Raw genomic sequence first — 70,579 nt, forward strand, 5'->3', positions numbered from 1 at the left:
ATCAGCCCTGAGTGCTCACTGGAAGGACAGATCGTGAAGCTGAGGCTCCAATACTTTGGCCGCCTCATGAGAAGAGAAGACTCCCTGGAAAAGACTCTGATGCTGGGAAAGATGGAGGGCACAAGGAGGAGGGGACAACAGAGGACAAGATGGTTGGATAGTGTTCTCGAAGCTACCAGCATGCGTTTGACCAAACTGCGGGAGGCAGTGGAAGACAGAAGTGCCTGGCGTGCTCTGGTCCATGGGGTCACGAAGAGTCGGACACGACTAAATGACTAAACAACAACAACAAAATCCAAGCCTTCGACAACATAAGTGCAGTGCGAGAGCGCCTGCGCTCTTGGATCTTTTAAACTGGCGATTTTTAAATAAAAGCGCTTTAAAACCTCGAAACTCGGAGAGCAATTCGGCCATTTTCTGCGCGCTAGAAATGACTCTGAGGCTGGATCCTAGTTGGAAGGGTCATCTAGTCCAGGCACCCCCAATCTTCAGCCCTCCAGATGTTTTGGCCTACAACTCCCATGATCCCTAGCTAACAGGACCAGTGGTCAGGGATGATGGGAATTGTAGTCCAAAACATCTGGAGGGCCGAAGGTTGGGGATGCCTGATTCTAGTCCGATCCCCTGCAATGCAGGAATGTCCACAGAAGCATCCATGACAAATAGACAACCAACCTCTGCTTAGTGTTTTAGCCCCCACTGCCCTTTCCCCAGATGTTTTGATAGGAATAAAACAGGTGATTGGGGGGTATAAATTATTATTATTATTAGCCTGGATATAGTAACTGTAAGCTAGGGCAAAGCACACTGAGTTGTTGTTGCTGCTGCTGCTGTTGTTACTTGAATTTATATTCTGCCTTATATGTGGAGGTGTCAGGGCAGTTCACAGAACAAATGCAGTTGTGCTTCCTTCTGAACCAAAGTGTGCTGTACACCGTGGGTGCTCTGGTTTCTGTCATGGTGTCTCCATGCGACAGAAGTGGTCTAGTCATGCTGGCCACATGACCCGGAAAGCTGCCTGTGGACAAACACCAGCTTCTTGGGCCTGAAAGCGAGATGAGCACTGCAACCCCATAGTCACCCTCGACTGGACTTAACCATCCAGGGGTCCTTTATCTTTACCTTTTACAGCAGGGGCCAGCAAACCTTTTCAGCAGGGGGCCGGTCCACTGTCCCTCAGACCTTGTGGGGGGCTGGACTATATATATATATTTTGGCGTGGTTGAATGAACGAATTCCTATACCCCACAAATAACCCAGAGATGCATTTTAAATCAAAGGACACATTCTACTCATGTAAAAGCATGCTGATTCCTGGACCGTCCGCAGGCCGGATTTAGAAGGCAATTGGGCCGGATCCTGCACCCGGGGCCTTAGTTTGCCTACCCATGCTTTACAGCAAGCACTTTACATCCGTGGTCACATCCAGTGACGTGTTTATCGAGCCCTCTTTCTGATTTAGTTCCACAAAGTTTGTGCGGAGGCTAGACAATGCCGGATATTGACTGAACATTGACAATCAATGACTTGCAGGGTGGTTATGCAACATTGCATCATAGAATCTTAGAGTTGAAAGGGATCCTGAGGATCATGGAGTCCAACCCCCTGCAGTGCAGGAATCTTGCCCACAGCTGCCCCTGGGTTTCCTTGAACCACCAACCTTCTGGTTAAAAGCTATGCACAATGACACATTATATGCCACGGGAGGCACAATTGTTATCACACACTTTCCGGTGCATTTCCCTAACTTCCTTTTCACAAGAAGTCTGCTTTTCAGGGGGGACGGGGATGGGTTTGTTGTTCAAACCCCCTTCAGTTGCAAAACTTGTGTTTGCTGGTACAGTGGTACCTCGGGTTAAGTACTTAATTCATTCCGGAGGTCCGTCCTTAACCTGAAACTGTTCTTAACCTGAAGCACCACTTTAGCTAATGGGGCCTCCTGCTGCCGCCGCACCGCCGGAGCCCGATTTCTGTTCTTATCCTGAAGCAAAGTTCTTAACCTGAAGCACTATTTCTGGATTGGCGGAGTGTGTAACCTGAAGTGTATGTACCCTGAAGCGTTTGTAACCCAAGGTACCACTGTATATGATTGAATCCCACCCCAAAATAGCTGCTGTCCGGAAGCACCTTTTGCGAACAAACCTTTTCTTGAGATCCGTCTGTAACATCAATCAGGTGAATGTATTATTTAGAATTGAGGAGCTTCTGGTGCACAGAACAGTGCTAAAGATGGGCTTAAAGCAGGATTCAGGCATTTGCTAAATTAATCTGGATTATGAAAGAGCTATTTGAAAAATGTGCTGCTGGAAGCTGATTTGAATTTCTGCTCCTGTTGCTAAATTGTAATGTTGCTAGGAATTTAGAAGCAGAACTTGATTGGACTATAGCAAAGTAGACAAAGTTAACCCAAATGTTGCTTAATCACGAAATGGCAAATCTAGGCGAAATATGCTTGAGATTAAATAGGAACTATTTCTTAATCACGCGAGTAGGGTTCCTAGACTTCGGCAGCTTACTGCAGATAAATTTGCTGCATCTAGAAATGAATTTCCTTGATTATAAGGCGTGCATTGGCTTTTAATGGGAATAAATAATTCAATGTTTTCTCCAAAGGGGAAGCACTCTAAATGGCTGTAATGTGGACGAGGAGTGTCTCGTAAAAGGAAACATGAAGAACCCTGTGAGTTTTCAGATACTTAGCGAAGTGGCATCTCATTTTGGACATGTCTGCTGTTCAGGTGAGAACTATTGCACCCCTCGTGGTCTCTCAGGAGTGAGCCGGAACGCTCTGAAAAACAGCTAGCAAAGCCTTAAGCCCCATGGCAACTAATCTGCATCCAATGTGCAGGAGCAAGACTTTTGCTCGCCTTCGATATGCGCCGACATGAAGCAAGGGGAAGGTGGCCCTCAGGCACTGGCTGAGGTTCCTGCTCTGCCTGGTAATCATTAATTGTCCCACTGAGGGATGCAGAACAATGGCAGCACCAGAAGGACAGCCCAGTCCCGCCGGGACCAGCGCTAACTGCTTCTGCATGGAAAAAGGGTGTGTTGTTTGGGGTCTTTTTTGTGTATAGCACATTGGAATGATGTTCCTTTGGGAAGGGCGGGGATCCCTGACTCCAGGCTCACTCCATCTCAGTGCAGGAAGTCAGAGCGCAGGTCTGTCTCAAGGATTTCCAAAAGTTCAAAGCGCTTCTTGCCCGGCCAACATGAAGCAAGCAGCTTTTTGGAATACTCTGGAATATACCTGCCGACTTTTGGGAATCTCCACTGGAGCAGGTAAGAAGCACTGTTGGTGTGATTTTCTGCCCTGCGTTTCTGACTTTGGTTTTTGAAATTCATTCTTACTTTATTTTCTTATACAGGCATACTACTTTTGACACCAGAAACCTTCCCAAGATTACAAAATGAATTAAAGTAAACCTATAAGCAATAAATTCGGGCAGTGTACATATAGATCCACAGTTCTTTTCCTGAGAGTCCGTCCCCTTTGAACAAATAGCATTTAAATGACATAATCCATATACTGTATGTTTAAAGACCAATGGCACTGATTTAACAGCATCTTTCTTATTGGTGTACATGATGAAAGGCCACTAATCTGCGGATTATCTGTTTCTCTCCCTCTTTTTTTACCCCTGGCCAAATGTATTCTTTCTGTCAATTTCTCAGTTAATGTGAATTCCCAAATGGAATTCACCACTTTGTTCCTCCTGGTTTTTGCTTGTGGTAGATGAAAATTTGATCTGACTTGGATCCCCTCGCCAACCCCAGTTTATATGGGTTTCACAAAATACAGTACGAGAGCCTGCCCCAGGTGAGGGTGATGGAGGTGTGCAAGGATGAACTAGATTAGTTGTCTGAGTTTTAAAGACCTGACAGGATGCCCATCTTTTAACTAGCACTGCCCTGAAGTTTTTGCTGGTAACTCTCTGCGGTGAATTCATGGGTGGTTGAGGGTAGGGGGGGGGGAGAAACCAATCTGTTTTCAAAGCAAAGGCGAATGTTGGCAGAGGTGGCGAACCATCCTTAAGAATAACAACTTTTGCAGAAAGTTGCTGTGCTGCTTCAAGCTGACTGAGATATGTTGCAGTGGGCAGGAACATGACAACCTGGCTGGTCTCCAACTATCTGCGCCTGTTCTTTCCTGCTCAAGGTTGTAGAATCACAGAATTGTAAAATTGAAAGGGACACCAAGGGTGCTCTAGTCGAGTCTCCTGTAATGCAGGAATCACTGCTAAAGAATCCCTGAGAGACGGCCACGCAACCTCTACAATTTTTTTTATTTTTTATTTTAGCTTAACAGCACCTCTGTTCTTCAGTACTGTACCAGGGTAGATGCTTTCTTCTATCGTTCTCTCCTGGTGTAAGGAATTATGTACACATAACATGCAATCGGGACGCGGGTGGCGCTGTGGTGTAAACCACAGAGCCTTGGACTTGCCGATCAGAAGGTCGGCAGTTCTAATCCCCACGATGGGGTGAGCTCCCCTTGTTCGGTCCCAGCTCCTGCCAACCTAGCAGTTCGAAAGCACGTCAAAAGTGCAAGTAGATAAATAGGTACCACCCTGGCGGGAAGGTAAACAGCGTTTCCATGCGCTGCTCTGGTTTCGCCAGAAGCGGCTTAGTCATGCTGGCCACATGACCCGGAAAAACTCTCTGCGGACAAACGTCAGCTCCCTCGGCCAGTAAAGTGAGATGAGTTCCACAACCTCAGATTTGTTTGTGACTGGACTTAACTGTCAGGGGTCCTTTACCTTTTTTAACATGCAATCAGTGCTTTTTGCCTTAAAAAAATTGTTTAGGGGTACTCTCATTTTCCTACACATATTGAAATACTGCCTCTCAATGAGGCCAAACCTAGATTCACAAAACGTTTAGGGGTATGCGTACCCCTGTGCACCCCCCAGAAAAAAAGCACTGCATGCCATTAAGCAGACAGATATGAGACTCTTGTACAGGGGGACAGGCTGGGAGGTCTGTATGAAGAATTCAGAGGATAGCCATCTTCAAAGATGCTTGTAGGATTTTTCTGCCTCAGGTGCCATAACAACTTGATCCAGCCTCGGTACCCTGGAACTAGACTTGGTGGGAGTGGCCTGCGTTGCTTTGCCTCAGGCAGCAAAATGCCTTGGGCAGGGCCGGGCTGATCTTGCCTGCCCAGCAACCACAAGTCGGGGAAAGGACTGCACCGTGCGGCAAATACTTTCAGATCACTGGAGTCATTACTAGGTCGCTATCTAACAGGGTAAATTCCCCCCCTATCTTGCTCAAATAATAATCATGAGTGGAATCTTGAGTTCCATCCTTGCAGCAGTATTATTTAAAACAAACGAACAAGAAAGCATTCGGCAAAGCCGAATAGATGTAAGCAATGCAAGTAAGTAAACTGCAGTTCGTTAAATTAGTCTGTAGTTTTCCAGCTCAAAAGTGTTGTCATTGGACTTTTCAGAAGGTGCATGGAGATTTGTTAGCAATAGGAAAGATTCCATAGGAACCTAAATCTTGTGCCACACAGGCATAAGCTATGCAGGTTCAGTCGCCAGTATCTCCACCTCAAGGAATGATCTCACACAGTCGTGTTGGGAGGGACTCCTGCAGAAACACTGCAGTTACTTCTATTTCATGAAGACATTTATGTGCTATGAAGACAGTGCCGCATTTACATATAAGCTAAGCAAGCTATAGCTTAGGGCCCCACTCTCTGGGGGGCCCCCAAAAAACTAAAGGAAAAAAATCTGGATGTACATTTCCAAAGTATAAGATACAAAACAAATAAAATAAAACCTACATACAGCAACAGTGTTTTGTGTTGTGTAGGCTCCTGTGATGTAAGTAATGGGCCCCGCCTGCTAGCCTGCTCCCTAAAATATCACTGGTTTGATCATTTCTATATACAGGGTGCCTACATTCTACATGTGCAAATGGCTTTAGAAACCTATTAGGGCCATAAATTACCATATACAATATATTCAACTCAAAAAACAGAGACAATTTGTTGTTGACAAATGACAGCTGGACATATAAAGGGCTCCATTACCTTCAGAAGTTTAGGGCATCATATATGATATATGATAATTTATGGACCTACAGTGGTACCTCGGGTTACAGACGCTTCAGGTTACAGACGCTTCAGGTTACAGACTCCGCTAACCCAGAAATATTACCTTGGGTTAAGAACTTTGCTTCAGGATGAGAACAGAAATCGTGCTCCGGCGGTGGCACAGCAGCAGGAGGCCCTATTAGCTAAAGTGGTGCTTCAGGTTAAGAGCAGTTTCAGGTTAAGAACAGACCTCTGGAACGAATTAAGTACTTAACCTGAGGTACCACTGTAATAGGTATCTAAAGCCATTTGCACATAACAAAATGTGTATTTTATCAAAGTAATTGTTGAACTGTGATATTTTAGGGAGCAGGCGGGGCCCATGACCTACATCATAGGAGCCTACACATCACAAAACACTGTTGCTGTATGTAGGTTTTATTTTATTTGTTTTTTAGCTTATATTTTGGAAATATATATCCTGTTTTTTCCTTGGGGGGGGGCCCAAGAGAGTGGGGCCCTAAGCTATAGCTTGTTTAGCTTATACATAAATCCGGCACTGCGTGGAGCTTATCGAACAGAATTTTTCAGGTTCCCATTTTCCTCTCGCCGGTTCCGCTAAAAATATGAATGGTTATCACATTATATGCATGACTCCGTGTAGAATTTTTATGTGTTAAATACTCTTGGTTTCCTAAAGTAACCAGTGCACATAACTGTAAAAAAACGACAACCCCACCACTTATGCAATAATATTGACTCTTTTGTATGTATTATACATATATTATGTGTAATATTTTGCATATCATTAGTTGGACTGTTTAAGGAAAAACAACAACTTTATTTGACCACGAACCAGTAGATCAGACATAAGCAGGCACTCAATGCGAGAGATGGACTCATTTAGGCAAACTTGATAGGGTTGGAAGCGCCAAATTCTGCATATAAATTCCATTTAAAGCAGGATTCCCCTGTGGAGGGGTATCTTTGTAAAAACAAATGGAAGCACATTCATAATTAGCTATTGTTCCTTAGTGCATATCCGCTGCAAATTTGCAGACACGAGAAAAGGAAATGCGTAATGTTGCCATCTTCACACTGGCATTAGCCACGGTACACAAACTAGCAAATGTTTCTGCCCTATAATGTGTGATTCGTTCCCGCTTTGGCTTGCTGAGTAATTGGAATGCGCCGGTTTCTCCCACCGACACACAAAGCTGTTTCACTGTATGACTAGTTGAGACCAGTCTTGGTTTAGGGATTAAACACTGAATGAAAGGAAAGGAGATCAGAATGGAATGTTCCAGGCATCACAATTCAGATCTCTGGGAAGGGCTAATGCTTTCCTTCTGAACCAGGTCTACCCAAGCCAAAGCTCATTACAGTGCCTAGTTCCTCTGAGCCTTTTCGGTGGCATGAATGCTATAGTTACTGCCATTCATTGACATACATGCTAGGTATTCTCTCTCTATCTGGGCTTATCCAGACTTCCTCTTGTCCCGACATTTCCCCCAAGGGATCCTAACAGCTCTTACTGTCAGAAAGTTCTTCCTGATGTTTACCGTATTTTTCGCTCTATAGGACGCACTTTTTCCCCTTCAAAAATGAAGGGGAAATGTGTGTGCGTCCTATGGAGCGAAGACGCCATAGCCCCGCGCGCGCTCTCCCAGCTGGGGAGGTGACGCGGGGCTATGGCAGGAGCCTCTACAGCCCCGCGTCACCTCCCCAGCTGGGAGAGCGCGCGCGAGGCTAAAGCAGCCCCCCGCGACCCTCTCCCGGCTGGGGAGGTGACGCGGGGCTATGGCAGGAGCCTCTACAGCCCCGTGTCACCTCCCCAGCTGGGAGAGCGCGCGTGAGGCTAAAGCAGCCCCCCGCGACCCTCTCCCGGCTGGAGAGGTGATGCGCAGCTATGGCAGGAGCCTCTCCACTGCGCCTTTCCGCTGCTCCCTGACCTGTTCTTTGGGGCTGGTGGTGGGCATCCCCCCACCAGCCCCAAAGAGCAGGTCAAAAGGAACCTGAAGCCTGGAGAGCGAGAGGGGTCAGTGCACACCCCTCTCGCTCTCCAGGCTTCCAAGGTAGCCGCCTGAACGCACCTTAAACGGCACCTTGTTTTAGAGCGGGAAAACAAGAGGGGGAAAGTTCTCCCCCTCTCTGTGCATCGCCTCCTGCCGCTTCACTGAAGGGGCGCTGGGCAGAGAGGGGGAGAATTTTTTTTCTTGTTCTCCCCCCCTCTAAAACAAAGTGCGTCCTATTGTCCGGTGCGTCCTATGGTGCGAAAAATACGATACTTGGAATCTCCTTCTTATAACTTGAAGCTATTGGTTCAGGTCCTACGCTCCAGAGCAGGAGAAAACAAGCTTGCTCCATCTTCCATGTCACAGCCCTTGAAGATATTTGAAGATGTCTATGATCATATCTCCTCTCAGTACCCTCTCAACACCCATGGCGAAACACACCCATCTCCCTCAACTGTTCCTCATAAGGCTTGGTTTCCAGACCCTTGATCATCTTGCTTGCCCTCCTCTGCACACATCCAGCTTTTTAACATCCTTCTTAAACTGTGGTGCCCAGAATTGGATGCAGTATTCCAGGTGTGGTGTGACCAAGGCAGAAGAGAGTGGTCCTGTTACCAGGTTTTTGTTGATGCAGCCCAGAGGATAGCCCTATCCTTTACTGAAACATCCTTCCGGACATTCTTATCAAAAAGCTGATGGAACTAGACCTTTCTTCTACCATCTGTGACTGGATTAAAGACTTTCTGAGGGATCGGACGCAAACAGTGAGGATTGGGCCTGTTACATCTACCTCCCTGAAGCTCAGCACTGCCCCCCCCCAACAGGGATGTGTGCTGAGTCCCTACCTGTACATATGACTGTATTTCATCTGATCCATCTACTGCAATTATTAAGTTTGCAGATGATACTACCATAATGGGTCTAATTACAGGTGGAGATGAATCAGCGTACACGGAGGAGGTTCAAAAAGTATCTACATGGTGCCTAGAGAATAACTTGCACCTAAATATTAGCAAGACAGAGGAGATGGTGTTGGACTTTTGGAGGAAGAGAGGGGAACTAGCCCCGTTGTATATCGGTGTGTGTGTGTGTGTGTGTGTGTGTGTGGAGAGAGTCTCTTCCTTTAAATTCCTGGGAGTCTACCTTTGTGAAGACCTCACTTGGAAAAACAATATAACTCAGGTGGTTAGGAAGGCCCAACAGAGACTCCATTTCCTCCAGGTCTTTCAAAAGAACAATGTTAAACAACAATTGATGACGTCCTTCTACCGGTCCACAATAGAAAGTGTCCTCTCATATTGTATCACAGTGTGGTACGTTGGCTTGACAGCCAAGGACAGAAAGTCTTTACAGAGGGTGGTGAACACAGCACATGATATCATGGGCTGACATCTGATGGGAGGGTGTTCCACAGATGGGCGCCACTACCGAGAAGGCCCCCTGCTGGTTCCCTGTAAGCCCGCTTCTTACAGTGAGGGAACTGCCAGAAGGACCCCGGCGCTGGACCTCAGTGTCCGGGCTCGATGATGGACATATAGATGCTCCTTCAAGTATACTGGGCTGAGGTTGTTTAGGGCTTTAAAGGTCAGCACCAACACTTTGAATTGTGCTTGGAAACATACTGGGAGCCAATGTAGGTCTTTCAGGACCAGTGTTATATGGTCTCGGCGGCCACTCCCAGCTGCCACATTCTGGATTAGTTGTTGTTTCCGGGTCAAAGATCCCAGATTCACAAGATCTTTTGCATGCCGAAAGATCTCGCTAAAATCTTGAGAGCTCGCTGAAATATTGTGGGGTCATATGTGCTCCGCAAGATTTTGCCGGAAACCACCACTGGCAAGGCAGGAATGGCTGCCCCTCTGGGGGGCTGACCCATGGAGTTGTTTATCTTTGGAGGGCATTGCACAACAGAGGGAAATGACTCCCAATGCCCCCAGATCCCAAGTGTTATTCCTTCTTCTCGTCTGTGTTTTGTTTCAGTGCTCATTGGCGTTGGCATAGACACACTGCTCCTGGGTCAGTTCAAGAGCCTGGCTGTCTACTTGCTGTGAGTATGACTGTCTTATTTGTGGGGAAATAACGTGGATTTGAGAGAGCACCAAATAAGCTTGTGCTGGTCGATGTAAGGACTTCTGCAAACTTGGGCCTGACTTCATACACCATATACAGATGTCAGGGACCATGCTGAGGAGGGCTGCACTGTGGAGGAATGGTGAGAGCCACCCCCTGCTCCTGCTTCTTCTCAGGAGCAGGAGGGGAGTATAGATTTGGAACAGTGGTTTGCAGAGGGGCATAGTTCAGAAGGCAGAAGCTGGGGAATACTGGATGGGGAACCATTAGCAAAAGCTACACTAGAAGAGAAAGAGTTAACAGATTCGCAGTCTCTGGACAGCATTCAACCCCCTTCTCCAAGAACACGGAGAGCTCAGAAAGTGTTAGAACAGAAAGCGCAGAGGGTTCAAGCTCAGGTTACAAGACGTGGGAGTGACGTAGATTAATAGGGACAGAGGAGGGGAGTAACCCTTAATTGGGAGCACTGCCATTTCTTTGTTCTCTCACTGTGATTATTAAAGATTCTAACTGGTAAGACGTTCCTTTCATTTTATCTTTTGCTTACTGCCATGAGGGAGGAAGTCGATTCCCTGAAGCCTGACAACAGGATGCCGAATACTGCACTATGGTCATGTCAAGGGTCCTTTGAGGAGGAGGCAACAGGGCTTCAGCATCCTGTCAGGGGCCTGAAGCCTCCTTCCCAAAGCCTGGGAAGCTTCTGCCCAGCTTAGGGAGGGAGGCGGGATGCTCGCACATGCGACATCAGGACATCACTCTCCCAAATTGCCTTCGCAAGCTGTTCCCCTACGAAAAGTTTCACTGCACAGCACTGCAAGCTCCCCTGTCCATGGCCTAGGACCCTCGTACCTACGGGACCGCCTCTCCCGGTATGCCCCACGGAGAGCCTCAAGGTCCATAAATAGCAACACCCTAGTGGTCCCGGGTCCTAAGGAAGTTAGATTAGCTTCAACCAGAGCCAGGGCCTTTTCAACACTGGCTCCGGCCTGGTGGAACGCTCTGCCTCATGAGACCAGGGTACTGCAGGATCTGATTTCTTTCCGCAGGGCCTATAAGACAGAGTTGCTCTGCCTGGCCTTTGGCTTGGAGCCAGTTTGATTCCCTCCCCTCCCCTCCTTTCTTTTTCCTTTTTCCTTTCTCCTCCTGTGATGAGGCTGCATTTTACCGTATTTTTCGCCCCATAGGACGCACCGGCCCATAGGACACACCTAGGGTTTTTTTTTGGGGGGGGGGAATAAAGAAAAAAAAATTATTTCCCCCTCAGGTGCGGAGCTGGGGCAGGGGAAGCCCGAGCTTCCCCCGACCCCAGCCCCCAGAACAGGCTGCTTTCCGCAAGCCGTAGGAGAGCTGCGCGAAGTCGCGCATCTCTCCCACGGCTAGCGTAGAGCTGAACGAAGCCCGAAGCCTGGGGTGTGCTGAGCTCAGCGCGCCCCAAGCTTCTGGGTGCAGGCAAGCTCTCCGCTAGCCGTGGGAGAGCTGTGCGACTTCGCGCAGCTCTCCCACGGCTAGCGGATAGCTTCCTGAAGCCTGGGGAGCGAGAGGGGTCCGTGCACACCGACCCCTCTCGCTCTCCAGGCTTCAGCGAAAGCCTGCATTCGCCCCATAGGATGCACACACATTTCCCCTTCATTTTTGGAGGGGGAAAAGTGCATCCTATAGGGCGAAAAATACGGTAATATTTTAATGTTTAAATATTTTAATGTTGTATTTTAATCTTGTTTTTAAGTTGTATTCATTGAACTTGTTTTTATTATTGCTTGTTAGCCGCCTTAAGCCCGGCCTTAGCTGGAGAGGGTGGGGTATAAATAAAAAAAAATTATTATTATTATTATTATTATTATTATTATTATTATTATTATTATTACTACTACTACTACTACTACTACTACTACTACTGAGCGCTGCGGGGGGTTGCCATTTGCTCCTTGTTCCTCGCTTGTTAACGATTTCTCGTTCTTCAGTGTTTCAGGGATAGCCGTCTCCCTGTGCGAAGCAGCATACTTTGCGGGCCTGCTCTTGACAGCTTGCTGCGCGTAAGTTGTGTTCCTTCCCCCAACCCTCCTTCCCCCCTACAATTCAGCTTGGGGGAGCACTTCTGGGCTGACGCTGAGCTCTTTTTGAGAGTTCACCTTGAGGGTGACTGATGCTTTGCTTTAGCCAGCTTCTCATTCTTCCACTTCCAGAGCCAGTGTGGTGTAGTGGTTAAGAGTGGTAGTCTCGTAATCTGGGGAACCGGGTTCGCGTCTCCGCTCCTCCACATGCAGCTGCTGGGTGACCTTGGGCCAGTCACACTTCTCTGAAGTCTCTCAGCCCCACTCACCTCACAGAGTGTTTGTTGTGGGGGAGGAAGGGAAAGGAGAATGTTAGCCGCTTTGAGACTCCTTAAAGGGAGTGAAAGGCGGGATATCAAATCCAAACTCTTCTTCTTCTTCTTCTTCCACTGCAGCCCCAAGACGGGATCTGGGATGCACACTTGTTGGAAGCACGCCAGACGTCGGGGGGCCTTCCAGAAGTTCCTGATGTATGTGTTGCTCTCAGTAGCCTGCTTCCTGCACCCTGTCATAGTTTGGCACGTCACCATCCCAGGTAAGAGGGTGACTGGGAATAACCAGTAGAATGGGGGTTTAATTTTTATTTTTTTGCAAATACAGTAAACAGTAGCTGTAATCCAAAAATTATTTTAGGATTCAAAAAAGCAATATAAAGGACTCACCAAAAAGCATGGATGTTGCAAGCTGACAAATTAAAGCAGCTGCCTTAACTTTCATGCCATATAAGCTATGATATGGTGTACTGTACTGGTTTGAGTATGGTATGGTATGGTATGGTATACTAGTAGGAACTGGGGGTGTTTAGCCTGGAAAAGAGGAGATATGATAGCCATCTTCAAATATCTCAAGGGCTGTCACATGGAAGATGGAGCAAGCTTGTTTTCTCTGGAGGGTCAGACTTGAATCCTGGCTTCAGGATACAGGAAAGGAGATTCTTTCTTTTTTATTATAATTTTTATTAAGTTTTCCATATTTTATTACATTTCAGTATCAAAGGATAAAAAATAATAATTCATGACTTAAAACATTGCTTAAATAAAGCATCGACCTCCTTCCTTCCCACTAACAGACTTCCAGATCTCATTACCAATTTCTCCACATTCCTAAATTCACTTTTTTACCTTAAATCAATCTTTTAACAATCACCTACTTATAAGTAAATCAGCTCCTTAATTTCCCATTACCAAACATTTCAACTTAAACCTACAAACGTATTCAACTGTTTACAATTTTCTTTCATATAGAGTATAAATTTGCCCCAGTCCTTTTGAAACAAATCATCACGGCGATTCCGAATCTTTCCCGTCAGCTTCGCCAGCTCCACATATTCGGCCATCTTTACTTGCCAATCTTCCAATGTGGGGAGTTCTTGTTGCTTCCATTTCTGGGCCAGGAGTATTATAGCAGCCATTGTTGCATACATGAACAAATTTACATCTTTCATTTGAATTTCCTCAATTAACCCCAACAGGAAAGCCTCTGGTTTTTTTGCTGAAATTATACTTAAATACCTTTTTCAATTCATTATACAGTATATGGTATCCCAAACGGCTTTAATCTTGGAGCAAGTCCACCACATATGCAAGAAATTCCCCCAGGAAAGGAGATTCTTACTAAACATCAGAAAAAACTTTCTGACAGTAAGAGCTGTTTGACAGTGCAATGGTCTCCCTTGGGACACTGTGGACTCCCCTTCCTTGGAGGTTTTTAAGCAGAGGTTGGATGGCTATCTGTCATTGATGGATTGCAAGGAATCTCCTCTTTTACAAGATAAACATTCCCAGCTCCTTCAACCATTCCTCATAAGGCTTGGTTTCCAGACCCTTGGTCATCTTAGTTGTCCTCGTCTGCACACGTTCCAGCTTGTCAACATCCTTCTTAAACTGTGGTGCTCAAAATAGGACACAGGATTCCAGGTGTGATTTGACCAAGGCAGAACAGAGTGGTACCATTATTTCCCTTGATCTGGACTGATGAAGCCTAGGATAGCATTAGCTTTTTTCTCCTCACACTGTTGACTCATGTTCAGCTTGAGGTCCACCAAGACTCCTAGACCTCTCTCTCTGTCTCTTTCCTTACTCTCTCCAGGCACGATGCTGGTGGTCACCGGCTTCACCTACTTCCTGCTCAGTAAGCAACAGAAAGAAACTAGAACACCTGGAGAAGAGCAATACACGGATTCCCAAAGCGCAGCTGTAGCTATGACGGATGCAGGCGACACCGAGCAAACCTACACCTTCCCCAGGGGAGCACCTCAAGGGCAACGCAACTCCCTTCTTGGGTTTCTGAGGAGCTTCTTCAAAAGCTGCAAGAAACTGGACACCGTCGAGGCCTCTTCGAGCTCGCCGCCCACAAGGAGGCAGGTGCACTTTGAAGAGAAAGTGGTGAACATCATTCTTTCTGTCAAAGAAAGCCCAGAAGAGCAGGAGATCTTGGCTGAGGAAACCACATCTGACATGGCTCCCATCCTTCCGCCCCAGTTGTGACAGCCTACAGTGGAGACAGCAACAGCGAGAACGGGCTCTTTCTGCTTCTCTATGATCCTAGTATTTGCTGCAGAGACACCTGGAGGCAACTTGTAGAATAAACCTCCCAGCTTTGGTTTGGGCCAGGGGTAGGCAAACTAAGGCCCGTGGGCCAGATGCGGCCCAATCACCTTTTCAATCTGGCCCACAGACGGTCTGGGAATCAGCGTGCTTTTACATGAGTAGAATGTGTCCTTTTTCAAAATTCAAATATCTTTAATACGGTCAATGACCAGGAAACAATTTATAAAATGTGACATTAAGAGAAATATTGTGCTAGAAGTAGCAGTAAAAATATGGCCAATTCTCAGAGTTGGTGCTTATATTTATGACCAGGTTTCGAGTTTTAAGTTTTTAAAATTCAATTCAGGAGTCATTACTGTTTAATATCGTTCCTTCGATGTTTACAGTTTGGACTCCTTTGTAGACATCATTGCTCATCTTATTCTTGTTGCAATGTAACAGTACTTTGCCACGGACCTGTTAATTTCGGGCTCTTTGTCAGCTAAGAGGTGTCTGATATAGGTGTCGTCTGTGCTACGAGGTATTTTCCTCAGAATCGGTTCGATCAGCTCTTTTCTTGAGTCTCGATATAATGGGCAGTATAAGATGACATGCCCAATGGTTTCGATTTCATTGCTGTTACAGGGACATAATCTTTGTTCGATCAGTATTTTATTGTATCTTCCCTCTAGAAGAGATGAAGGGAGAGCGTTGAAGCGGGCCCTGGAAAATGCCCATCGGTGTTTAGCGTTGTCTAGAACTTTGAGATAGTTTGCTAGATGGGGCCTTTGGGAATTGTATAGAAGTTTATAAGTTATCGGAATAAAAGGAATGTGTCCTTTTATTTAAAATGCATCTCTGGGTTATTTGTGGGGCATAGGAATTCGTTCATTTCCCCCCCCAACCCCAATATAGTCTGGCCCACCATGGTCTGAGGGATGGTGGACCAGCCCATGGCTGAAAAAGGTTGCTGACCCCTGGTTTAGGCCAATGAGAGCAGCCAAGAACTTTCATTGGTTGAAGTTGGTGGACAGGGATGAATTCCCCAGTCACCCCCATCCTGTTCTCCCAAATCCATTCTTCTCTACTTTTATTGAAGAAGGGATTTGCCTGGTTTGTTGTTGTTGCTTTCTTGTTGTTAGCTACAGGGTACCTCAGGTTAAGTACTTAATTCGTTCCGGAGGTCTGTCCTTAACCTGAAACTGTTCTTAACCTGAAGCACCACTTTAGCTAATGGGGCCTCCAGCTGTTGCCGCGCCGCCGGAGCCTGATTTCTGTTCTTATCCTGAAGCAAAGTTCTTAACCTGAAGCACTATTCCTGGGTTAGCGGAGTCTGTAACCTGAAGCGTATGTAACCCGAGGTACCACTGTATTTGGTTACTACCATAAGACTTCACAGTGTCCAGTCTGTGGAATGGAGCCAGGACTATGTTTCAGAAAACAGTGAACACAGTGAAGTTGGCAGCTGAAGTCTCAGACGTCAAAGGTGGGGGTTGAATGGGGTTTACAGTAGTTGGGGGTTTCCAGGAGCTCTCCTGCCTTGCATAGCTCCTTATCCTTCCCATAACTATTAAAAATAGACCAAATTGCCCACCAAAAGACCTTACTGCAATTCAACAGCTCCTCTCCTGCTTGTTTGATGCTACTGTACATGTATTGGCTCCCTCTACCTCTCCTACCCCTTTTCCCTGTCTTTTCAGGAAAGGGGCCTTGGTAATAAATAACATTATGTCCATATTCTCTGCTGGCTTCATGGGATGTTCTGCTGTGATACATGCCTATGAATACACCATATTTTCACGCTTGGTCACTGGAATGTGCTCAGGTGAGAGAGGGCCCTGGGCTTAGTGCTTTTAGTAAAGCCACTTAAATAATGCAAGGGGCATTATCAGGGTTCAGTTCCAGCCAGGCAGGAAGCACTGGAGGAGGGTTTAAAGCTAGGATGGTGAAGGGGGGAGGCGTGCATCTTGGGGAGAGTCCTCAAGGCCAGATAGAGAGGCTTGGGGTGCTGCATTTGGTCCCCAGCCCAAAGATTCCTTGCCCCCGCCATCAAATATTTATTGATTATTGCAATGTCTATTTCCCCCGCCCCCCAAACTAGCAATTTAAATGCTAGTTACATCATGCACCAATCTCCACTACCCAACATGCAGGGGCACAGAATGCCACTCTTCAGAATTCCACCCAATGCTGGGGTGAACATCAATTGGCCACCTCCACCCAGCGGGAGAACCTCCTATGTTCCTTGAAAATGTTGCTGTGTCCCATCCATGCTGTTAATCGTCCCTTTGTCTACCATCTAACCAGGCATGTTCTCCTGCATCGTCCCACTATACCTTGGAGAGATATCCCCTAGAAACATGAGGGGGTCCATTATGACGGTCCCCATGATCTTTGTCACCATTGGCGTCATGGTCTCACAGATCCTTAGTCTTCAAGAGCTTCTCGGGACTGAGAAAGGTAACCTTGGCAGATCATCACAAGGGATGTTGGAGAGTTTCAGCAGAAACAGAAAAGGAAGCAGGACTTGCGGGTGCTGCTGGCCAGGATGGCGATGCTCGGCCTCCACAGTTCCAAATACCTGTTGCTGGAAGCCACAGGAGGGAATAGGGGTCTAATCCTGCTTGTGGGTTTCCCACAGGAATCTGGCTGGCCACTGTGAGATGAGGATGCTAGACTAGATGGGCCATTGGCCTGATCCAGCAGAGGTCTTCTTATAAACTTATGTTTATGTGATGATGATGAGGATCAGGGGAGCCAACTTGGGTCCCAGATTATGGGTGCCCAGTGTGCGTGAAGCCATGATGTCAGGTTGTAATGTGATGTCATGATGTCACGCCCGCCCCCTGGCCTCAGAACGTGATTTGTGGTGGTACCAGAAGTCAGGTTCCAAGACCTCGCAACACCTCGGAAAGCCCCCCAATTTCTGTTGCCCCTGGAAGTTGGGTTCCAAGGTCTCAGAAGTTCTCAGAAAGCATCTCTGAGGCCTTGGAGATGCTGCCTGAGGCCTTGCAAGACCTCAGAAGTTGTGGGGGGAGGCCCTACTGTGTGGGTGCTGAGCACCCACAACAATTTTTTTGTGGGTACTCAGGCATTCAGAGCCCCCCCATACGTGGCGCCCCTGATGATGATAATTCTATAATTTATATACCACCCATTTGACTGGGTTACCCCAGCCGCTCTGGGCGGCTCCCAACAAAATATATTGTCTGGAAGGGTCAGGCTGGGGAGGCGGTCTCCACCATTCCTTCTCTGCCCAGTCCATTCCGCAATTTGCATTGAGTTATGCTGCTACGAACAAAATGTAGCAGCGTACTGGCAACATAATTTCCGTCATTAATTGGACAAATGCCGTGGGTTACATAATTCCCACACACTGGACAGTGAGAGGGAAAATACTGTTTTTGGCAGAAGGCAAACTGCAGAGGAAAGGAAACAGTGCCGCTTGAGCTGGAAAGAGGGCGGAAAGGAAAGGGATGTCTTCTCTCACCCCCAGTCGTAACTGCATCTTCTTGTACAGGTTGGCCGCTATTGCTGTGCTTCACTGGAATCCTGGCGGTGTTTCAAGTCATCGTCTTGCCCAGCTTCCCCGAAAGCCCAAGGTTTCTCCTGATTCAGAGGAACGATGAGGTGAAAGCCAGGCAAGGTACAATCGCCTTGAGTGCACAGGAACATTACGGCATGGGGACCCTACACAGAAGCCTGTGGGAGTTTCCGGGCAAAGCTGGCAGCTCCCGCTCTCCCATATGCAGCCCTGGGAGCACCCTCAGACCTTCCCAGGAGACACAAGGGGGGCGAGGAAGATAGGAAGCTTCTCCCAGTCCCACCAAGAGATGCCGGGGACTGAAACTTTAACCTTTTGCACGCAAAGCTGTGGCCAGAGCTGGCCCAGCCATTGGGCAGGGTGAGGCCATTGCCTCAGGGAACAGAAGCCCTACCAGGTAGCACCCCTATGGGCACCCTGCCTGCCCTTCCATCTTCGCTGTTGGCACTGATTTCAGGCAAGATCGTGTCCACTTGGGGCAAGAGCTCGCCTGAAATCACACAAGATCTTGTGGAGTGCGCAAGATCTCACACGATTTGGGGCGAGAGCTCTCCGCCCCCCCCCCCCCCGTCAGTGCAATCTTGCTTGAAATCAGCATTGGTGGCGGTGGCGCTTCTCTGTCGGTGGCGGAGGTGGCAGGGTACATGGAGGTGGCAGAGCAGGCAGGGGCAGCAGGGCAGGGTGGCAACCCATAGGAACCTAGGAAGCGGCCTTATCCTGAGTCTGGCTCAGTAAGAAGAGGCATTGTCCACACTCTCCAAGGTATAAGGCAGGGGTCCCGTCCCCCCCACCAATCCCTACCTGGAGATGCCAGGGATTGAACCTGGGACATACAAAGCTCTCCCACTCTTCTTCCGCAATGTTGTCCTAGCAGTTCGAAAGCACGTCAAAGTGCAAGTAGATAAATAGGTACCACTCTGGTGGGAGGGTAAATGGCGTTTCCGTGCGCTGCTCTGGTTCTCCAGAAGCAGCTTAGTCCTGCTGGCCACATGACCCGGAAGCTGTCTGCGGACAAACGCCGGCTCCCTTGGCCTATAGAGCGAGATGAGCGCACAACCCCAGAGTCGGTCACGACTGGACCTAATGGTCAGGGGTCCCTTTACCCTTTACCTATTATTACCTTTATAGCCCACCTTTCCTCCAATGAGCCCAAGGGCGTGCACACAATTCTACCTCTCTTCACAACAACCCCATGAGGTAGGTCAGGCTGAGAGATGGTGACTGACCCAAGGTCAGCTAGCAAGCTTCATGGTCAGTTGGGGGTTTGAACCCACATCTCCCAAGTTCTAGTCCAGCACTCTAACCATTACACCACCCTGGCTCTCTGGTCATCAGTCTCCAACTCTGCCTCCACCCCTACCTGTTCAGCCCCTTCCCCTTGCTGGTCAAGAGGGGCAGGGGAGAGAGTCAGCAGTTCTGCCCCCCCCCTTGTACCTGACACAGGGACCTTCCTCTGCCGTCCCTAGGTGCCAATCTTACAGCCCGTCACCTGCTCCTCCTTCTTCCTCCCATCTTGGGCTGCCAAACCAGGCCAGATTCCAGGGCCTGCCAAGGATATTTTGACACCTGAGGCAAACCACAAAATGGTGGGGGGCACCTCCCAAAGGGCAGAAGGGGTGAGGGAAGATCTAATATCAGGAACAAGGAAGAAATGACAATCTGTATCAAAAGCAAGGGTGGGAAGAGACGAGCAGTGCCTCCTATTTGCCAGGATGCCTCTGTAATAGTAATAATATGTAATAATAATTTATTTATACCCCGCCCTTCCTGGTTCAAAAACTGGGCTCAGGGCGGCTAACAACAAATTTAAAACACTTAATTGTAAAAGCAGCATAAAATACAGCATAAAAACATGAATAACAATAAAATTCAAAATTCAGAAATCAATTTAGGGGAAATAAGCATTAGATAATCCCCAAGTCTAGCTGGCTGAATTGGTCCTACTTGGGCCAGCGAGGAGGCCAGGGGAGAATTAGCTGTGGGGTCTCAGAGCAGCTGATCTTCATAAAAGGGGAGGGGGAGGGAAGAGAAGGGAAATAAAAGATCAGGCTGAATTCAAATTAAAGGCCAGGCGGAATAGCTCTGTCTTACAGGCCCAATGGAAGGAGGTTAAATCCTGAAGGGCCCTAGTCTCATGGGACAGAGCATTCCACCAGGTCGGAGCCATCACTGAAAAGTCCCTGGCCCTGGTGGAGGATAGTCTGACTTCCTTAGGGCCCGGGACCTCTAAACTATGGTTATTCATGGACCTTAGGTCCTCTGTGGGGCATACCAGGAGAGGTGGTCCCGTAAAGAGAGGTGGCATTGGGGGGTTGCTGGCTTCCAAGGAGCATGCTGGGGCTGTTGCTCTCACCATGGCAGGGGCAGCAGCCAATGCATTCGCTGGAGGCCGAATCTGCTGTCCCTATGAATGCTGCCTCCTAAGGCAGTTGCCTCAACTTGCCTCATGGTTGGGCCGGCCTTGCCAAATCCTTACAGGACTGAGGGGCCCACAACAGTAAGCTTTGTCATTTACACAATTTCCCAGTTCCCACCCACCCAATCTACTGTAGTTGGAAGATTTTTGTTTTTCCAGAATTGGGCCTTGCATCATCATCATCTTGTCCCAATCAGCACACAACTGAGCATTTCTGTATTAGGGGCTCTTAGCTTCTTGTTTGCAATGTTTTGAGATTTCCTGTGACTGCATCCGGGAGAACTGCCTAAAAAAAACGTGTCTGTCGGGGGAAATTTGCCCCAAACCCCTGATGAATCTTTGTGAGGACTTTAAAAATCAGAAACCGGTTTAATCCCCACAACAACCCTGTGAGGTAGGTTAGGCTGGTCCAAGGTCAAGAGCAGGGGATCCGAACCCAGGTCACCTATGTCCTAGTCCAGGGGTCTGCAACCCGCGGCTCCGGAGCCGCATGTGGCTCTTTTACACCTTTGCTGTGGCTCCGGGGCGGATACTAGCGAGGGGAGGAGGCGCATTGTGCGCCCCGACACTCCCCACTGTGGCGGGCGCTGTGCTGGCTGTGGCGTCGCATGGGGGCGGTGCGTGTGTTAGTCATGCACCGTACCGACGTCACCTTCCCACCCGCTCGTTCGCCCGCTACATTGTAAGGGGCATGTACGCTGGCCACTGCATTGAAAGGGGGCATGTATGCTGGTCACTGTTTTGAAGGGGAGTGAAGAACACACACACACACAAAGGTAACTTGTTAATTTAACGTTTATTTCTATGAGGAGGAGTAATTCTGAGGGGTCAAACAAAGAAATAATAAAAAAGGGACAAAAAAGTTATTTTTATAATGACGAGTCTTGCAGCTCCCAGTTTTTTTTTCTTCAGAAATGGGTCCAAGTGGCTCTTTTTGTCTTAAAGGTTGCAGACCCCTGTCCTAGTCCAACTTCCCAACCACTACGCCATGCTGGCTCTTTCAGTGGGTCTACTCTGAGTAGGGCTCGGCTAGCGACAACCCAATAATAACAATATTGCATGTGGCTGAGTTAAGGCCGCCTGGCATGCTCACTGCTCGGCTGCTCAGCCATGATGGGATCCTGGTATACCTAATTCAATCACCTGGCCTTCCAACTGCCAACAGCTCCCCCAAATGGAATCTTTCAGCATCCTTCCTCTGATTGGCTCTTGCAATACTGCCTACCCTTTGATGTCTTTCAAGAGAAAACAGGGCGGGGCTGATTTCACCCCTCTACTTCCAAGGACAGAAAGCTGCGGTAAGTTTCTGTGCCTTGCATAGCTGTCAGCCTTCCCTTTTTGGGCGGGAAATTCCCTTATTCCAGCGCCGTTTCCCGCTGCTTCCTGCTGCTATCTTGGATTGTTAGATATCCCATAGACTGTCCCCGGGACAAGTGAGGCTGCTGATCCCTTATTTTCAAGGCTGCTGATCCCTTTTCAAAATTGAAAGTTGACAGCTATGGTGCCTTGAGGGGGTGGGTTGGCTCCCTACAGACAGACTTCACCGCTACCCACTTCTGGGACTGTTGACCCAATGGATTACCTTGGAAGACAACTGCTTCAGTTTTCCCTCCATCGTTTCTGACTTGGTTTAAATCTGGGAGTAGGAAACTTGTTGCCCCCCCCCCAGGTGTGGTTGGACCACGACTCCTACCCCTGCTTCCTGTTGGCCATGCTGGCTGGGCCTGATGGGAGTTGAAGTCCAAGAACAGATGGAGCCCATAGGCTCCCTATCCCTGCCTTAATCAGTTGTAATAAAAAGCCAGAACGCAGGCACTCATGCAGAGACTGAGCAGGAAGCCTCCTTGTCTGGGTGGTGCTCCCAGGAGTCTGCCTCTCTGTGTTCGTGATTTCTTTAAACATTCAGGAGACAAGTCACAGGCTTTCAGTATGTCCCTGCCATGAGCATTCACTACCACAAGATATAGCCCCTAGCTTTTTAGACCTTTTTTGTTTCCCTGGGACTAAAAATATTCAGTGAAAAGTGAGCTATAAACACCACTATTAAGTAAGCAAGTAAATACATTTTGCAGGAGGGGTTCCAGCACATAGCAGAAATTTAGGTTTGTGCAATTGAAGTGGATTAAAAGGCAATATCACCCCGGAGCAATAAACACATTTTTGAAAAGAAAAAAGACTTTTTGCAGTTTGGAAAATGACGTGGAAATGCCTAGAAAAGTATAGAAGGAAGGAATGCCTGACAAGCAAATCAGGCTGAGTGCTGAGCTCACCATCATATCACCATCACCCTGCGAACAATGTGGTATAGTGGTTAGAGTGTCGGACTAAGACCCAGATGGCCAGGATTCAAATGCCTACTCGGCTGTGAAGCTCACTAGGTGACCTTGGGCTGGTCACTGTCCTCTCAGCCTAACCTGCCTCCCAGGGCTGTCATGGGGAGGTGGAGACACATATATGTCACTTTGAGCTTCTTGGAGATAAAGGTGGGATGTAGACTGGATAACTTATTTAAAAAATAATAAGTGAGGAGGGTGGTGAAATTAAGTTTAAAAAGTTTGAAGAACTGTCAAGTATGTTAATAAACTGGTTGCAATATTATCATCTAAATGAATTGTTTAAAACAGATAAAAAGTTAGGTTTTGGGAACCAATCATTCCAGTTGGAGAGAGACCTGCTAGATATTAGTAATATTAAGGTAATTTCAGAAACGTATAAGATATGCAAACAAAAGATGAGCAAGTGAAATCTTCTATGATACACTGGGCAATGGATAGCGAAAATGTATAAATCTGAATCGAATATTTGCTGGAAGTGCAAAGAAAAAGAAGGTACCTTTTTCCATATGTAGTGGGAAATGATATACAATGAGCTGAAAAAAATGTTTAAGGTAACTTTTTATAAGAAACCAGAGGCTTTTCTTTTAGAGATTAGAGATACCTAAACAATATAAAAACTTGTTTATATATGTGACCACAGCTGCTCGTATGATATTTGTCCAAAGATGGAAAGAAGACAACGTCCCAACCAAAGAAGAATGGCAGCAAAAAACTATTGGAATATGTAGAAATGGCGAAACTCACCGGAAGAATAAGAAATCAATACGACAGTGTCTTTGATTTAGAGTGGAAAACGTTTATTGAATATTTTATAAACTATTGCAAACAGATACACTCATTAGCAGGTTTAACGTAAAGACGTGCAGCGTGATAAAACTAATTTCGAATATATGGGTCAACTAATAATTAGGCTTAAACTGGGAGTTGCAATAAAGATACTATAAATATAAGAAATCGCAGAAAGGGAGGAGGGAGGCAGAAATTGGGTTTTGAAATTTGATGTAAAACTATATCTTTTTTGTTTGATGGAAACTGCAAAATGATACACACGCGCGCACACACAAATATATATAGGAGAAAGGTGGTATATAAATGCAATTTAAAAAATCGATAAATCAAAGTGAACTCTCAGCAAAGACTGGTGATACATTTAAAGGGGACTGTAGCTTGTAAAGGGTTCAGGGAACTGTAGGTCCATAAGGGGCAAACTATAGTTCCCATTATCCTTTGGCGTAAGCCATAGGGTTTAAATGTGTGGTGTGTACATAGCCATAATCAAACCTCTGCAAAAACAAATCAGGAGGGATGCCCAATAAACAGGCTGTCAGGAGGAGCTGTCCATGGACCATTTAGTCAGGCATGGGCAAACTCCGACCCTCCAGATGTTTTGGAACTACAATTCCCATCATCCCTAGCTAACAGGACCAGTGGTCAGGGATGATGGGAACTGTAGTCTCAAAACATCTGGAGGGCCGGAGTTTGCCTATGCCAGGTTTAGCTATTCTTATGTTCTTAAAGAAGTTGCAAGAGATAATAACCGCCTGACAAAATGTCCCTCTTCTTCCCCCCACAGCTGAGACTCAATTATGGAAACTACCGGAAGAAGCACTGATAGCAAGGCAGTGCCAGAACCAAAGCCCATAGTCCGCAAATGGGTGAGTTTGGACATGGCCAACCCCCTGCAATGCAGGAATATGCAGCTGTCCCACATGGGGATTGAACTTGCAACCTTGGCATTATTCCCACCATGCTCTAACCGTCCAATTTGACCTAAGAGGCCATTTTAAAAATTCAACCCTCCCACATCAAACAAGTGACATCACACAACCAGAATACTGGGGAGCGTTCTGCTTTTGGACTCAGGTCCTGCTACGTTCTTTTATAAATGGGGCTGCCAGCTCCCAGAAGCCTTTAGTCCAGCAATAGGGGGATCTGTGGGCCTTCTAGATACTGCTGGACCGCAGCTCCCACTAGCCCTGACTACTGACCATGCTGGCTTGGGGCTGATGGGAAATGGAGTCCAGCAATACCTGGAGGGCCACAGGTTATATCACCTTGCACCATAAACACTCCTCCTATGAGCAGAACTCTGCCCACACTGCCTTAAGATCCAAGCCATTTGTCTTTCATTAACTATGTCCTATGCATTGATGGGGACACGGGTGGCGCTGTGGGTTAAACCACAGAGCCTAGGGCTTGCCGATCAGAAGGTTGGCGGTTTGAATCCCCGTGACGGGGTGAGCTCCCGTTGCTCGGTCCCTGCTCCTGCCAACCTAGCAGTTCGAAAGCACATCAAAGTGCAAGTAGATAAATAGGTACCACTCTGGCGGGAAGGTAAACTGTGTTTTCATGCGCTGCTCTGGTTCGCCAGAAGCGGCTTAGTCATGCTGGCCACATGACCCGGAAGCTGTACGCCGGCTCCCTCGGCCAATAAAGCGAGATGAGCGCCGCAACCCCAGAGTCGGTCACAACTGGACCTAACGGTCAGGGGTCCTTTTACCTTATGCATTGATGAACGCTTTGCCTGACAGATGCTCTTATCTGCTGCTTTGATTTCCTGCAGGAGGTGACAAATTCGCTTCTCCGAACAGTGCTGGTCACCAGCTTGGGATCTATCCAATATGGTTACAACCTCTGGATGGTCTATTCCCCAGTGCTGGTAAGATGACCCTGCAGTACAGGCGGTTTCTTACAACAGGGGCTTCTGACTAAGCTTCTGGGAGTCAGCGAGTCATGGAACAGTAGAGTAGGAAGAGACCCCCAACAGTCATCTAGTTGAGCCCCCTGCAATCCAGGAATCACAGCTAAAGTCATCAGAGATATTTTCAGGTTGTATCTAGGGGTGGAGAGAAATCTGAAATAGTTTGTGTTTTAAGGGCACATCTACATAGAACGCACATTCCAAAACAAGTTGCCAACTGGAACACCTGTCAAAATTCTTCTCAGAATTTTGTGGTGCAATGCTTCAGCTAGTGTACAGTGGTACCTCGGGTTACATACGCTTCAGGTTACAGGCTCTGCTAACCCATAAATACAGTAGTACCTCGGGTTAAGAACTTTGCTTCAGGATGAGAACAGAAATCGTGCGGCGGTGGCACAGCAGCAGCAGGAGGAGGCCCCATTAGCTAAAGTGGTGCTTCAGGTTAAGAACAGTTTCAGGTTAAGAACGGACCTCCAGAACGAATTAAGTTCTTAACCTGAGGTACCACTGTGTACAAAAAATAAAATGTGTATATTAGTGCAGATAAATGCATATGTATTAGTTAAAATAAGATAGGCTTCTCACCAAGTTTTACTCAGCGTAGAGCCATAGGGGTCTCCTAACAACTCTCAGCATCCTTAACAAATAAATCATTTGGTGATGATGGAGCCTTGGTCTCTTGCAGCAAAAACTCAAAAGAGTCTAGTGGGACTTTAAAACAGGTGTGGAAGATCTTTCTTCAGCCAAGGCTCACATTCCCTTCTGAGCAACCATTAGTAGATGCCGTTGGTGGAAAAGGCTGGAGGAAGAACCGTTTACAGAAAGAAGAAAACAATGAAATGCTTAGGGTTTTATTTTACAAAGTTGAAATCAACTATTTAAAACCTTTTTAAAAAATTAAAATCAACGGTAAGCCGAAAACCGGATTCAAACAGACACCAACGCTCTATGTGTCTGTATAGGCTTTCTCAAAAGAAAACGTTTTTAGCAGTCGCCGAAAAGAATACAGTGAAGGCGCCTGCTTGATATCAAGAGGCAGGGAGTTCCAAAGTGCAAATGCTGCCACTCTAATAGAGAGAAGTTCTACATATGAGTATTATGTGGCACCTGCAAGGGTGCCAGTTCCTTCTGATTAGGATGTGTTGTGGATACACTAACCCTGCCCATGATATGATTTCCTCTCTTAGCTCATGGAAGACATGGGTCATGCTGCGAAGAATCCAGGAGAGCAGCAGTATCTGCACTTCATGCTAGGCCTTGCCATCAGTTTGTTCCCTATTGGAGGCCTTACTGGAGCACTCATCGCAGGAGTCATGGTGGATGAATATGGAAGGTATATATAGATGACCTGGTGATTAGTGAACTTCCAGTCCTAACTTTGGACGTGGGGCAGGTGGGCAGGGGAGGGGGGCTTCTGCTGAGCCCTGTCTCCCCAGCTGAGGCTCAATTTAACTTCTGGCTGAGGAGGTTCACCCTGTAAAAAGGCATCCCACATTTTAACAAAAGATATTCAGCCAGCCGAAGTAATGCTATCGTTTGGGTGGCATTCGACAAAGCAGACCCATTCAAATGAATGAGCCAGCCTGAGCGAGCCCCTCCTGATTTCACTGGGTCATCTCTGAGCAAAACTCAGCCAATGACTGCCCTTAGATTTTAATCAGAAATGCAAGGAATCTTGCAAAAGACAGATTGCCATTGAGATGGCTGGTGTGGATCAGACACCGCATCAAAGGAAAGGAAAGAAGTCTCCAGCCTCTGCTTAATGGTTTCCCTTGTTCTGTGGACTTTCTCCATGCTAATAGGGCTGCGTACATACCATGTATTCGAAGCACAAAGCTTTCCCCAAAGAAACCCAAAGACTGCAGTGTACCTTTCACAGTGCTACACTTCCTGGCACCCTTAACAAGCTACCATTCCCAGGATTCTTTGGATTACAGGAACCACTGTTTAGAAAGTGCCCAAGTTTTTATTTTGATTTTCCTATTCCCTCCATATCCCTTTTCCTTCCGTGACTTTTGTTGTTGTTGTGGGAGGGGTCTTTTTAGATTGTAAGCCTGCAGATAGGGACTGGCTGCCTTGCTTTGGTTTTACTAAGCCTCCCTGGGATCCCTTTTGGTATAAAATTAAGCTAAACATATGACCAGAATTAAAAAAGTCTTGAAAATAAGTAGCCGGGTTGCCAGGTTATACGGCTTTATGATCCCAACTACGGTCATTCCCCTTCCCTCTCTGGTCCTGCACCCACCATGTCCTTGGGTGATTCTTCTGGGATGAACAAGTGACACAGGTGTATCTTTAGACTGAGCCGGGATTAGAGATTTAACGCTGGCAAAGCCAGAAAACAGCCCGCTGAGACCCATGACCTCCCAAACTGCTCCTCCTGGCAGATCTTGCTTCCCCCAAAGGATGCGGGGAACTCTTCCAATCATTCCACATGTTCCTTGGCCCAGTCATTCCCTTCCTTTCCCCACTCTTTCCAGGAAAGGGGCCTTGCTGATCAATTGCTTCTGCTCCATGGTGTCCTCTATGTTTATGGTTTGCGCCACTGTGGTGCAAGCCTTCCTGTTTACGATGCTTTCACGCTTCATCGTTGGAATAACCATAGGTGAGTTGGGCTACTTCCTGATTTAGTGAGGGTATGGGGTTAAGAGAAAATTCCCTGTTCTGAAATCTGAGTTGGGAAGGAACCAGTGCTTGCAATTCAAAGACATCTCAAAAGAAGAACCTCCCCCCAACCACCACCTCCATATACTGCTTTGGGGAGCCTCCAGCCCATGGGCCAAACCTGGCCCACCAGCAGGGATGTAGCTGACAATAATGATAGCAATTATAAATATTTTTTAAAAGACCGTTTAGAAAGAGCAACAGCACACACATCGGCCAGATTTGGATCCAAGACAGATACCAGCTGCTGAAATAGCAGGTGCCAAAAAGGCAATAGAGAAGGCGCCTGCCTGATACGCAGTGGGAGGGAGTTCCAGAGGCTGCGTGCCGCCAAACTAAAGGCCTGATTCTGGCCATCATGTGGAATGGACCTCCTGGTAGGATGGCATCTGCAGGATGCCCTCTCTTGCAGAACACAATGACTAGTTGGGTAAGTGGGAGATGTTTGTATGCTTCTATGGCTGTCACATGCCTACTGTGAATAATGCCTTGATTTATCCCCTAACCAGGCATCTTCTACATCGTGGTCCCATTGTACCTCATAGAGATCTCCCCACCGAACATGAGGGGAGCCATTGGCATGCTGCCTCATTTCTTTCTAGCTGTAGGTGTCCTCCTGGCTCAGATACTCTCTTTTCCTGAAATGCTGGGGAACGAAGAAGGTAAATCAGAGAGGAGCACCTCTTAGCCCAAAGGTCATGGTAGAATTGTAGAGATGGAAGGTATTGCCAGGGGTCATTTAGTCCAACATGCTGCAATGCTGGAAAGAGTCCCCAACAGATGACTCAACTCCCAATGAAGAAGAGCTTGCCACCTTCTGAGCGAGACAGTTCCACGACCCCTCCAGTTCCATGTGGTGCTCACAAGCACCAGTGAACCCCCGCCAGTACCACCTGTGGTGCCCACAAAAAGTCTTACATGTGCCCACTTGGATCCCAGGATCGGACAGCCAGCGACCCATCAGTTCTGAACAGAGGAGAAGTACAGTGGTAGCTTGGTTCTCAAACTTAATCTATTCCGGAAGTGCGTTCCAAAACCAAAGCGTTCCAAAACCAAGGCGTGCTTTCCCATAGAAAGTAATGCAAAACGAATTGATCCGTTCCAGACTTTTAAAAACAACTCCTAAAACAGCAATTTAACATGAATTTTACTAACGAGACCATTGCTCCATAAAATGAAAGCAATAAACAATGTACTGCAGGCACACAATCAATCAGTAGCTGAACTGGGTTCCACACAGTCACAAAAACAAAAAAAGAGCCACAAAAACGCAAAATAAATAGCAAAAACAAACAGACCTCAGAGTACCACTCAAAACGGAAGTATGGCACTGAAACCAATGTAACACTTAAAGCAGAGGACATTCGGCTTCCGAAAAAAGTTCGCAAACTGGAACACTTACTTCCGGGTTTGCAGTGTTTGGGTTCTAAGTTGTTTTGAGTACCAAGGCGTTTGAGAACCAAGGTACCACTGTACAGAGACCTTCTCTCTGTGAGCAAGCATAGCGATGGCTGATATAGGTGCCTCCCCCTGCCTGTTGATGTGGGGCACACCCATGGTTATGTCTCTTTTCTTTGCTTTTCCCCCCTTTTAAACGTGGCCACCATAACGCCATGCTTCCACAGCAGCCATTTCCCCACATCCCCACGGCAGCCATTTTGTATTATACCCCCATGGCAGCCATTTTGTGTCATGCCACACTTTCCCTCATGGCAGCCAATGGCTAGCACCGACGGCACTTCCCCAAAGGTGCCCACTGACCCAGGAAGGCCATTGATTCCCTCCCTTAGCGTTGGGCAATTCTGTTGTGCCATCTGAGCTGATACTTTTCAAGAGCCAGGGTGGCATGGTAGTTCGAGTGCCGGGCTAGGACCTGGGAGGCCAGGGTTCAAATCCTGGCTCAGACATTGGGCCATTCCCAGTCTCTCAGCCTAACCTCCCTCACAGGGTTGTTGTGAGGATAAGATGGAGAGGAAGAGAACCACGTTCGCCACCTTGAACTCCTTCGAGGAAAGGTGGGGTGTAAATGTAATAAATAAAATTAATTGCTCCTTCTTGCGCAGATTGGCCAATACTGACAAGTGTCCCTGGAATACTGGCATTATTTCAGACCATTGTCGTTCCTTCCTTCCCCGAAAGCCCCAGGTATCTACTGATTCAGAAAAATGATGAAGAAAAGGCCATGCTAGGTAACCACATACATGAACCACTTACATATTGGAGGGTGAGGGATAATAACATTCAAAGTCTTATTAGTGTTTACCTGAGGAGACAATCTGAGAATACAACTGATAGCGCCTAGTGCTTTTTCTGGATGAAACATGGTGTTGTATGTTTGGTGGGGTGAGTCTGGATGGCCTCTTAGGCAACACCCCAAATCTGTCATTCTTGGTTCTCAGAGAGAGAACAGCTGAAATCATTATACTGAATCATACCATTGGTCCATCTAGCTCAGTATTGCTTACACGGACTGGCAGCAGCTCTCTGGGGTTTCAGGCAGGGATCTCACCTAACCCTTCCCGGCGAGCCTTTTCAGTGGTGGCTCCCCTCTTGTGGAGGGCTCCAGTTTCTTCTTTCGAGGTGACCTCAGTTGTGTTTGTGGGATGTAATCCACTGGTGCAGTCAAATGCAACATTCCTTGTTTCCCTAGAGTGGGCACAGGCAGGGGACATCCAGTGTAACTTCCTGTTCCACTGGTCTGGAGCATCCTCCCCCTCCATGTGACCTGGGAGATGGGCGTGGCTCTGGCTGACTCCATAAAAGAGCCGAGTCGTGCAGCTATTTTCTCAGTCTTAATTACTTGCTTCACTTGCTCTCTTGCTTGCTGCTCTCCTGCAGCCATTTTGTTCTCTTATTAATGCACCGTATTTTTCCGTCTATAAGACACCCCCATGTATAAGACACCCCCATGTATTTTGGGGGACTCTGATTTAAGAAAATGGGAACGATCTATCCGTGTATAAGACGCCCCCAAATTTTGGACATTATTTTTTAGGGAAGAAACCTAGTTTTATACACGGAAAAATACGGTAATTTTTGCTCTCTACTGTCACTCAGCCAGCTCTGAACAACAACAAGCAACATGTTGGCTAATAATATACTGACAATATTTTTTATAACACTATAAACAGAAGACATATAATATGTGCATGGAGTCACAAACTAATAAGAATCGGATAAATTTTCCATAACCAGGAATGGTAGGATTGGTAAGTCACTGTCAAGGATCACTGAAATAGAGGCAGAATGCCTTTCCACAGTCAATATCCTATCCAAAATATAGTTGGAAGTGAGTTGGAGCATGGTGGTGCTACGGGCACAACACTACAAACGTGAGGTGATGGGTGCGCCAAATGTCACAATAGGGTGCAGCAGACAACAGTTCTTTGAGGATAATGAACTGTTTCAATGATGGATCTTCACCAGCAAATTAATAATCCCCAAAGGTACATCAAATGGCCATGGATCAGCTATCACTCAAAAGTAAGCTCTCAGCCAGCAGCACATGAGTTCAGTCTTCATATGAGATGAACTCACAGTTTGTTGGGTAACCGCCTTTCTGGGATCAAATTGTGAACTGAAATGTGAGTAAACTTTTTGTTACTTTACTCAGAAAGACTCTGGTGTCTTTATTCTTTTAAGCGGGAATAAACTTAACTAAGAGATTCAAAAGAATCTGCAAACTAGCTTTCAGCTATATTGAGGGGAATTTGCTCTCCAAACCACTTCACTAGCCTGAGTGAAGGAAGGATAATACTTACTCAATATATCCTTTCCTACTATCTTTAACATTCCTACAGTGTTTTATGTGGAGCTCCATTGAATGTAGCAGAACACCCATCAATTGATTGATTGATTGATTGATTGATTGACAGGTAACAGAACTAGAACACCATTCTCTTGAAACGGAGGCAGCTTATGTTTGCAGTGCTCCCAAACGCTGAGCTTTGGCGCATGCAGAACAGCTCCTCCTTGGTGTCTTTCTCCAGAGTGACCCTAGGAGCCAGTCCTCAGTGGCCGACTCACCTGTCTTCACTTAGATTGGCTCCAAGCATCACAACGGGTGAGGCGGAACATCTTCTCAGTGGCCAGAAAGCTGGCTGGGTGTCTCTGGGATGCTGGAGACCGAGAACCCACTGCAGAATTTGTAACTGGTCTTTCCCCCCCTCCACTACACCTCTTGTGTTTGGTACTGCAAGAAACTCTCCCCACCAGCCTCCGTCCCCTGCTATTCAAAGGCTTTTCCATTGCTGCTTCTTTCCAGCCTTGCAGAAGCTGAGGCACAATGAGGATGTGCAGGAGGAGATAGAAGAACTGCAGCAGGAGAAGATGGCTGAGAAGACGGAGAAGAGCATGAACTCACTTATGCTGCTGTGCTTCCCAAGCCTGCGGTGGCAAGTCATCTCAGTCATTATCTTGATGTGTGGCCAACAGCTCTCTGGAGTCAACGCAGTAAGGAAGGCAATATCCACAAGCGGTTAGAACAAGGGAGGGGAAGTGGGACCTTGGGTCATCCAGGTGTGGCTGGACTACAGCTCCCATCAACCCCAGCAAGGACGGCCAATGGCTGCGGGTGTTGAGAGTTGGCATTCCAGGGCACTTCCAAGGAAGCTGAGAGTTGGAAGATTCAGGACGGAGGAAAGGAAGGACTTCTTCATAGTTAAACTATGGAACTATGGCCCCACACAGGAGGCCGCGATGGCCACCAGCTCGGGCGGCTTTAAAGGAGGATTGGGCAAATTCGTGGCACAGGCAGCACCACATTTAGGGTCACAAGCAGTATGGGCGGAGCTTGTTTTGCATCCAAGCTCCGTCAGCCTTTTGGGGGCCCAGCAGTGGCGCAGTGTGGGTTGTCAGCACCCGGGGCAAGGCAAGTAATTTGCGCCCCCTAACCCGTGGATTTGCGCCCCCTAACCCGTGGATTTGCGCCCCCTAACCCTAACCCCCAGATGTTGCGCCCGGTGCAGCCGGCCCCCCCTGCACCCACCACGCTACGCCACTGGGGCCCAGTGCCCATGTTTGGAATGTTGAGGGGAGTGCCGTGGGCACCAGTCACAAAATGGCTGCTGGGCAGGGAGGAGACATGAAACAAAATGGCTGCCACATCCAAAAGAGCAGAAAAGGGGGCATCACCCCCAGATGGTGTGCGGATGCTGTTACAACAGCTGCCCCACCAACGGAAGCGGGGAGGAAGGCACCTACATCAGCAACTCTCTCTGAGACAGAAGCTCTTTGATGCTTGTGCTTGGCTTGTGGGTTTCCTGTAGGCATCTGGGTGGCCACTGTGGGAACAGGGGTGTTTTTATGAGCACAAAGAGCAAACAATCTCAAGCAGATTGTAGATTTCTGAGAAGATATTTACCAAGAGCGTTCACAGGCACCACTGAGGGCACGACTGCAGTGACCTTTGATTCCCATATAGCCAGAGATTCAGAGGATTGCCTGCCTATGTTTGTTGGCAACTGCAAACAGTTCTTGTCTGTGCAGAAGAAATGTGAAGAGCTGGATTTAAGGCTGGAAAAGAAACAAATTTTCCCATCCCTAGTTTGGAGTTGGAGAGAAAGGATCTTAGGCTTCATTTTGTAGACAGTGCCTCAAACCCTGAGTCAGCCACAGGACCATCGCCCAGTAAGCTAAAAGTCTCAGTTGTTTTGGTCTCATTTCAGGTATACTTTTATACAGAGAGAATCTACCTGTCTACAGGAACTGACCTAAATAATATCCCATACATCCGTTTAGCATCAAGCGTTGCCATCATCATTTCAGTCTTTGTTGGGGTAAGCCTGCCTTACTTTCGCCTTTTTTTCTGCCCCTTAAGGTCTCAAAGCTCAGTCTGCTCCAAAGGATGTTCCTGCGCTGCAAACTTTAGCAGCAGTTTTGTGCCAGCACTTAGGAATACAGTGTACATACGCTTCAGGTTACAGACTCCGCTAACCCAGAAATAGTGCTTCAGGTTAAGAACTTTGCTTCAGGATGAGAACAGAAATTGTGCTCCGGTGGCACAGCAGCAGCAGGAGGCCCCATTAGCTAAAGTGGTGCTTCAGGAACGAATTAAGTACTTAACCCGAGGTACCACTGCACAGGAAGGCACCTTATACCAAGTCAGATACTTTGTGCATCTAACTCTGTATTGTCCACAATGACTGGCAGCAGCTCTCCAGGCTTTCAGCCTTTCCTGGCCTACCTGGCCTGAGCCTTGGAGGGAGGGGCTCACAGCATTGACACTCCAACAGATCTTGCCTCCTCGTGAGGTTCCCGGGGAGATAACCAAGGCTAGTATAGAGCAGTATGTTCTTCTGTATGTCCAGCTTCCAGCACCAGCCAAAGGTCATACATACTCTCACTACACACAGCCCCACTTGGCTCCCTGTTCTCTATCAAGGTGAGGTGGTAAAAGACCCACCCGTTTGTTTCTGAGCCCTTTCTCTCACCCCCATTTTCAACTTACTAAGAACCCTGCAAGGTTGGTTAAGCTGAGACTGAGTGCTGCGTCCTTCCTTTTTCACATGCTTTCTTTCCCTTGCTGTTACATTCTCTAGATACTTTACATTGACTCAATGGGGCGAAAGTTCCTGCTGCTCCTTGGTTTTGGCATGTGCACCATCCTCTGCATCGTATTAACCATGAACCTTGAACTTCAGGTTGGTTGGTTGGTTTTTTCCGAACTCTTCAAGCACCGATGTCCTCGAAAGCCAAGCGTTACTCCGTCGATTGCTCCTTGGCTATGTGCACGCTAGCAACTGAAAGAGCATCACTCCTTTTGATGGCTCTTTCGCTGTGTACGCATTAATACTTTGAAATGCAGCAACGTCGCTTCTCTTCTGCTGCGTTTCAAGTTGTGTTTTCACATTGCTGTGCACACCAGAGAGGAGGCACCTGGTGCATATTGCATGTTGGGTTTCCCCACCTCTGCAATCCACCTGCCCCCAGACAGATGAAGCTGTCAACTGCATATTTCTTTCACAAAATTTATATACCACTTGTTCATTAAATTAAAAAAGCCCTCAGAGTTTCACCATAGGAATAAAACAATGAAATTATTTCAACAGTTTATAACCACTACAGTCGTACCTTGAATCCCGGACACCCTGGAACTTGAACGTTTTGGCTCCTGAATGCCACAAACCTGGAAGTGAGTGTTCCGGAAGTGAGTGTTCTTTTGGAACCTGAACGTCTGATGGGGCTTCCACGGCTTCTGATTGACTGCAGGAGATTCCTGCAGCAAATCAGAAGCTGCAATTTGGTTTTCGACTTCCAAGGTACAACTGTATCTTGAAACCTTTATTAAAAAAATTAAAACATGTGCTGGCATTCTACATGTCACCTAAACTGTTGAGCTAAGTCTGGGACCTTTTGCAGACCAAAAACTGCATGCCAGTGGTGGGTGGGGCTAGAAGCAAAAGTAGGCTGAGCAATGAACTCACATCATTTGCCTTTGCAGAATAGGCTGGTTTCTGCACACACCTTCCCAAACTCCTCTCTCGCCTCCGTCCAGGCATGCAAGAGGCATGATCAAAGTTTAAAGAGCACATTTCCAGCTGGGCAAAAACACACTGAAGGAGGGTGTGTGGAGCAAGGCTGATATGGCCTTGGAATAGGTCGCAGCTCTCTATAAATGAGTGTGAGTGATTGAGGCCTCGCATTAACATTGCTCCTATTTACACAGTTGATACGTGGGGACCATACCTTTATCAAAATGTCATATTTGGTTTGGATAATAATAATAATAATAATAATAATAATAATAATAATAATAATAATTATTATTATTATTATTATTTATTTATACCCCACCCATCTGGCTGAGTTTCCCCAGCCACTCTGGGCGGCTCCCAATCAAGTGTTAAAAACAGTACAGCATTAAATATTAAAAACTTCCCTGAACAGGGCTGCCTTAAGATGTCTTTTAAAGATAGGATAGCTGCTAATTTCCTTCACATCTGAAGGGAGGGTGTTCCATAGGGTGGGCGCCACTACCAAGAAGGCCCTCTGTCTGGTTCCCTGTAACCTCACTTTTCGCAATGAGGGAACCGCCAGAAGGCCCTCGGTGCTGGATCTCAGTGTCCAGGCTGAACGATGGGGTGGAGACATTCCTTCAGGTATACAGGACCATCAGGTATACAGGACCGAAGATTCTAACAACCCTTCTGTGCAGCACAAGGTGCTTAAAAAAGGACCAGATCTTTCCCTTGCTATCCCATCAGAGATGCTCCTCTGGCACTGGCACATTTTCAAGAAGGGGGCCAGGCCTCCCCCAAACCCTGCGGCAATCCTCAAGAGGACGCACCAGGACGAAGATGCTTGGCTGTACCGCGTCCTTTTGAGAATCGCCAGGGATGTGGCAGGGTGAAGCATGTTTGCAGGCCAAGTCAACCTGGCCAGGTTGGGAGGGGTGTCGTGCGTGTGACATCATGCACATGTGGTGGGCGCAACTCATTTTGGGCACAACTCAGTGCCGCTGTCCTCTGGATTCTTCCCAGTGGGAAGTGATCTCTCATGAGTAAACAGCGTCTGATTGACCAAGAACATCAGCGATTACATCAAAAGCGCTTTGCCCAAACCTAGCAAGCTTGACACGCTCTCACAACTCTCTCCAACAGGGAGATGCCTTGTGGCTGTCTTACGTCAATGCGCTCCTCATCAATATTTTCCTCATGGGACATGCCGTCGGACCTAGTAAGTGCTCAGGTGATACGCAGAGTTCCTTGGAGGAGGCGCAGGATGTGAAGAGCAAAAGGTTTCCAAGGATCGAGGGTGGTCAGGCCTTTATTTATCCTCAGCCCCTTCCACTACAGGGTGTCAGGAGCCAGAGTCAGGTGTAGATCAGCAATATAAAAAACACAGTGCCAGCAAAAACTCTGACAAAACAGCGCAGCCCTAATGATCCCAGCAACTCTTCCCTTTCCAGTGAGGTTAGGCTGACTCTCTCCTTGTCCTTCCACTGGCAGGTGAAGACTGTTTTATTCTGGCAGGCCTTTGGGAACTGACTGTTTTGTTGTTTTTAAGGAAAGGGTCGTAGTGTTTTTAGTGTTTTTATTATCTGCATTTTAACAGATTTTGGGCTTGTTTGTTTTTTCATTGTTTTAATCCCGTTACAGTTTAATGCAGAAGTCAGCAAACTTTTTCAGCAGGGGGCCGATCCACTGTCCCCCAGACCTAGTGGGGGGCCGGACTATATTTTGAAAAATATGTATGCACTAATTCCTATGCCCCACAAATAACCCAGAGATGCATTTTAAATAAAAGCACACATTCTACTCATGTAAAAACATGCTGATTCCCGGACCGTCCGCGGGCCAGATTTAGAAGGCGATTGGGCCGGATCCAGCCCCCGAGCCTTAGTTTGCCTACCCATGGTTTAACGTAATGGGATTAAATATGAGATTACAGTTTTGTAAGATCCCTTGAGTCCCAGGTTCTGTGGAAAGAGCAGGGTACAAAAGAATAATGAAAATAATAGTAGATGGGTTTCTAAGACTGAAGAACACTGATCTACTGGGCTTCGTAGTGAACCGCAGAAGTCCCACGATCCTGTTTTCTGTTGATGTTTGTTAATGGTATGTTCAGAAAATCTCCGAATAAAAGTAGTTTGTAGCACTTTACATGAAAAAACCATTTAAAAAATGGAATGCCATTTTGAGGCCAATGGTTTTATAGTATTAAAGACTGTTTGAAAGGTTTCTAATCTGCTTTTCAAGGGGGGAGACTTCACAAAGTGGTGTAGAAAATAAGCACCAAAGTATGGCCCAACTTTACAAGGGACGCGGGTGGCGCTGTGCGTTAAACCACAGAGCCTAGGACTTGCCAATCAGAAGGTTGGCGGTTCAAATCCCCGCAACGGGGTGAGCTCCCGTTGCTCGGTCCTTGCTCCTGCCAACCTAGCAGTTCGAAAGCATCTCAAAGTGCAAGTAGATAAATAGATAGCGCTCCGACGGGAAGGTAAATGGTGTTTCCGTGCGCTGCTCTGGTTCACCAGAAGCAGCTTAGTCATGTTGGCCACATGACCCGGAAAAACTGTCTGTGGATAAACATCGGCTCCCTCGGCCAATAAAGCGAGATGAGCGCTGCAACCCCAGAGTCGGTCACGACTGGACCTAATGGTCAGGGGTCCCTTTACCTTTATGGCCCAACTTTAAAACTTTTTAAAAATCTTCTTTGTGGTTAAAAAATATATAACAACCAATGGCCCCAACAAAATACCTCAATGCATGAGATGTGTGTGTGATTTTGTTGTTTTTGTTTTAACTCTTTACTTGCGTTTTTACCTTGTATTTCATCCTGTGAACCGCCCTGAAATCTTGTCATGAAGGGCAGTATATAAAGCCAATAAATAACGACAACAACGAGAAAATAAAATATATAAACAGTTAAGCAGTTACGAAACAGAGGCAAGATTAAACCACTTTAAAAATAGTTCTCTTTTTAAAAAATAAAAATAAAAAAATCTCCTCCCAACGAGCAGTGAACTCTTTTCTCTACACAGGTGCTCTTCCCAACCTGATAATAGCAGAGATTTTCCTTCAGTCCTCGCGGTCCTCAGCCTATGTGGTCGGGGGTTTTGTGCATTGGTTCCTAAACTTCTTCAGCATTGTGACCTTCCTCAATATCCAGGTGAGTGATTCTGGTGGTCCGTGGGTGTTCTGAACCTTCTACAGCGAAGGGCTGTAGCTCAGCAGTAGAGCATCTGCTTGGCATGCAGAAGGATGTTGAGGACCTAGGAAGCTGCCTTGTCCCTCACTAGTCCATCTAGCTAAGCACTGTCTACACTGACTACCAGAGGCTCTCTAGGGTTTCAGACAGGGAGTCTTTCTCAGTCCTACTTGGAGTCGTCGGGGGTTGAACTGAGCACCTTCTACATGCAAGGCAGATGCTCTGACACTGAGCTATGGTATTTCCTGTAAAAAAACAAAACAAAACCTAAGATTCTAGTCCTCCTAATTCTAGGTAAAGGGTTGAATACAAACATAAGAAGCTGCCTTATATCAAGCCAGTAGTGTCTACACGGACTGGCAGTGGCTCTCCAAGGTTTCAGAGAAGGGGCCGCTCCCAGTTTCCCCTGGACTTGCCAGGGATTGAATTTGCCCCAGCCATGGGCATAGCCGGGGGGGGGGAGCTCTCCTCCCCCCCCAAAAAAATCAAGTAATTAAATAAAAATACTTAAGTAAAAGTATAAATTGTAGAAAGATATTGGCAGATTTTTTTCCCGAGCACTTGGGGTCAAAAGAAAGGAATTTAAAACAACTGCTGCTGAGACATTTCATTCTAAATCTGCTAGACAGAGCCAGACAGAGGATGATGACAGGTAGGTGTTCTCCCTGCCCCCTAAATCCTGGCTATGCCTATGGCCATAGACCTTTCCCACCTTAGGTAGGATGGAGAAAGCACATTCCACGCCTACCCTCACCTGGTCCCAAAACTTCCCTTCTGGGGTGTTACTAGAGAGAGAGATGGAAACCAAGCCTTATGAGGAACAGTTGAAGGAGTTGGGTATGTTTAGCCTGGATAAGAGAAGACAGAGCACTGATAGAGAATTGTAGAGTTGGACTCAAGTGTCATCTGGTAGCTATCTTCAAATATCTGAAGGGCTGCCACATAGAATACAGAGCAAGCTCCCCCCCCCCCCCATTGCTCCAGAGGCCAGGGCCCAAACTAATGTATTCAAATGGCAAGAAAGAATATCCCAGGTAAACATCAGGCAGAACTGTCGACAGTGGAACCAACTATGTCAGAGGATTCTCTGGCTGTAAATTCTGCATTGTAGCAGGGGGTGGGACCAGAATACCCTTGCCAGGGGGTCCCTTCCAAACCTTCAATTCTATGATTCTATGAGATAACCCGGCCTTGAGTTCCTTGAAGGAAAAAAGCACTGGGGAAATATAATGTGCTAAATTAATAAGCTTATGCCTTCCTGTGGGTGGATCTACACACAGGGGGGAAAACCCCCACTATAGATAAGTCATAAAAATTAAATCTTTATAACAAAAGAAAAAAAAAACCTCTATGTAAAATCACATAGAAAAGTTTCCTGCTCTACAGCGCCATCTGGTGTTGCATGTTTATAATACATTTAAAACTCAGTTTTTTGACTCATGTTGCTGAGCCCTGTTTTTCTCTCTCTGTGTGTGTTGCTGCTCCTGTTCCTTTCCAGAAATACATCGGATTCTTCAGCTTCCTCATCTGCTGTCCGATATGTGCTGCCACCTTCTTTTTCATCTTAAAGATGATCCCAGAAACCACGCACCAGACTTTTCTGGAAATCAGGAAGCAACTGCCCATCTACGTGGCCCAAAGGCAGATCAACAAGATGGAGCGAATGCCAAGGAGAAACACCAGGCGGGCGTTGGGGGAGGGGCAAAACCCCGTGTAGAATTTGATTATAAACATTTATAATCGAGCCATGATCCCAAGGGAATCTCTACGGTTGTCCATCAGCTGTCTCAGCACCGTTGACACGCCAGTATTGAGGTTTTGCCTCGGTTAATTCATTGCCCACCCTCCACCCTAAAGTGTGGGCTCCAAACTTAGGTGGGGTCCGAGAAATAACACACCTCAAGGGTCAAAAGCCCAAGTAGAGAGGTGCGTCTTCCACATTTGATAGAAACTGCATAATGCCAGGCACATCGCTGTGGGGAGGGAATTCGACATCTTAGCGAATGACACAAAAAAGGGGGGTAGTGTGGGGTGGGTGGGAGGCCATGGCTCCGGGCACAGATTTCTGGGGGGACGTGAGGTGGGGCAGCCAGGTGCGTCCACAACAGGCTCCTTCATCAAGACCTGAGGAGCCATTGGGGGACAAGGCAAGGTGTACCCGGGGGTGGTAGCGGCGCCTCTTTCTTCTTGTGACCAGCGAAGGAACGCCCGCGTACCTCCTGAGACCCCTGGGCTGGCTGAGAGGAAGGGAGTGTGGGCCCTGCTGCTGCCGCCCACTGAAAAGAGGTGAGAGGCTCCACCTGGATGGGGAGGCTGAGAGGCAGGCGGGGAAAGAGGAGCAGTCATGTTCTCCAGTCAGACCATTGCGGCTCGGTCGCTCCAGTGGCGTTGGCGGTGAGGGCTGGGGTGGTACAGCAGGCTCTGTTCAGCCTCCATTAGGGCGGTTCATTAATTTTTTTTTTTTAAATGCCTGCTCCAAAGGTCTTATCTTACTACACTAGGGATTACCGTCTTTTTTTGCTCCATAAGACACACTCTTTCCCTCCTGAAAAGTAAGAAATGTGTGTGCAAGCGGGAGGCAGGGAGAAAAGCCCCCAAGAGCCGCGTCAGTCCCTTCTCCCTCCTCGTAGAAAAGCCCACAGGAGCCGCGCGCTCTTTAAAGGGTGTGCCGGCTTCTGCTGGCTTTTTTAGGACGTGGGTTTTTTTTAGGAGCTGCTGGCTTTTTTAGGAGCGTGTGTGCGGCTCTTGGGGGCTTTTCCCCCTGAGGAGGGAGAAGGGCAGCCCGTCAGTGGGATGGGATACAGGCTCTGCTCAGCGCTCCCTTTTAAAATATTTTTTTTCTTGCATTCCCCTTCTAAAAACTAGGTGCATCTAATGGTCAGGTGCGTCTTATGGAGCGAAAAATGCGGTATATAGCTATATCCGAAATTTCATGCATATCAGTTAATATCTTGACCCTCCTCCATGAAAACAGCTGTTTACTTGGCCGTTTTCCTATGTCATGAAGGCTGAAATTTCAATTCAGGGGAGCAGGGTCAAGATATTAACTGACATGCATGAAATTTCACATATAGCTATATAATCCCTAGTGTAGTAAGGTAAGACCTTTGAAGCAGGCATTTTTTTTAAAAAAAGTTTTTTATGAACCACCCTAGCCTCCGTGCCTCACCCTGGCATGCCCCCCTCATGCTCCCACGCACCTCGGCCTGCCTACACACACCTGGGCACCATCAACCCATGGTACGCCTCTGGACACAAAGAAGGCTGTCGCCCTACCTTACATGAGCAGCCAAGCCTTTAGCATATGCGCCGCCAGGGTGCAAAGATCTGCCCAGAGCCCCCAAATTTAGTTTAGCCCCCAAATTAACTTTGATTAGAAAGGAGGAAAAAGAAACAAACTTTTTTATGTGCTCATTTATTTACAATACGCTTATACTTCAGTATACAATACCACCACACTTAAACTTATAAGTATTGTTTAGGCACGTACTTAGGAGAAACATCAGTCGTGTCAAAGTGCTGCTGACCCCACTGCCGCATAGCAGCTCAACACAATACGTAACATAATATTTTGATGTAAGAGTTAATTTCATGTGCATGGCAGAAATCGAGAGAACAGAAATCGGGCTCCGGCAGCGTGGCAGCAGCGGGAGGCCCCATTAGCTAAAGTGGTGCTTCAGGTTAAGAACAGTTTCAGGTTAAGTACGGACCTCTGGAACGAATTAAGTACTTAACCTGAGGTACCACTGTATGTATTTTGTTTTTCTTACTTGATCAAAATTATTTATTATTTCATAACAGGTAGATGGTTAAGAACTTAGGCAGCTTCAGCAGCCGGCACCTGGCGCCCCCCAGAAATTGGCGCCCGGGTGCCCTGCACCCCTTGCACCCCCTGGTAAAGACGGCCCTGTACGTGAGCATCTGACGGCAGAGAAACCACTAAGAGGATGGAGGTGGTCTTTCAGATATTTGAGGCCAAAGTCATTTAGGGCTTTAAACATTCACTTGAGTGCCTTGAAGTGGCTCCAGATTACCGTATTTTTCACTCTATAAGACGCACCTAGTTTTTGGAGGAGGAAAACAAGAAGAAAAATATTCTGAGTCTCAGAAGCCAGAACAGCAAGAGGGTTCGCTGCACAGTGAAAGCAGCAATCCCTCTTGCTGTTCTGGCTTCTGGGATAGCTGCACAGCCTGCATTCTCTCCATAAGACGCACACATGTTTCCCCTTACTTTTTAGGAGGGAAAAAGTAAATCTTCTAGAGCAAAAAATACGGTAGATCCCATGAGACTGCTCAGGAAGCTGAGTTCTGCAGATTCCTCTTCCACCCACAGATTGTCCCCATGAGAGAACTATGAGCTCTACCCGTGAGCTGTGGCCTCTGAGCAGCAACTTCTTTGTAGGTTCACAGTTAAGCGTGGGGCCTGTTTGTTATTACCCTGAGCGCCCGTCTTTCAAAGTGTCTCGGCAAACATTATCCAAAAAAAGGTCACGTTAAAGCGTTGCTCGTTGAAGTGGTTTGCAAAGTGCGAACCACAATGCAGGAGTCAAATAAGAACAGAATAACTTGTCCCAAGGCTAGGGACGAAGGGGAGAAATTTGATTCCGTTCACATTTAAAGACAAAATGCCCAACTTTCAGAAACAATTCACAAACGGAGCACAGCCATCCTTTGATATTGGCGATTTCTGCAATGCAGTTGTGCATTGTGCAAAAATGCATATAAAGTGTGCATTAAAATGTACCTATTGTAGAAGGTAGCATATGAAAAGGCATTTATACGTTGGGGAAATTCACCCAGCCATCTCATTTCACAGTCTCTCTCCGGTAGTAGACAGCCTCCGAACCCCCACAAACACAGCATGGTGACTAACTTTCCCCCCTCTCTGTCGCCAACAGCCTTTAGTGCTATTGGGTTATTTTGTCTTTCTATATGGCTCATACTGTTCGGATACTGCCAGGGAGATAAAGTCCATCATGGCCCAAGCCGTGTGCCGGACGATCCATCGACCTCCCGTAGGCACGCAGTATCATCGATTAGCGACACGAGTTTCTAGAAAATATCTTGCCACATTCCAGAGCTCATGCACACTCTTATCAGCAGATAATTGACAGCAGAAGTCGCACTCAGGAGAGCATTATTTACAAGCTTTATTCAGCGTTGATCAGAACAGAGAAAGACATGACTGCCTGCGTCAGTGTCTCCGACAGAGAGAGAAAAACGAAAGCAATAGCAAACATAAACATCCTGTGAACAGGAAATACGCAGGCTGTGACACAAACATCCTGCTCCCTTTTAAGGTGGAACGGAAATATCCGAACACATGCACACTGATAAGACTTATTCTCCATGGATTGTTTTCAAAAGCCGTCTAAGCTGGCAAACCTTAATCAAGCGTATAATCCAATTCACAACCCACATAATTAAGCCTGGATTTCAGAATGAAAAGTCCAGTTATCCATTGCTTTTGGCAAACACTGTCTATAGTAGGAGAGAAACGGGGTGGGGTGGGGTGGGGAGTGGATCAGTCCAATGGTCGATTTAAGTCCCGCATCCTGTTCTCACTGGGGGGAAGCAGATGCTTGTGGGAAATTCAATCACAAGAGAACTCTGCCCTCCTACAGCTTCCAGCAACTGGTGCTCAGAAACATGACATTAGAGCACAGACATTGTGGCTGTTAGCCATCGATAGCCTTCTGCACCATGAATTTGAAGATTAAAGTCATCCAAGTTGGTGGCCATCACTGCGGGAGTTTAACTATGTGCTGCATGAAGAAGTCCTTTTTTATCTGTCCAATAATAATAATAATAATAATAATAATAATAATAATAATAATAATAATAATTTATTGTTTATACCCTGCCCATCTTCCAACATTCATCATCACTGGATGTCCACAAATCTAATGATAAAAATCTAATTTTAAATTGTTGTAGCCTGCCCTGGGACCTACTGGTGAAGGGTGAGCAATATTATCATTATCATCATTTATTGCTGATCAGTCCTCTTTTTGTCTTGTTATGAATTAATGTTTTTTAATGGAAGTGAGAGCTGGACCATAAAGAAGGCTGATCGCCGAAGAATTGATGCTTTTGAATTCTGGTGCTGGAGGAGACTCTTGAGAGTCCCATGGACTGCAAGAAGATCAAACCTATCCATTCTTCAGGAAATCAGTGCTCACTGGAAGGACAGATCGTGAAGCTGGAAAGGGCCCCCAGGGGTCATCTAGTCCAACCCCCAAGGCAGGAATCTCAACTAAAGCAACCTCCGCTTTCAAAACCTCCAAGGAGAGCCCACAACTTCCCAAGGTTTTCCCAGCTAAGTTATACTCATAGAAGACCCATTGAAATTAATAAATTTCGGTGAGCTGTGTCCATTCACTTCAACGGGTTGTTAGTGCAAGACTAGTCCTACTCAGAGTAGACCCATTGAAGATAATGGGCATGGCTCACTTACTGTAGGTTTATTAGTGCCTATGAGATCATATTACCCCATATATGCCCACTTGAGCACTTTGATCTGCAGAACTGGCACTGTTGCAGGTTTTATTCTGCGTTTGCCAAGAAATTGATTTTTTGGAACTCACTGTCTATTGATAGCAAGCAGACACTTTTGGGCATGTGTGTTTCAATGTGACTTTTAGCTTATCGTTGATTTAAATCCTTTTTTTAAAGGTTATAAATAGTTGGTTTTAACCAATAATTTCATTGTTCTATTCTTTTTGTGAACTGCTGTTATAAGACTGCTTTAAGGTTGGTTTTTGTTTTCTTAAAAAGTATTATATACTTTTTGTGAAATAATTAAATAATTTCCAACAGGTCTACTTTGAGCTACACTAAATGTCTTTTAACCTTTTTGTACATGGTTTGTATTGTATGTTTTTATGTATTTTCAGTGCTTTTCTTCTGGGCAGACGCAGGTTTACGCTTACCCCTAAACATTTTGTGAATCTAAGTTTGGCCTTATTGAGAGGCAGTATTTCAATATGAGTAGGAAAATGAGAGTACCACTAAATATTTTTTAAGAAAAAAAGCACTCTGCATTTTTTATATAAATGCCCTAAATATTTTCAGAAATGGGGGGGATCAAACCTGCTTGGCAACAGTCCAATGAGTCTTGTTATAGATCTGGGGGCGCAGGGGTGGGGGAGGGAATCCTCCTAAGCCCTAGGAATGAAGGAAATGTTTGGATTTTGATTAATTGGGATATGGACTAAGACACCAACTGTAGAGCTGGGCCAGACAGGAAAATCCTGGGCTGGCTTATGCAAGCCAATCTTGATAGCTACAGCTATCAAGAGTACAACAGAGGCCATTAACAAGACAATGGAACTCCCCTGTCACCCCCAGGTGTGAACAGAGACTGGGGATTTGGAAGGTTGCCAGGGTAACTGCTCTGGGGGAGGGCAAGGGGTTTTCTGGGAGGTAAAGGTAAAGGGACCCCTGACCATTAGGTCCAGTCGTGACCGACTCTGGGGTTGCGGCACTCATCTCGCTTTATTGGCCGAGGGAGCCTGTGTACATCTTCCGAGTCATGTGGCCAGCATGACTAAGCTGCTTCTGGCGAACCAGAGTAGCGCACGGAAACACCATTTACCTTCCTGCCGGAGCGGTACCTATTTATCTACTTGCACTTTGACGTGCTTTCAAACTGCTAGGTTGGCAGGAGCAGGGACCGAGCAACAGGAGCTCACCCCATCACGGGGATCCGAACCGCCGACCTTCTGATCGGCAAGCCCTAGGCTCTGTGGTTTAACCCACAGCGCCACCCGCGTCCCTTTCTGGGAGGAAGAAGGGGCAAAAAAAAGCTGAGATGTATCTTGGAGAGGGAGGTGAAAAGTTCCCTGTGGGCCATGTTGCAAGATCTGGACTTCCTCCATGCAGACAGAAGGTGTAAATAGGTGAATGAACCATATTTCTTGAAGCAGACAGTCTCCGCCGTGTCTTCTATTCTCCATAGGGATACAGACCCTGCATGTGTGCCTGGGACCCCATGGGCTCTTGCCACCACTTGGCAGAGGGAGGGGCAGGCACCCAGCTTTTTAAACAGTCTGCTCTGAGTAGGACTTTGCATTGTCTGTGAAATATACTCGGAGTCGAGTGTGGATTTCATGCTCTTTATTCAGCTCATAGTAGTGAGGAATGAATGTTCCCCCAAAATATCTGCTTTATATACATTATTTACACAATGGGTCGCACGTGATTGGCTAATTCTGGGATTCTCCCGTGGGCCACCTGGAGCTGGATTGGGTGGCTCCTGCGGACCAATCATACTGCTGCATTGTTCTAGGACCAATCAGACTGCTGCATTCTGAATCCTATTGTTCTAGGACCAATCAGACTGCTGCCTTTTGGATCCTGTTGTTCTAGGACCAATCAGACTGCTGCCTTTTGGATCCTGTTGTTCTAGGACCAATCAGACTGCTGCCTTTTGGATCCTATTCAACTCAGTACATAACAGTCTGCCAGCCCAGAAATATGTTCAGATGCTTCTGCGCATAGCCTATGCACATTCAATTGTCTTTTTTTGTTGACCTTGTCAACAGGGATCTCCTTCAGCGTGGTTCCCATGTACCTCACAGAGATTGCCCCCGAAAACCTGCGAGGAGCCATAGCCGTCACTGGCCATTTCTTTATCATCTTTGTTAGCCTGATGGCTCGCATATTTGGGCTTGACAAACTCCTAGGGACCCAAGAAGGTGAGTCTGAGAGATGCCCCCTTTGGCCTCTTGACACAGAGGTGGCTCACATTGCTTCAAGGGTCAACCCTCTAGCCACACCCACTTCTACACTCTGGCCACGCCCACAAAGTTTGAATGTGAGCGTGGCCAGCCCATTTAATTTTTAAACCCACCCACTCACGCACACTTGGCATCCTGTCCAGACATGTAGTTATTGACATGTGGTTTAACAAGCAATCCGTCTCCATAGGGAACTCTGGGAAAAGTAGCTCTGTGAGGGGGAATAGGGGCAACTCTCAGCCCCTTTTGCAAACTACAGCTCCCAGAAGTCTTTGGGGGAGAAGCCATGAGGGTTTAAAGTGGTATCATAGCACTTTAAATGTATGGTGTGAATTTGGATCCTGTGTGCAACATGGTGTTATATGAAAAAACTGCTCCTTTTTCCTTATGTGGCATTCCCATATAGAGTCCTTAAGTGGGTTCCCTATTGGTAGGAGAAAGTAACAGAGGCCAACCAGAGTATATTGAGAAGCAAAGAGCCTAGTAAGCCTGATCTTTATTCAAGGAACTGTTGCAACAAGGTCCCCACTCACCACACGCAGGAGGGAGGAGAACCCTGAACAATGGTGCGCAAGCCCTTCTGTAGACTTTTGAAATTGCCCACCCTGTAGCCCAAGACCACCCCCCTAAAACATCATACATACATCACAGAAGGAGCCGGTCTACAGCAGGAATCCTGTCTGCCAGGATACCTGATAATGGTCACTGATTGCATTACCTCGGCAGCCTGGGGATTCTTTTGTGGTGGTTAATACCTTAGTTCCTCAATCCAGGTCACAGGCTCACCCTATTCATACACAAATATGTCCTTAAGACAGGATTGGTAAGCAAAAGACAATGGGAAGGCTTTCCCCATTTGCCTCCCTGACTGTAGAGGAATATTTAAGGTCATTGGGAGAGTCAAAATGGCTTCAGGATTGCTCTCCCATACTATTTCAGACACATGGTTCATATATTTAGATATCTGTGTATTTATGAATATTTATTCTATACAGTGGTACCTCGGGTTACATACGCTTCAGGTTACATACGCTTCAGGTTACAGACTCCGCTAACTCAGAAATATTACCTCGGGTTAATAACTTTGCTTCAGGATGAGAACAGAAATCGTGCTCCGACGGCGCGGCAGCAGCAGGAGGCCCCATTAGCTAAAGTGGTGCTTCAGGTTAAGAACAGTTTCAGGTTAAGAACGGACCTCCAGAACGAATGAAGTACTTAACCCGAGGTACCACTGTATTTGAGACCTTAAAATTCTTATAACAATGGTCTTCAGGTTTATGCCTTGCTCCTATAATGCTTGGTTTATATTGTTTGGTTATTCCTCTCTAGTCATTGTTTGCTTTTTCTTTGTTATTGTTTGTAACTAAAACACACACAAAAATATTTTTTTAAAAAAGAAATTCACATTGAGGTGGCAGAACGGGGTGGGGGTGACAACACGCGCGACAACACACACCTTGGCGGGGGCCAGATACTGTCTCTGCTCTATGGATTAGCCACCTAGTTGTGCTATCCCATTTCATGTCTCTTCCCATCTGTGTGCAGGTTGGCCGTTCCTGCTGAGCCTCACTGGGGTTCCGGCATTATTTCAACTCATCTTCCTGCCCTTCTTCCCCGAAAGTCCTCGGTACCTCCTGATCCAGAGGCATGACGAAAAAGCAGCCAGAGAAGGTAGAACTGAATGGGGAAATGTGGATGTGGTTATTATCATCAGTCTTCATGCCCCAAACCTTTAAGCCCAGGGTTGTACGCCACTAATTAGAGTAGACCCACCGAAGTGAGTGAGCACCAAAAGCGCTGCTGTTTTCACTTTCTGTGCGAGGTGGCCTAAGAAGAGCCTGCTGGATCCGGCCAATGACCCATCTAGTTCACCATCCTGTTCTCACAGTGGCCAAACAGAAGATATAGAAGCATGATTAGTCGTGCCAACAGGGTAAAGAACAGCTTCTATCCATGGGCTGTTAGGCTGCTGAATGAAAAGATAACAACAGGGCAACTGACTTTCGGGTTTGGTGGGTGTGCGTCAGTAAACGAGGGAAATTAAGACTAAGAGAGCTGAGTGGGGGGTGCTCATGTAATCTCACTGTATACAAGTTGTACAAGTGACGATAAAGTATTTCAATTTCTTTTTTTATTAAAAAATATATTATTAAAATAATTCAACATTAATACACACATATGGCGAATATACAAGCATACAAACATACATTTCATACAATCCTTAAAAATGTTCAAACGTACCTACACTGAATCCCACAGACAATTCCTTTTCCCATCACCATCCACCACCCCTCATCCCACCTTTGTGTTAGACTTCCAATCTACTCAATTGCAATTTCTTTCCACTTCTATTACTTTCTTTCACACACCTTTAACCTAATTTCATGCTCCTTTTTCTATTATCCATCTTATTTAGTATTTCAGTATTTAAAACAGAACTTGTTTATTCTAATAGGAGTTCTGATTTTTCAATATGGTCTCAAAGGAGAAGATAGAAAGGCACTGGAAGGTGTTTAAAGGATACTTGCAAAACCATATCAATTTCAGTTTCAATTCCGGACCTGAGCATGAGCCCCTTACCCTCCTGTGGTTTCCCGCAACTGAGATTCAGAAGCATTCCTGCCTCCAACCGTGGAGGCAGAACACAACCATCAAAACTAGTAGCAGTTGATACTATAGCCTTCCTCTCCATCAATTTGCCCAATTCTCTTTTAAAGCCATCCAAGTTGGTGGCCGTCGCTGCCTCCTGCAGGAGAGACTTTGGTAGTGCACTGAAGTCGTTTCTTTTGTCTGTTCTGAATCTTTCAACATTAAGCTTCCTAGGATGTCGGTGAATTCTAGAGGGGGGGGGGGGAGAGAAGCTTCTCTCCATCCACTTTCTCCATGCCACACGTAGTTGTAGCACAAGGGAATTTGCAGGGTGCCTTCCGGATTCATGCTACTTTACAAGAGGGATTCCTGTGCATCCTTGAACAGTTTTGCACATTGAAAGTGATTTTAAAATGCTCTTTTGCCCTAGGACAACAAATCTCCTCCTTTTTTAAAAAAAAAATATCGACTTTTGGTAGTTTGGAAAGTGATGGAGGAAAGCATGGAAAGAATGAATGGTTAAAGGGAAATTGTAAAAACAACCCAAAAGCAAACCAGAGAATGCTCCTTGTCATATAACAAAAGTAAAGGGACCCCTGACCATTACTTCCAGTCGTGACCGACTCTGGGGTTGCAGCGCTCATCTCGCTTTATTGGCCGAGGGAGCCGGTGTACAGCTTCTGGGTCATGTGGCCAGCATGACTAAGCCGCTTCTGGTAAACCAGAGCAGCGCATGGAAACGCCGTTTACCTTCCTGCCGGAGTGGTACCTATTTATCTACTTGCAGTTTGATGTGCTTTTGAACTGCTAGGTTGGCAGGAGCAGGGACCGAGCAACGGGAGCTCAGCCCGTTGAAGGGATTCGAACTCCAACCTTCTGATCGGCAAGTCCTAGGCTCTGTGGTTTAACCCACAGCGCCACCCACGTCCCCCTTATCATATAACCACCCCGTAAAGATATCTGAAAGAATGTTAAATATAGACTGATTGTATGCTGTAGTCTAATCTCTGCATAAACTGGCTATGTTCTCTTTAGGCTCAGTGTTGAACTCAGCAGGGGGGAGGAGGAAGATGGGGACAAAGCTAGAACTCATTGGTTTTACTCACCATTGGCTCTAGTGCCTCCAGCCGTTCGCTCTGGCGCCCCCTACTGTTGGCCTCCCTGACCTCTGCCATATCAGTTCCGGCGGGCACCAGCCTCCACTGCTGGATGAGGCAGTGTGTACAGACTGGGGGTGGGGGGGCGCTAAGAACCTTCCAAATGCTGCTGAGCCGACATGGGTGGTCTGTGGCACTAGTAAGCCAGTCATCTCCTTCCACACAGCCTTGGTGAAGCTAAGGGGCTGCGACAACGTGGAGGATGAAATCAAAGAGCTCCACGAGGAGGACCTCTCTGAGGAATTGGAAAAGGATATGGACATCTTCACGATGTATCACTTCGATGACATATGGAACCACCTCGTCTCTGCCGTCGTCTTGATGGGCGGGCAGCAGCTCACTGGCATTAACGCGGTAGGGCAATCTCCCCGAGGAGAACGGGCCTTTTCCGTGGTGGCTCCTGCGTGTGGGATGCTTTCCGCAGGGAAGCCTGCCTGGTGCCCTCACTGGCAGATTTGAGGTGCCAGGCAAAAATGTTTTCAGCCAGGCGTTTGGCCTTTAGCCTGGAGAACTGTAGATATTGTGGCCTCCTATAGTGGGTGGGATATTGAGCAGTGAAAAATCCCCCTCCTCACTGGCTCTCTGTGGAGAACCGAAATTAAGACTGAAAAAATGATAGAAACTGAAATGGACAGATTTGTCTGTATCCTGATAGGGGGTCATCATTCAGCTAAGAATGTCTGTTTTTCCTTTCAGGCCAGCTATTATATGGAGATACTCTACATGGCTATGGGGTTAGAAAAGAAAATTGTCGGGTATATCAGCATAACGATATACATTTTGCTTATGTTCATAACTCTCCTGGTGGTAAGATTCTCTCTCATTTCTACATCAACGCCGACTTGATGAGCTCCAGATGTTGTGGCCTACAACTCCATAATCCCTAATCATTGGTCACACAGGCTGGGGCTGATGGGAATTGTAGTCCAAAAATGTCTAGAAGGCATGACATTCGTCTCCCCTGATATGAATGTTTAGCTCCTCCTTGTAATGCTTCTACCCTCAGCCTACTCCAAAGGCCAGCACTTTTATAGTGTGTGTCTGTGTTAAGCTGGCTGAGTTGTTCCAGTTTCCTACAGACAAACTACAAGTCCAGGTTCAGATGGCATGCAAAGACAAACCATGGCTTAGCTCACAGAGGAGGGGCAAAATGGCTGCCATCGCCTCTCCAGAGATCTGGGTGGAATCTAGACACATAAAAAACACGGTGGAAATGCTTTTGAACAAAGTTTTGAAATAATGATTGGATTTGCCATAGCTCACCATCGCCATCTAGTGTCACATTTGTATAATGCACTTTACAACCCAGTTTAAACGTTTTATTTGCAGCTGTATAGCTGAGTGCCTGGTTTGGCTTAGGGTTAAGTAAAAACAGAGCTTCCACCTCTGGGCCCATCCAGGCTGTTGCTAATTTCGGGTGGGATTCAGATGGGCTCAATCCCCAGTTGCATCTCCAGGTAGGGATGGGAATGTACTCTGCCAGAAACTCTGGAGAGCTGCTGCCAGCCAGTGTAGTCAATACTGAGTTCGATTGGCTAATGGGCTTCACTCAATATAAGATAGTTTTTTATATTCCTACGTCTGTAGGGCTATAGTTCAATGGTAGAGCATCTGCTTTGCAGGCAGAAGGTCCTAGGTTCAATCCCCAGTATCTCAAGGCTAGGGAAGACACCCTGGCTGAAACCCTGCAGAACTACTGCCAGTCAGTGTAGACATTGCTGAGCTAGAGGGATGCAATGCTCTGACTTGGCACAAGGGAGCTTCTTAGGTTCCTAATCACATACTAGCCAATGAGCGGCGAGAGCTGATTGGGAGGTTTAGCGCAACAAACCCTCTTCCCAAAAATGCGGGAAGCAACAAGGAAATGCACTGGAATTATCTAATCTCCCTGCAAGGTAATGAATATGACCGCCCATTAAATAGCTGACATCTCCCTGCAAATAAATCAGAATGTATGCTCAATAGGCAGGCCATCTTGAAGCAGCCTTCCTCTCTCCTTCTAACTTCCCTGTTTTTTGTATCCGTTAGATCCGTTTTGCTGATTCTTCGGGGCACAGAAATCTCCTACTCAGTGGCTTGGGGATCTGTAGCATCACCTGCGTCCTCTTAGCCATGGCGATTGAATTACAGGTCTGTATTGCAAGTCCGCAAACTCTTGATGTCTGACGCTAAGCACCCACCAGCGCGGTGCCCTCAGTTCTTGGGATAATGGTAATAATAATTTATCTGTTGCATTTCTTAGTGTTTTTTTGTTTGCAGAAAGTAAAGTCCCCAAGGGACTTGCAATGTAAGACAAGAATGAAAACCAAAACTGAATTTTCTTCAGTGATATCGTAAGAATTCCTAAAGGATGAAAAACATCTTCCATGTATGCGACAACGGCCGCGAGAGTTTTAATAGCACAAGGATGGAAGACTGAAGAAACCCCAACTAAAGAATCATGGCAAGAAAAATTGATGGACTATGCAGAACTGGCAAAACTGACATACAAGCTACGGGACAAGGATAACTGTGACTTTTAAGGATGAATGGGAACCCTTTACAAAGTATCTGAAGATGCAACAAAGCGAACTGGACTCCTTAGCTGGCTTTGAATAAACACTCACAAACTTTTTATTGATAATTATTACTTAAATAGTTTGAGGTTCTATACAACTGTGTAACATGCAGAAAACAGCATTTTTAGAGAAATCAAAGACTGGAACTGAGGGAAGTCGGGGGTGGGTGGGTTCTGTGGGGGGAGGGAGGGGAAGGTAGGAAAAAAGGGGGAAATAGGATGATATGTTTCTGGATAATATGTTTTGTTTTAATTTTGAATAAAAAAGTAATTTAAAAAAAAAGAATTCCTAAAGGAAGGAGGGAAATAATAAACCTCATAGCCCACCAGGTTGTTTTGGACCTAAAGTTGTCTCTATCTTGCTCCCCTTGACTGTGCTTAGCCAGCAGTAAAAGAAAACAGCTAGCAAAAGACTTCCAAGTGTCCCTGTTTTCCAGAGACAGTCTCAGATTTACAGAAGCTGTAAATCTGATTTGATCCTGAAACGTCCCACTTCTCCATAGGACGTCCCTATTTCCTTAGGACGTCCCTATTTTCATCGGAGAAATGTTGGAGGGTATGGAGTTATGTGACCCCTGAGCCAAGGAGATAAGTAACTATACAACTATACAACCTTTAGAAGACATCTGAAGGCAGTCCTATAGTGGGAAGCTTTTTAATGTTTAATGCTTTATTATGTTTTTATATATGTTGGAAGCCACCCAGCGTGGCTGAGGCAACCCAGTCAGATGGGCGGGGTACAAATAATAAAATTATTATTATTATCATGGAATAGGATGTCCCTATTTTCATCGGAGAAATGTTGGAGGGTGTGTAACAAGACTCACAGAGCAGAGTCAGATGAGAGGAAAGGGAAAATAGCCTACAAAGGCTGAGGACTAGGGCATCACCCACCAGTATTTACAGACCCTCCATGTGTCCTTATTTTCCAGGGACGTCCCTGATTTGGAGAAGCCATCCTGGTTTCTGATTTGAACCCGGAATGTCCTGCCTTTCCTTAGGATTTCCCTGTTTTCATTGGAGAAATATTGGCGGGTATGGAGTTATCCGAGCCCCGAGCTGTCTGAAGGCAATCCTGTTGGGTCCCTTCCAACTTTGAGCTGTCCTCCTGACCAAGCCATTTTATATACACCAAAAAGTGGCTGTAGTTAAGCCCATGTGGCCAAATGTGGCGAAAGAACCATGTATAGTTTCCCCTCCCTTTTGCAGTAATCTGAGAGAGCGGAGGCAGGAAAATCTCACCCCTCTGCAGTCTGTTGCTTGAACTGTTTCATGGTAGCCTGGAGCAATGAACCTGAGTTACGGATTTCTCATACGGAAAGCACCCCCTTTGCAACCTTCGTTTTGCCTGTGGAATGGAAACGAGTGTCAAACAGTTCAGAGAACGAGTAATATGAGATGTGCAAAGGGCTTTTTGCATACCAAAAACACACACCCTATAATATCATCCAGATACAAAAATAACCCAAACACTTTTGCAAGCAGATGCAAAATACACCCAGATCTACCTTGGACAAATGCTTGGTTTGCTCACAGATGTAAGATAGTTCCTTTTCTGGGCTGAAGATGGCAATAGATTCCCATAAGAACCCATTGCAGCGGTGATCTGTTAGGTTGCTTCGCTTTGGTGGACAGAATGAATGAATGAATCTTTATTTGCGTCAGCCATCGGCTATAGCAATAAAACAACAATACGATATACAAAGAATAGAAACAAAAATTCAAATATATAAAATACATTTTAGGGTTTTGAATCTATAGTCAAATGGTGGATCATATTCTGCTTGCCTCAGCTAAAAACCTTGCAGCCTTTGCTGTTACTGGCTCATCTTCATCTGCCAAGAGAAAGGACTCTGTGGCAGTGGTTGGGCGACCCGGAATGGACAATAAAAGAGGGGTGATAATCTCGCTCCTCAAGTCTTTATAAAGAGTGCAAGCCAGAAGGGCATGCGCCATCGATTCAGTATTGCCATCTTCACAGGGACATGAGTGTTTTTCATGTGGAATCTGTCGGAATCGCCCCTCAAATACAGCCAAGGGCAGTACATTCAATTTTGCAAGAGTAAAAGTATGTCTGTATTTTAAAATTGCTAGGTTATGCAGATAAGGTGCCAGAGAGTCAAAATGGGAAGGTGGAAAATAGTCATACCATGGGCAAAATTTCCTTATTGTGGCCAAGTTGTTCTGATGCTTGATATCATTTAGGTGCTGACAAATTAGACTATTTGCTTTGCGTGTTCAGACCCAGAGACCTCCCCCCTAAATAAATTCACACCAGTCTCAAATTTTGGTTTTGGTTTTTGGCAGAATTTAGGCCACAACTTTATTGATTACAGAAAGTAACTGGTTGCATAGGCTCTGGTTTGACTTGCTCCCTGCCTTGCAGGTAGCGCTGACCCAGGGTTCCAGCATAGGTCAGCCAAGGGTGAACACCTGGATAAGCGGAAACCCGGGAATGGGCTAACTCCGCCACCCAAATGTCCCCCTGGACTCAGGCACGGGCACAACTCCCTCTCAGGGGTTGACCAAACCATCGAGTCCCTGGATTCTTTTAACAGAATACCCTTCACATAGGGATGGCGAGAGCGTTCTCCCATCCCTATCACCTGAACCAGAGCCTATCCACAACCTTACAAGCTGTGACGATTTGCTATGCGGAAGGCGAAACCCAAATGGCAACAGCCAATCAGCCAAGTGGGGGAAATTCCTGCCATGCCCCTGTCCCAATGACACATGACGGCATAGCAAGGTCAAGCGCAAAGCCCTAAAATTAGGGAGAGGTGAGCGGGTGTTCCGAATGCAAGTGCCGAAAGAGGAAGCTCAGGGTCACATGCACGGGCATAAATAGGTCCCTCGAACCATTTGGACTGCGTCCCGTTGGCCAGATTGTACCCAGCTTCGAGGGACCTACCAATCGGGAGTTGTGCCTGACCAAATGTACCCACCCACAACACAGGGTGTCGGTTTTCCAGGTCTCACCAGAATACATGTCCTCTTTAAGGGAGGACCCAATTTACCAAAACCCAAAGTGAGTAGCTGCTGTGGTGATAAACCACAAGAGTGTAGTTTTTGATAGGCAATTTTAGTCCAGGCGCTCTTGCGACAGATTCTTGGTGATAAAAATGCCACCAGTGAAGGACCCCTTGCTAACCACTTAGGCGGCCGGGATAATGCTCTCATTTTTCTCAGGAAAATGAATCTGAGGCATTTTAGCTTCCCCGAGTGTTCGGTGCTCTGTAATGGCACCCTCGCCTGTCCTTTCTGGTTGGCCTTTCAAAGTGCCCGCAGGCTGAATTCAGGCCGGAGATCAAGGCAGCTGCAACAAACAGCCTCAACTGAGGGCAATTGTGCTTTGCAGACCTCTGGTTTCTTCCTAGGGAAGCTAATGGATGGAATGAGGGGAAGGAAGCAGAGGAACTTGGAAAGCCTGAATATTCTGGGTGGCGTGGCAGAAAGTTTGCTAGGAGATGTCTGCAGGCAGTGCCGGATTTACGTATAAGCTAAGCAAGCTATAGCTTAGGGCCCCACTCTCTTGGGGCACCCCAAAAAATTTAAAGAAAAAAACTGGATGTACATTTCCAAAATATAAGATAAAAATAAATAAAACCTACATACAGCAACAGTGTTTTGTGTTATGTAGGCTCCTATGATGTAAGTAATGGGCCCCGCCTGCTCCCTAAAATATCACAGTTCAACAATTACTTTGATAAAACACATATTTTGTTATGTGCAAATGGCTTTAGATACCTATTAGGTCCATAAATTACCATATAGCATATATTCAACACAAAAAAACAGTGACAATTTGTTGTTGACAAAGGACAGCTGGACATATAAAGGGCCCCATTACCTTCAGTAGCTTAGAACCTCATCAAACCTAAATCTAGCCCTGTCTGCAGGTATGAACCAGGTGATTTAACTGCCCATACAGATTTTCCCAGTAGTGATGTATGGAAGTGAGAGGCTGATCGCTGAAGAATTGATGCTTTTGAATTATGGTGCTGGAGGAGACTCTTGAGAGTCCCATGGATTGCAAGAAGATCAAACCTATCCATTCTGAAGGAAATCAGCCCTGAGTGCTCACTGGAAGGACAGATTGCGAAGCTGAGGCTCCAATACTTTGGCCACCTCATGAGAAGAGAAGACTCCCTGGAAAAGACCCTGATGTTGGGAAAGATGGAGGGCACAAGGAGAAGGGGACGACAGAGGACGAGATGGTTGGATGGTGTTCTCGAAGCTACCAGCATGAGTTTGACCAAAATGTGGGAGGCAGTGGGAGACAGGAGTGCCTGGCGTGCTCTGGTCCAGGGGGTCACGAAGAGTCGGACACGACTAAACGACTAAACAACAACAACAACAACACAGATGGTACCTGAAAGTCCCCCTCTTTTATTATCCTAATGCACATATACTTTTCAATAACCTAATATATTCTGTGTAAACTCATTCCGAACATAACTGTATTTATCCAAAGAAACTCTGCTCAGGAGAACACCTGAAAGTTGATGGAAGTCTCCACGTGTACTAAAGAATTTTTTTTTTGTTGTTGTTCAAAGGTACATGCATGACTTGTTTTTAGGAAGAATATTTTTCACCGCTATTTGTAGTATTCTCAAAAACAGTGTCATGTTATAAGCGTCATGGTTCCAAGGCCAGACCACTGGCGAGGACCTTTTAAACTGGGAAATGATATATAGTGAATTGAAAAAGATGTTTAAAATAACTTTTGTTAAAAAACCAGAAGATTTTTTATTAGGAATTGTAGGTACCGGTATTCCGAAGGAGCAGAAAAGACTTTTTATGTATGCAACATAAAATCTGCATGGATGTTACTAGCCCAGAGAAGGGAAGAAGACGAAGTCCCTACCAGAAAGGAATGGCAAACTAAGCTGTTGGATTGTGTCAAAATGGCAAAACTGACCGGAAAGCTCAGGAACCAGGAAGACCAAAACTTGAATAAAGAATGGGGGGAATGATCTAGGAGACCACTGTAAGCAAATGAAAACATTAGCAGGATTGCAATAACACTTGTAATGTAGCAAATACTGTGGACAAAATGGAGAGACATAAAATATGGATTATATAATAATATCCGGTTGAAAAGGTTGACAATAGGACCGATGGAGGGGAAATGGGAAGTCCAAAGATTTGGAGCAGGGCCAGGTGTAGGTTTGATGAGGCCCTAAGCTACTGAAGGTAATTGGGCCTGTACATTTCCAGCTGTCCTTTGCATAGCTGTCAACCTTCCCTTTTTTTGCGTGAAATTCCCTTATTCCAGCGCCGTTTCCTGCTGCTATCCCGGATTGTTAGATATCCCGTAGACTGTCCCCGGGACAGGTGAGGCTGCTGGTCCCTTATTTTCGAGGCTGCTGATCCCTTATTTTCAAATCTGAAAGTTGACAGCTATAGTCCTTTGTCAACAACAAATTGTCGCTGTTCTTTGTGTTGAATATACACTATATGGTAATTTATGGACCTAATAGGTATCTAAAGCCATTTGCACATAACAAAATATGTATTTTATCAAAGTACATCTGGGTTTTTTAATATCTGATGTAGATTTTTACAATTTTGTTGTTCTGTATGGGCCAATGACAATAAAGATTATCGTAACGTATCATTTACATTTTTGGGGCCCCCCCAAGAGAGTGGTGCCCAAAGCTATAGCTTGTTTAGCTTATACGTAAATCTGGCACTGTTCTGGAGAAATCTCTAAATACGGATATGTATTTTGTATTGTTCTAACCCTATATTTGTAAAAATCCAATGAAAATTATTTCAAAAAATAATAATAAAGCAAACTGGCTTCTGACACAAGCCTGTCCAAGGCTTCTCCTAGTCTAAGGTTATGTGCAGATTGGAATCATAGAATTGTAGAGTCAGAAGGGACCCTGAGGATCATCTAGTCCAACCCCCCCCCCTGCAAGGCAGGAATATGCAGCTGTCCCGTGGGGGAATCGAACCTGCAACCTTAGCGTTATGAGCACCATGCTCTAACCAGCTGAGCAGGGGTGTTTCAAGTCATGTTTGCAGTGCGTTGTATGCACCAGAGAGAGGGTGGAGATGCCTTCACCTGATGTGAATCACCTGATTTGTTTCCCTGTGTCCAATTCCTGTTCTACGAAGCGGCTTGCCTTTTCAAACTGGATGGAAGCTGTTTTGAGGGGGAAAGCACAGCAAACTGAGATTTCTCAAGAAACCACAGGATGCCTATGGGTTGTGGCTAAGGTCATGCATATTCAGCTTCAAACACCCAGCAACGGGAGCACATCGGAGCCGGAATGAACATACGATGTGTACACAGGTTAAAGGATGGAGAGAAAAGTTTGGGTTGCATTTAAGGGGATCACACAGAGTTAATGCGCTAGGCCTGACTTATAACACTTGTTGTTGTTTAGTCGTTTAGTCGTGTCCGACTCTTCGTGACCCCATGGACCAGAGCACGCCAGGCACTTCTGTCTTCCACTGCCTCCCGCAGTTTGGTCAAACTCATGCTGGTAGCTTCGAGAACACTGTCCAACCATCTCGTCCTCTGTCGTCCACTTCTCCTTGTGCCCTCCATCTTTCCCAACATCAGGGTCTTTTCCAGGAAGTCTTCTCTTCTCATGAGATGGCCAAAGTATTGGAGTCTCAGCTTCAGGATCTGTCCTTCCAGTGAGCACTCAGGGCTGATTTCCTTCAGAACGGATAGGTTTGATCTTCTTGCAGTCCATGGGACTCTCAAGAGTCTCCTCCATCACCATAATTCAAAAGCATCAATTCTTCAGCGACCAGCCTTCTTTATGGTCAATCTCTCACTTCCATACATCATTACTGGGAAAACCATAGCTTTAACTATATGGACCTTTGTTGGCAAGGTGATGTCTCTGCTTTCTAAGATGCTGTCTAGGCTTGTCATTGCTTTTCTCCCAAGAAGCAGGCGTCTCTTAATTTCGTGGCTGCTGTCATCATCTGCAGTGATCATAACACACTTATGAGTGTGTGACTTATAACACACTCCTAAAGGTGCAAGATTTTGTGTGAGTCAGAAAAATCTGCACTCCCTCCCGAGGGAGATACATGTGGTCTCATCACTGCTGTTTCAAAAACAACAACAAATATTTGGGGCAATTGTATTTTCATAAGTATTGCAAGCTCCTTTAGGATGGCAGTATGCCCCCAAAGGTGGGTTTTAAAAAGCTGAATAATGATGAAATAATTAAAAGCTTAAATGATGAATAGTGTAGATTGCAATCTACAGGCCAATTTTTTTTAAATTTTCTTGCTGGAGCAATTAGTGCTTGCTGGTTGCTGGGATTCTTTCAAAGAATTCCAGAATAGATGGCTATCAGATTGATCTTGCCAGACACCTAATTTTCTTAAGCAAGGGGACAAGCATATTTAAGACCACTGGCACAGATTAGAAACTGTGAAGATGTCCCCGAGAACGCTCTTTTGTTTTGTAAATCCAAAGCACAATACTGGAGCCTGGTCCTTTTATTTCAAAAAGCCGAAAATGCAAAATTAGAGTGGGCCCATCCTCACTGATTGCAACTTACATACTATTCCTAGTGCTGATGAACAAAATGAATTCTCCCTTCTGACTAATGGATTTTGAGATCACACTAGTTTCGGAATTTAATTTAATTATGTATATATTTAACGATTACTTGGAGACTCCAACTGCACACAATGTCTGAATGCAAGCACATATCTAGTCAGTTTTTAAAACTGCTATTTTAAAAATATATTTTCACCCACAGCTGCACCTATGTTAATTTGCCTTGTTTTCATTTTAGGTCCAAAGGACTCATTTTGTAGCATTTATAGCAGTTAATCTACATGCAGCCCTTAGTAAGGTAAAAAGATAAAGGGCTCCTGGATGGTTAAGTCCAGTCACGAACGACTCTGGGGTTGGGGCGCTCATCTTGCTTCAGGCCAAGGGAGCCGGCGTTTGTCCACAGACAGCTTCCGGGTCATGTGGCCAGCATGACTGAACTGCTTCTGGCGCAATGGGACACCGTGACGGAAACCAGAGTGCATGGAAATGCCGTTTACCTTCCCACTGGAGCGGTACCTATTTATCTATTTGCACTGGTGTGCTTTCGAACTGTTAGGTTGGCAGGAGCTGGGACAGAGCAACTGGAGTTCACCCCATCACATGGATTCAAACCGCCGACCATCCGATCGGCAAGCCCAGGAGGCTCAGTATGTGTGGATGTGATCTGAAGTGGGATCATGATGTGCAGGGAAGGAGGTTATAAGCTTTCTCTTCTCCACATTTGCAATCCGCTTCTAGAGAGAAGCGTCCCTTGATTCCCACCTGGCTTGGAATTGCTTCAACTGACACCTTAGGTAAAGGGACCCCTGATTGTTAGGTCCAGTCGCGGATGACTCTGGGGTTGTGGCACTCGTCTCACTTTACTGGCCGAGGGAGCCGGTGTACAGCTTCTGGGTCATGTGGCCAGCATGACTAAGCCACTTTCTGGCAAACTGTTCACCTTCCCGCCAGAGAGGTACCTATTTATCTACTTGCACTGGTGTGCTTTCAAACTGCTAGGTTGGCAGGAACATGGACCAAGCAACGGGAGCTCACCCGGCCACAGGGATTCGAACCACTGACCTTCTGATCGGCAAGCCCCCTTTAAATGCTCTCATAATGCATTTGGCTCTCACTAATAGTTTTTGGAAGTCATTGCCCTTCTTTGCTGCATGACTCCCTCCTTGAGTGCGCATTTCTAGTCAGGTTAAAAAATAATAAAATTAAAAGGGACATTTTTTTCTTTTTTTGCAGTTTTCCCTTTGCAGCAGGTGGAGAGGGATAAATTTCAGTTTCTTTCAGGTATTCCCCCCCCATTAATCCAATTCTTTTGATTTGTTTTTTTAATTAAAAAAAAAAAAGATCCCCTGGAAATTTGCATGCCCTTTCATGCATGTTTCTCATGACATACACATTTTTCAGTGTAAGATTACCTAGTGTGTGCTATTTTCCAAGCCATGGGAAAAGGCCATAGCTCAGTGGTCAGGCATCCCCAGGTGTGTCTGGGGAAGACTTCCTGCCTGAAACCCTGCAAACAATGGATTACTGAATGGTTTGGTTCATTTAAAATATGCAGGGATGTATGGTATGCAAAATGAACCACAGAAAGAGAAGAAGGGAAGTCGTTGATGAAAATAGATAGAGATAGATAGTATACATACAGTATATATACAGTGTGTGTGTGTGTGTGTGTGTGTGTGTGTGTATGGAAACCCTGCCAGACAGTGGAGACAATAGCTAGACGGACCATTGGTCTGAGGCAATTTCTCTTGTTCCTAATTTTCCCTTAACGGAATGCATTTTTGTACCTTATTATCACTAATGTGCACATTTTGCGGGCAATTTTGCTGACAGACATCTGCATTGCAAAACTGAGAGCAGTGCAAGTTTTGAAGTGAAGCTGTGACTTCAGGTTTGCATACTCTTGAGATGTGCAAAATTGGTAAGTTAAAACGCAAACCAAAGAAATCCTGCCCCATTCCTAGCAGCAAGGTTGTTCTCCCATCACTTCCTGCATACAAATGTAGGAAGTACCGTGCCATTGGCCATCTCCAGGGGAATACCTAGGGGTTGGCCAAGTTGGGCCCCCATAAAGGCATAAACCAGCCCCCACATGGTGCCTCTCCACTCTGGCTTGGAATGGCAGAGCACCCAAGGGTGTAAGGGCACCTAGGTACACCTCTGGCCATCTCTAAACATACCACAGAACCCCTCTTCCAGTGTTGTTGTTGATGTTGTTAATAAAACTTGTAACTGGAAGGTGTTGTCCAAGCGACTTACAGCAAAGAAAAATATACAATACAGTACCTGCTATATAAATAGTACAAGGCAATATTAACAATACTCCAGTAATAAACAAAGCAATACTCTGACTCACTAATTAGCATACAATACTTTAACCATTCCCTAGTCAACAAAATCATTCACATCGATCCAACGATTTTTCCAGTGTTTTCCAAAAATCACCTTGTTCTCTTATAATGGCAATGGCGCCCACCTGAGAGGTGCTGGAACAGAGTCCCGGTGAGTTCTGGTTGAAAAAAAGCCCTGGCTTTTTCTGATTAAACATCCAAATAAAATGCTACTTTGTTTTTTTATTTTATTTTTACTTCTGTAACAGATTTCGTTGTCAGGTTTTTTAAAATGAAAACAACCTGCCAAAAAACCCACACAACCTTCATTCCAAATTAATGTTGGAGCGTAATGTAATCTAAATTGGTACGGCCAATTTGTTCAAGAAAGGTGTTCGGTGTTACATTCAGTTTCAGGATGCAATGACCATAAAGAGGCATAGTGTGCTGCAAAGCATTGTTGCCGAAACCACAAAACAATTCCGAAACCACAAAACGACTCGGAAATATTTGTTGTGTGGTTTCACAGTCTGGCAAATCCTTTATAGAGATCAGCTGGCAGACAAATCACGGTTGAGGTTCTATCTGAGGTCTTGGTATCTTAGCATCGAGATCTCTTCTTGTAAACATTGAGGATGTGGGGAGGGGGAGAGATAGCGAAGGGAGGAAACTCTCAGTCATAAATATAAATTGGGGTGGGAGACCTGTGGCCCTGCCGTTGTTGTTACAACTCCCACAATCCCTAACCATGGGCCATGTTGGCTGGGGCTCAGGAGATTTATAGTTCATCAATATCTGGAAGGCTATAGTTTCCCTGTGCCTGCTACAGACCGAATACCTCAAACATGATAGCATCAGTCTGCCCCGCTCCCCTATAAAGAGCTACTCTGTTTAGCAGCTTTGTTTCTCAAACTGCCTTTCCATGATTTACATTCGTGTTAAGAAAACAGGTTCCAGTTTGGAGTCTTCTGGGTTCCTCTCGCATGATCCTTGGCCTCTCGCAATTCCTCTCAGTGACTGACCAGACGGAGGAATTTTGAGTTTTTGTTTGTGTGTGTGTTTTTTTAAAGCGTGGTAAAAGAGACATACCCAGTCGTAAATTCTGCGCAGAAACAACAACAAGAAATTGCACAATAAACATTGTTGCAGCTGCCCCAGGGGACACTACACAGCCATGCCTATTAATCATTGGGCTAGCTGGGAGGACTGAAAAAAGAGAGAGGTGTTTTACATCCACCAAAGGGGCAGTAAGAGAATTGTAGTTAGAAAGGGCCTTCAAGGTCACCGCTTCTAACGCCTTGCTAGGCACTCCTGATCACTGGCCACCCGGAATCTGTTTAAAAACATCTAATGATGGAAGCCTACCACCTTCTGAGGAAGTCTGCTCCACTGTCAAACAGTTTGTGCCATCAGGAAGTGTTTCCAAATGTTTAGGTAGAATTCACTTTCTTGTAACTTGAACCCACTAGTTTGGCTCCTGCCCTGGGGAGCCACATAAAGCTATCCTGTTGTTGCAAAACCAAAAAGAGAGTCTTGCAGTACTTTAAAATCTTACACGTTTATTAGGACATTGGCTTCTGTAGATGGCTGCCCACTTCATTTTTTTTTTTTTAAAATATTTTTATTGGGTTTTCACATTTTATATAAACACAAACAACACACCAAAACAAACATAAAAAACAACAAACATGAATAGTTCCCGAAAATCTTATTTTCTAACCCTAGTCCTTGACTTCCCCCCACGCCCTCCCCTGCATCCCTATTCCCAAACTTATGTCAGCAAGTTGGCATTTCTTCCATCTTAATATTAGTCCTTTTATAAAAAACAAAAATAAATTTTCCCTAAGTTGGACCCCAATTCTCTTCCCTCGATTTCTCGTTTTTTCTTACATAATTTTCTTAATACTAAACCCCCTGGTCTTGAGTGTTGTTTAAATTTAATACTTCCCTCCCTCCCCTCCCCGCTTTGCGTCCTTTCCCAAGACATGTCCAAATTAACAGTTTTTAGCCTGGATTCCGAATATCCGAGGCTCTCAATTCTCTTTTAGTCCCTCTCCGCCAGTTTTGTTGGTAGTCCTTTTTGTCTATCATCGAGTCTCGAAAGATTTCCTTAACAATCAATCCAGTCAGTCCATAGTCTCTTCCCATATTTAAAGGCAACTGCTGAGGAATTTCCACAAGGCCTAAGTCTTGCTGATAGTCAAAATCAAAGTCTATGTGGAGGCCCCAATTGTACTTCTTTATTTCGAGCTCCTGAATTCCATAAAGTCCCAGGGCCTCCACTTTCATCTTCTGTATCTTTCGTAGGCTTAGAGTGGATTTAATCCAATAGTCTCCTTGCTTGTGTTCTCCAGATGCCGGCTTCTGGTTAGTACTTTCCCAGATAACTTGTTCTCTTTCTTGTTTTGTCTTCTCCTCTTCTTTGTTTATTGTTTCAAATTCAGCTGTGGGTTCTTTCTCACTCAGGCCCTCATTACTTTCAGCAGAACTACTTGTTTCCAAATCCAAGGTCGTCAATTGTTTACTCATAGCTGTAGTCTGCTCCTGTAGGATTCCCACCAGTGAGAACATTCTTTCGATTTCTCTCAGTATCTTTCCACCCACAGCCATTGTAATTCCACAGAATTCCCCCTAGAGGGAATCTGGTTACTGAGTAACCTTTTCTCCAACAATCCTCTGTCCTATTATTGTTTCTTTGTTTCTCAAGATTTTAGTTCAATTGTAACTCCTTTTAATCCGGAGAGGTCTTAAACAGCAATTTTTTTTCACTATTAATAGTCCATTTGACAGCTTTTGACAGCTGTCAAATTCTGCTCCTCTATACAGGCTCCAAATCAGGTCGCTCCCGGGCCCGGGAGGGAGGGTTGTTTACCACAAAACAAAGACTCTTCCAACACTCCACTCTCCTGCTCAAATTTGCCTTTCTAAATCTTGGAAGTTACTGTCTTTTTAAAACTCACCCTTTACAGGGTAGGCACTCCAGCTTAGTTCTTATTTCGTTGCTCTGGATCGTCTGCAAGGGGGGGTGTGGGGACTTCCTTTTAGCACACCCCCCGGTCGTCTCAAATTCAAAAGGTAAAAGTTTTAAAGTTCAGTTCCAAATTACTCACGGGTTCTTTTTTCAGTCCGAATTTCAAGGAAGGAAGTCAGCGCTCTCCGGTTATGGCTCGCGGCTTCGCTCAGCGGCGGTAGCGGTCGACTCTCAGTGCCACGCCGTCCCCTGTATCCCCTCCGTAGCCTTTAAAAAGGCTCATTGCGAATCAGGGGGGGCGCTTAAGGCACCCGCCGAGTCTTCAGTCCGCAGGCTTCCGCGCCTGCGGTTTTTAAGGGTCCCCGTGTCGCCGGCACGGCAAAGACCCATCCACCGTTGAGCCGATTCCCTCCGGAGCTCGGAGGGAATCCGCCATTTCCCGATCGCGCCAACCCGGAAGTCCTGGCTGCCCACTTCAAGAGCCCTAGCTAAGGGTAAATATAGATGGCAAAGTGCGAAATATAGGGAAGTTTATCCATTTCTTAAACGTGTGCTAACGTTAAGCGAAACAGATGGCTGTTGTTAGCTTTGTGGTAGTTGTTGGTGACAAAAATAGACAATTCTGGTTTAAACGGAATAGACGTCTGACTCATTATAGACATTTTAAATATCTGGAGAATGGTCAAGTTCTTCGAATTTTTGAGTTGAGTGGAAAGTTCCAGATTCTCAAATTCCATGCTGTCTTTACTTTGGAGTAGGTAAAAAGGTAACGGACCCCTGGACTATTAAGTCCAATCAAAGGCGACTACAGTAGTACCTCAGGTTACATATGCTTCAGGTTACAGACTCCGCTAACCCAGAAATAGTACCTCGGGTTAAGAACTTTGCTTCAGGATAAGAACAGAAATTGTGTGGCGGCGGTAGCAGGAGGCCCCATTAGCTAAAGTGGTGCTTCAGGTTAAGAACAGTTTCAGGTTAAGAACGGACCTCTGGAACGAATTAAGTACCTAACCCGAGGTACCACTGTATGTGGTGCAGCGCTCTTCTCGCTTTTAGTCCGAGGGAGCCAGCATTTGTCCACAGACAGCTTTCTGGGTCATGTGGCCAGCAGGACTAAACCACTTCTGGCGCAATGGAACACTGTGCCAGAAACCAGAGTGCACAGAATGACCACTCCCTACATCAAATGGGGGCACCTTTTGCATGGTCGTGCACAGCCCCCAGGATCCCAGTGCGACTCTTGGTAGTTCGGACTGGCTTCATCCTCCCCAGGCTTGATACCTGGAGGTCTCTGCCTACCTCAGTCAATTGCCCAATCCCACCTGGGGAGGCGTTGCCAGGGGATTGGCCAGGTAAGGGGAGGGACCGTCCTGCCCACATAACAGATGGTGATTCTTAACCTGTGAAACACTGTTTACCTTCTCACCACAGCAGTACCTATTTATCTACTTGCACTGGTGTGCTTTCAAACTGCTAGGTTGGCAGAGTCAGACGGCTCCTGACAGGAGCTGGGACAGAGCAACGGGAGCTCACTCAGTTGCGGGGATTCGAACCGCTGACCTTCTGATTGGCAAGCCCAATAGGCTCAGTAGTTTATCGGTCCTGGAGGTTTTGCTGAATATGATTAGAAGGGACCAATTGGTTAAAGGTATACAAGTCGGAGCTAAACAGTACAAATTGAGAGCATTTGTAGATGACTTAGTATTGACATTACAGGAGCCAGAATCTAGTACCAAAAGAGTTTTGGAACTGATTCAAGAATTTGGTCAGGTTGCAGGATTTAAACTGAATAAGCTAAAAACAAAGGTCTTAGAGAAAAATTTAACAGCGATTGAGAGAGAGAGGTTTCAGAATGAGACAGGATTAGCACTGGTTAAGAAAGTGAAATACCTGGGGATTAACATGACAGCTAAAAATGGGAATCTATTTAAAGATAATTATGAAAAATGCTGGACTGAAGTGAAAAAAGATTTAGAAATCTGGTCAAATTTGAAGCTTTCACTGCTAGGCCGTATTGCTGCGATAAAAATGAATGTATTGCCTAGAATGTTGTTTTTGTTTCAAACATTGCAAATTTTGGATAAAATGGATTGTTTCAAGAAGTGGCAGAGAGATATTTCTAGATTTGTCTGGCAGGGCAAGAAGCCTAGAATAAAATTTAAAATACTAACGGATGCAAAGGAAAGAGGTGGATTTGCCCTGCCAGACCTTAAACTTTATTATGAATCAGCAGCTTTTTGCTGGCTGAAAGATTGGCTGCTTCTTGAAAACACAGACATTTTGGATTTAGAAGGTTTTAACAATGTATTTGGATGGCATGCATATTTGTGGTATGATAAGGTCAAAGCACATAAAGCATTTAAAAACCATATTGTCAGGAAAGCATTGTTTAATGTCTGGATAAGATCTAAGGACCTACTTGAAAATAAAACCCCAAGGTGGTTGTCACCGATGGAAGCGAAGGCTCAGAAAAAGCTCAATATGGAGGCCAAATGGCCAAAATACTGGGAAATTTTGGAACAAGAGGGAGACAGATTGAAATTGCAGAGTTTTGAAAAACTAAAAAATAAAGTGCGAGATTGGCTTCATTATTATCAGATAATGGAGGCATATAATTTGGACAAGAAAACTGGCTTCCAGGTGGAAAAATCGAAATTGGAAACAGAACTGTTAGAACCCAAAACCAAGATTTTGTCAAAGATGTATAACTTGCTGTTGAAATGGAATACTCAGGATGAAACGATGAAATCTGCTATGATTAAATGGGCACAAGATGTTGGACATAACATAATGATAGCTGACTGGGAACAGTTGTGGACCACCGGAATGAAATTTACAGCATGTAATGCCTTGAGAGAAAATATTATGAAAATGATATACAGGTGGTACATGACCCCAGTCAAGCTTGCAAAAATTTATCATTTGCCCGATAATAAATGTTGGAAATGTAAAGAAACTGAAGGTACATTCTTTCACCTTTGGTGGACGTGCCCAAGGATTAAGGCTTTCTGGGAGATGATTTATAATGAAATGAAAAGGGTATTTAAATATACCTTTCTGAAGAAACCAGAGGCCTTTCTCCTGGGCATGGTTGGCCAATTGGTGCTAAAGAAGGATAGAACTTTCTTTATGTATGCTACAACAGCAGCAAGAATACTTATTGCAAAGTATTGGAAGACACAAGATTTACCCACTCTGGAAGAATGGCAGATGAAGGTGATGGACTATATGGAACTGGCGGAAATGACTGGCAGAATCCGAGACCAGGGAGAAGAGTCAGTGGAAGAAGATTGGAAGAAATTTAAAGACTATTTACAGAAATACTGCAAAATTAATGAATGTTAGAATGATGTTGGATTGAAGTTAAGTGGTTTTTAGCAGCAATGTTAAAAGGAATATGTAAAAATGGATTGTTAACAGGTGATAATCTAAAGTTATTATATTTTAAGATAAGAGATTAAGATAAAATTAAAGAGGGAAAGGATTTGCTGAACTAACGAATTTGAACTGGAATACAAAAAGGGAGGTGTGAGGAGGTCGGGGAAACAAGCAAATGAAAGATAAGACATGGAAAGACTAATCTGTTCTTTAATTGCTTTTATCTTGTATTTTCATTTTTTTTCTTTATTTTTTCTTCCTTTTTTTGGTTTTTTTTGTAATATGTTGAAACTTTAAT

General features: G+C 45.8%; 3 protein-coding genes and 2 long non-coding RNA genes across 5 annotated transcripts; 4 read left to right on the forward strand and 1 right to left on the reverse strand.

The window, feature by feature from the left end:
- The first annotated feature begins 2,138 nt into the window (after positions 1 to 2,138).
- On the forward strand, positions 2,139 to 14,885 carry TMEM72 (transmembrane protein 72). The gene is made up of 5 exons (XM_081191887.1): positions 2,139 to 3,279; positions 10,039 to 10,105; positions 12,090 to 12,161; positions 12,575 to 12,714; positions 14,268 to 14,885. Exons 1-5 carry the CDS (start codon positions 3,084 to 3,086, stop codon positions 14,663 to 14,665), a joined length of 873 nt encoding a protein of 290 aa, XP_081048013.1. The 5' UTR covers positions 2,139 to 3,083; the 3' UTR covers positions 14,666 to 14,885.
- Positions 14,886 to 16,385: 1,500 nt separating this feature from the next.
- On the forward strand, positions 16,386 to 18,372 carry LOC308585503. The gene is made up of 3 exons (XR_014007443.1): positions 16,386 to 16,532; positions 17,015 to 17,167; positions 18,228 to 18,372. It is a non-coding gene; the product is annotated as an uncharacterized lncRNA (long non-coding RNA).
- A 6,202-nt stretch (positions 18,373 to 24,574) lies between these two features.
- On the forward strand, positions 24,575 to 40,750 carry LOC308585723 (solute carrier family 2, facilitated glucose transporter member 5-like). The gene is made up of 12 exons (XM_081191747.1): positions 24,575 to 24,658; positions 25,567 to 25,662; positions 26,892 to 27,037; positions 28,185 to 28,309; positions 28,878 to 29,030; positions 30,432 to 30,557; positions 32,633 to 32,820; positions 34,035 to 34,145; positions 34,908 to 35,009; positions 36,969 to 37,044; positions 38,852 to 38,979; positions 40,517 to 40,750. Exons 1-12 carry the CDS (start codon positions 24,590 to 24,592, stop codon positions 40,733 to 40,735), a joined length of 1,539 nt encoding a protein of 512 aa, XP_081047873.1. The 5' UTR covers positions 24,575 to 24,589; the 3' UTR covers positions 40,736 to 40,750.
- LOC308585840 lies at positions 25,673 to 31,727 on the reverse strand. The gene is made up of 3 exons (XR_014007617.1): positions 30,632 to 31,727; positions 26,290 to 26,503; positions 25,673 to 25,839 (listed from the first exon to the last, which is right to left on the reverse strand). It is a non-coding gene; the product is annotated as an uncharacterized lncRNA (long non-coding RNA).
- A 6,081-nt stretch (positions 40,751 to 46,831) lies between the features above and the next one.
- On the forward strand, positions 46,832 to 53,671 carry LOC308586127 (solute carrier family 2, facilitated glucose transporter member 5-like; the record flags this gene model as incomplete). The annotated part of the gene is made up of 6 exons (XM_081192402.1): positions 46,832 to 46,850; positions 47,565 to 47,717; positions 49,305 to 49,430; positions 51,672 to 51,859; positions 52,202 to 52,312; positions 53,534 to 53,671. The coding sequence occupies 6 exons, from the start codon at positions 46,832 to 46,834 to the stop codon at positions 53,669 to 53,671; spliced, it is 735 nt and encodes a 244-aa protein (XP_081048528.1).
- Between the last annotated feature and the right edge of the window lie 16,908 nt (positions 53,672 to 70,579).

Source organism: Podarcis bocagei, assembly GCF_964188305.1.
Source record: "Podarcis bocagei genome assembly, chromosome: 4".
Lineage (NCBI taxonomy): Eukaryota > Metazoa > Chordata > Lepidosauria > Squamata > Lacertidae > Podarcis > Podarcis bocagei.

What these genes read in the sequence shown, in the direction of transcription:
- LOC308585723 (XM_081191747.1), top strand. Translation starts at nt 24,590, where the DNA reads ATGGAAACTACCGGAAGAAGCACTGATAGCAAGGCAGTGCCAGAACCA. An exon ending in AGCCCATAGTCCGCAAATGG is followed by an intron (nt 24,659 to 25,566) that starts GTGAGTTTGGAC and finishes GATTTCCTGCAG; the next exon opens with GAGGTGACAAATTCGCTTCT. An exon ending in TCATTTCAGTCTTTGTTGGG is followed by an intron (nt 34,146 to 34,907) that starts GTAAGCCTGCCT and finishes TACATTCTCTAG; the next exon opens with ATACTTTACATTGACTCAAT.
- TMEM72 (XM_081191887.1), top strand. Translation starts at nt 3,084, where the DNA reads ATGATGTTCCTTTGGGAAGGGCGGGGATCCCTGACTCCAGGCTCACTC. An exon ending in AGCCTGGCTGTCTACTTGCT is followed by an intron (nt 10,106 to 12,089) that starts GTGAGTATGACT and finishes CTCGTTCTTCAG; the next exon opens with TGTTTCAGGGATAGCCGTCT. An exon ending in CTCTTGACAGCTTGCTGCGC is followed by an intron (nt 12,162 to 12,574) that starts GTAAGTTGTGTT and finishes CTTCCACTGCAG; the next exon opens with CCCCAAGACGGGATCTGGGA.